General features: G+C 34.5%; 1 protein-coding gene across 1 annotated transcript; it reads left to right on the top strand.

Annotated features, from left to right (window-relative positions):
• Positions 1 to 16858: 16858 nt before the first annotated feature.
• On the top strand, positions 16859 to 49443 carry LOC149575431 (LOW PSII ACCUMULATION protein (DUF1995)). Its single transcript, XM_089815173.1, has 9 exons — positions 16859 to 17398; positions 17579 to 17794; positions 20345 to 20392; positions 20525 to 20564; positions 20841 to 20941; positions 41119 to 41311; positions 48401 to 48499; positions 48638 to 48755; positions 48916 to 49443. Exons 1-9 carry the CDS (start codon positions 17303 to 17305, stop codon positions 49034 to 49036), a joined length of 1032 nt encoding a protein of 343 aa, XP_089671299.1. The 5' UTR covers positions 16859 to 17302; the 3' UTR covers positions 49037 to 49443.
• Positions 49444 to 72089: the final 22646 nt, after the last annotated feature.

The following is a 72089-nucleotide window of genomic DNA, read 5'->3' on the forward strand; positions in this document are numbered from 1 at the left end:
TGTTGTTACTAGTGAAAAAGTACTATTGATTGTTTTACCATCATAGGTCAAATATTTAGTGGAAAAGAAAGAGATTTGGAACAAGTACAGGGAGGACCACCTACCAACCAAAACTTTCTTAGGCCTGACAAGTCATTTTTGCTAGCAATGACAATAATGCAGGGTACTTGATTTCTTGCTAAAAATTGCTAATATAGGGCAGTGAAGGAAGAGTGATATGTGACTTAATAATTGGTAGCTCTAGGAGATTATTTTAGTACTTGACACCTAAGACAACTACCTTGCAGTGGAATAGAACACAAACATCTTTAATCAGAATAGCAAGACAAAAACATTTTTATTAAAAGATGATTTGTGTTTTTCAGGTCATTTCATTTTCTATGGAGAATATTCAGAGCTTATCAGTTGTAAATTAGTCATGTTTCGAGCAATAAATGAGTAGACCAATTAATTATGGATTGATTCAAGTAAAGAGCTTAAAGTGGTGGTAAAGCTAGTTTCAAAATTTTATTATTCCCTTGGTTCCTAACTAAGAGTAGCATACACAAATGATGTATCAAGTGGTAGCATTCTTAGTTTTGGTGGCAATTATTTTTTGATTTCTCCTTAGTTTCGATTCTACAAAATAGAAAATATATAAAGGAGTTATCCCAAAATTTCATGTAATAAAGGATATTCATGTCTTTGAATGGGAAAGTTAGAAAGTAATAAATGTAAGAGAGGAAGCTAAGGGATTTTTAGCCTAGTCTGGGTCCTAAAGTAATCGTGAAAAATCTTAAATTAAAATGGAATATGAAAACAAGTAGATGCTAGCTTACTATTTAGTAAAATAAATATGTATTGAATATACAACTATCATCTTGTCTCTATATGTGATTTCCCTAAACCTATTAAATATTTATTCCATGGAGATGGGAACTCTAAAGCTCAATACTTGTTAATGCTATGGTAGTGCTTTATAATTTATTTGAGTGCTGAAGAGGTAGACAAAATGGAGGAGATAAAGTGAGCCTTAAAGGAAAATGATAATATTAGTGTTTACAAATGATCAAAAAGGGTAAATGCAACTTAAGAGTACCTTCAGCAATGATGACTTGTGCTCTTCCTTTCATGACTCTCAATGTATCTAAAATAAAATTGTCACAACTTGTGCTACAATAACCATCATAGGAGTTTCAAATATCAATAATGTCCTTCAAATATTTACTATTTCATGATATATAGTGGTCCTAATTTCCATATACTCTCCCAGTCTTTCAAGAAACATTCAAACAAATAGATGCCACAACTTATTAAATTAATTTATATTAATATAAATGCCACAGATCCAAACTTATCAAGACTCAGGTTATCAAGATTGAGTAAATCATAGTTTACTACCCTAAGAACATTTATCTATCCTTAAGGCATCTTACATGATATAGCCAATCTATCGTAGGTGTGCAAACAACGCTACCATTGCATATATTTGCTACAAGAGTCCTCTACATCTCTAAATTGTGAGAATACTTATATGTCCATAATACTATAATTTTCCTATTGACACATTTTGCAGCTCAAAGGGTGCAAACACTTGTTAAATCAAGAAGTTTGACATCCTCAGGATCATAAAATGATGAAGAAGGTGACATTGACATCAAAGATCCAAAGAAATCAGTACTAAACCCCTTCAATTATAAAACCATTCTTCCATATCTCTCTCTCTCTCTCACACACACACAGATGTCCCAATTCCCACAAAACTTTACACATAATGTATATATGTATTTAAAGAGAAAGAAAAGCAAATCCCAATTCAAAAAAAAAGGCTGATAATTTTAATTGCCATAGTTACAAAGTAATTGAAATATTGCATTGAAAATGATAAAAAAATTGAGGTTGATGCAACAGTGTTGATAAAATTGAAGGAAGTCATAGACAAAAAAAAAGGCATACATGTTCATCCATGTGAGGAAAGAGACATGTATTTGAGGTGAAATCACAAATGAATGTGGATATAACTATGGTAAGCAAATGCAACAACAATAGTTTTTGAATCTACGTTTTCTTTTATGGAAACAAAATTAATTTATTTGCTTTCTTAAAGAAATAGGAAATTTTATTCAAGGAAAGAAAAGTAAATTTGGTAGAATTTCAAATGAATCTTTCACATAATAAAAAGATGCCCTAAGAAGGTATCCAATAGAAAATTTGTAGAGTAAAATTAGATGGAATGAGAAAAGATTATTAACCTTTGCTTGAAGAATATGGGTTTAAATGTAGCAATAGTTTATTCTTCTATACTTTAAATGTCCCCAATTCCAACGCCACACCATAGCCAACAGATGAGAAGGGAGGTTCTGCAAGGTTTACAATAGCCCCAAATTAATTTAAAAGATAAAGAACCTCGAGTATCAGAAAATAAATTGATTGAATTTGTTCCAATGTGCAAAAATAAAAAGATAATAAAATTGAGATGTCTCCATTCAATCAAAAGAAAAAAGAGGCTTCTTGGCAAATTTTTGGTATCTTAGAATAACCTATAATATAGAACCTTCCTCATTTTTATAGTTACATTGGTGTCTGACATATTGAGTAGAGAGCTATCTAAAAGTGACGAGAAAAGTTGTCCATGTTCAATAATGTGAGCTACCCTCAAAACCCATAAGAAAATTACAGTTATACTTGTGTTTTCTATATAGAGCACCAAAAATACTAAGCAAGGAATCATATCAAATTTACCATGATTGTCCAAGGTTGGCAAGAAATCTCAATAAAAGTGAATGTCAGGATGAGAACCAGTCTCCAAACCCTAACATGATGAACATAGAAAAAGGGAAACCAAAAGAAAGTTTTGGCTCTAATTTCACTAATAGAGCTATTTTTCATGTACTGCTAGTTTTGCTATTAAATCTATTTTTCACATACTCACCTAAGAGAAGTGTGTGATTTATATTTATATTTTGATGCATCTTATTAATTATAATTAATTTACAAAGTAATGTATTAATACTATTAATTCATTATCATTTATGCATCAAAATATATAAAATAATTTAAAATATTTATTAAACTAAAATAAATAATATTTTATTAAAATAACTATTATTTTATTTCTTTAAAATTTACATAAATATTTATCAAAAAATTCTTGCATTGAAACAAAGAGGTAGAGGATATGTTTCATGTGAGTTTCTAAAGTTTACATTGGTTTATTGTAAACTCATAATGACAATAATAAATATTTGGATGATTTTTATACAAATTAAGCGTTAAATTTATTTTTGAATGATTCTAAAAGTCAAAAGAAGAAAAAAAGATTTGTATTGCTTAAATGTACATGTAAGTTGATGCCTTTTAAAAACTTATTTGGCTTCTAGATATTAACAAACCTCATTATAGAGATTTTCAAGTGTGGAAGGGTCAAAACGTGGTTATTTCAAAGTGTCACTTGATACTAACTTAAATATATATATGAATAATTGCTCACACAAAATTGACAATACTAGCAACCAAATTTCATAGTAGTTATGTAAAAAGGTCCTAATAGTGGTACATAAATCGTTCAATCACCAATCCAAAAAGCTAAAAATGATCAAGTATTGATACATTTGTTATTGTTTTTGGGGCTCATTTAAAATTATTACTTAGGGGGTCAAGAATGTTTGGAGTGTGTGGTTGTAAGACATGTTTGGACATTATTGGTGCTCTTCCCTTAGTACTAAGGGCCTTTAGAAACTTTTAACAAAATTTTGACTATATATTTTAAGGAATAGAAGTTGTTCCTAGATCACAAGACCTTTATGTCAGACACAAGACTCATATGTGGAAGATAGTGCAATGACTAAACAATGTGGACACTATTTGAAACATTTGCCTAGAGAAAACATCTTCTCTTGAAGATATTATGCTACAAATGCACACTAAGATTTTTTTATTAAATATGAAGACATAAATAGAAATTTACAATTCCTATAGAAAACTACATAATTTGTTCATTGAGAAAAGAATTTTTCTTCAATTATGGGTTACTAAGAAATACATAATTGGTTGTTGTGTACTCGTCCTAAAACATTTTGCTTGAATAACTACAGATGAATTTACTCTAGGAAGTTCAAATAAGTATATATGACAATAAACTCTAGTGAAAATGAAGAGATAAAGTACAAATGACTAATTACTCAATCACTTATTTAGTCATTTATTTCATTGTTTATTTAGTCACTTGTGTTAGGTGACTAATTATCTTGTCACTTATTCAGTCATTTATTTGGTAGTTTGATTAGTCATTTTTATTTTGTTGATCTTGTGACTTTACTAGGTGATCAAATTAGTCACTTATTTAGTCACCTATACCTGTAAATTACAAAGAAATAGTGAAATGTGATCATTCTTAGTCATATGACCAAAACATTTAGTGGTGTGACTAAAATTTTTAGTCACATAGTCACATATTTGCAAAAATGTACTAGTGCATAAATTGCTTGGCTCTTACTAGTAGAGCTTAGGTAATGACATCTTCCAAAAATTATTCTCCTAGTTTCTCCTAATGAGATTCCCCAACTGTTATGCCTACACTCTTGCTAACATTGTAAAACTATTTGCAAATTCATTTGCTAACACTACAAATGCATCTCAAACTTGTGTTCTCCAAGTGTCCATTGACCCCCTTTTATACTACTCTTATTGGAAAACCAATGACTAAGATTTATTTGCAATCAATGAATGATATTAATAACACTCTAACCCACCCTAACCCATTAGTTTCTAGTGTTTCTAAAAGACTCATTTAATTAAATCATAATTTCCCCATAATTTTTTGCGACAACTAAAGTGCTATTTGTTTAGCAAAGAATGCTACTTTCCATGTCAGAACAATGCATATTGATGTACAATATCATTTTGCTTGTGATATAGTGAAAGATGGAAAGTTGAAATTGGAAAAGATTGCTACTTTGTAGAATGTTGCAAATGCATCGACAAAGTCAGTGAGTATTAAGGTGTTGGTTATATGGACCTTGGGGCCTAAATTGTAATACAATGACTCTTGTGAGGTCTTCGTCAAGTGAGATATTGTTGGGATAAGACGACTCAACCTTGAGACCCTTCAATGGCTAATTACTTATGCATTTTTTATATTAAAAAAATGCTTAATGGGACCAAATTCTCTTCAATGATAGACTTATAGTGAAAATTAGAAAGTCTATCTTTTGACATATTCTCTTGGATTTGTTTTTTATGCTAGAGTTATACATAAAGGAGGTTTTATAAATAGGTTGTTAATACATTGAATGAAGATCTTCTTTTTGCATGAAACTTTATAAATACAATGTGTTGTTGAAGATAATGTAATGACCCCTAAAATGTCTTATTTGATTTTCACTCAAATTCCTAATTAGGGTTTAGATTATGTTTATTTCATACTAAGGGAACCCTAAATCTTTATCGTTACTATGGTTAGAAACACTAATTGAGTTATAATACTTACTTAAGTCTCAATTCTTCATTCCTCTCCTTACTTCCAACCCTAAGTTGGATGGTAGAATTATCATTGCTTGAGTACATAAACAATCTACTTAAGGTTCCCTCATGAACAAAGTCCATTTTGGGAATCTTTGTGTCAACATAATAGAATTACTCCTTAGTACACTTCTTAGTATACACATAAGTTGCCTTTATATTTACATATAGAAATTGATCCTCTTTCAAAAAATTACAACACTTCATAATCATAGTCCTTTTGAAAAGCCACAACCTTTCATAATCATAATTATTTGGAAATTCCACAAGCCTTTCAAAAGTGTCACAACTTTCATAATCATAATGCATTTGAAAAGTCACAACCCTTCATAATTATAATCCATTTGAAAAGTCTCAACCCTTCATATTTACAACCCTTTCAAAAAGTCACAACTTTTCATAATCATAATTTTTCAAAAAGTCACAACCATTCATAATTAGCCATAGCCTATTATAGGTTAGCATTTCATTCCAACATGTCTGTTAAAACCAAATACCATTAGTTATTTTAATAAAACTGGTCATCCAACAATAAATGAAGATCCTTGCAAATATACTCATCATGCCTATCTCGCCATGGCTTACCACGGTTGCCACATTTGAAATCTAGTAGACTCGATTGCTATCTTAAATAAATGTGGTACTCAAAATCTAGTACTCAATAAGATTACAATCTTCGACAATAAATACAAACCTTGAAATCTTTTATTGATTCTACTTTTGGCACCGCTTAATCGATCGACCCTTTAACACTGCCCTAAATTATTTATAAATACATTTAAATTCTACTTCTTCTTCTGCAACATATGTTTTGGTAGTGCACAAATGAATTTTTATGGTTTGGACCTTGTCAAGGATGAAGTGGTGTCTATAAATTACAATCCGATTGCAATTGAATAATATCTTTTATCGATCCTTCTACAAAATATCTGCAGTCCATTTTCTTTTTAATCTTTCTTCTGGTGTCTTTTTCCTTTCAGTTTTGTGTTGTGCAAGTTCACTTCTGTGAAATGAAATTCCACACCCATTCATTGTTCAAGTTCAAAGGTTGGTTGAAATAAAATTCTCCTCTCTCTAGGAGGTTGCATTGGAATCAATCTTAGGCTACATCCCCACTATTGAGAAAGAGGTCCTATTCATGGATAGTGCAAGAAGATGAGGTAGAATGGGAAGAGGCAAAAAAGAAAAAGATGGAGGAATTATTACAGATAGTCAATGGCTCTAATTACCAGCTACTTCATTAATACTAACACTACTACAGGCTTGATGAGACAAGACTTTTTTGTTGCCTTTACATTATTATCTTCCCTCTTTTATGCAACATTAGTCTTTTGCATTCTTGCTAGTGTACAACATTGTTGACCTTGGATGCCTCTGTAAACACAACTACCATTGAAAGAGATGATGATAGTCCCCTCTTCATTCTCCAATCCAATTGCCTATAGTTGTCCTCCTCAATTGATGACTATCATTGAAAGGTTCACCATCCTTCCTCTAAATTTATAGATTACACCCAAGATGAAGGGAGGATATAGGGTACAAATTTCATGGGAGAAACACCCAAGATGAAGGGAGGAAATTGTCCAAGTAATTTTACACTATTATGAGAGCTTTTGGTGATTTGGTTTCTAAGCATTTTTATGTTGTATTTGAAAAGGAGATGTTGGAGTGTTTTTATTGCTATGGACATATTCTATAATCATGAATAAATTTTCCATCTTGAGTTAGTGTAGGGAACTGTTGCTCGAGATGCATCAAACTCCAGCTCTACTGCCATCATTCCAATTTATAATTATTAAAATAAAAGTTGTCAAAATTTGTTATAATTAGGCTCATTTCAATGCATGATCTTTGGTAGTTAATGTGTGTTATAGAGTTATTTGTTTAGCCAGTAGTTTTTGGTAGAGAAATTATTTGGAATGAAAAAGAAAATAGATTTTTACATGAATTATGTTAGAGTTTACTTTCTGCATTTTAGTTTAAAACAATCAGTTTGAAGGAGCCTACAGGCTGTAGCCATCATAAAAATGTAACTTGCATTGGTTTTTGATATTGAGTAACAAAAAATCAATTGGGCACTCTGCACTAAAAGTGTGTCCTCTGTTTAATTTCAGAGTTCATTTTCCTTTCAATGTGTATTGTTTTCATATTGTTGAACTTTTCTCTGTTCTTCGTTGTCTCATATCTCTCATAGCTCATCTCTCATGTTTGAAATGGACACCATGACCCATTTGCAAAAGTCCACAAGGGCATACAACACCATATCACTGATGTCATCATAGAATGACGAAGATCGAATAAGCATTTTTGCACTGCAAGCATTGGAATGACGCATCGTGTATAAATATGACATTATTTTAGATATCCTGGGGTTTGTTTAGATATTTCAGAAAAAAGAGGCTTCACAACCTTGCAATTTATTTTTTCTCAGTCGATGATTTATTTTGCCTTTTGAATTGAGATTTCCCAGTATGGCATTTGCATTCATTTGTTTCGTTGTCATAAAGATTACTATTTTGTAAAAGTTTGATAATTTATTGGATTATTGTGTAATTTTTGGGAAAGGAAATAAGATATATTTTTAACAATCTAGACATTGATTCTTTGGAGTGGATTTGTCTCAATATTTCTTATTTATGATATGTTTGAATTTTTTAAGATGCCAAATGGCAATGTTACCTTCCAATGTTCATAATTTATGACTTGGTCAAAGTTCATAAGCGAAAAAAAAAACTTGAATATGGAAAAAACTTTGACAAATAAAATAAATTACATAAATACAAAAAATAAATTAAAATAATACATAAGAAATATAAATAATGCAATTAGATAAGAAGTATGTCTATTTCATTTGATTTAATAGATTGTTTGTTATTAATGTTAGATAAATTTTAAATTTAATATAAAATATTTATATTTTTCATACTTTCTTTTTATAAATTAGATTACAAATTTATTATCTTTTAAAAATATTTTTTTCTTTTTCTATTTGCACGTTTCTTCTTTTATTTAAAAATAAATAAATTCTTTGAATATTTATCATTTGTTATTTTTTCCCATCTTGTCTCCATGAAAAATATTGATGGATAGAAATTAATATATAATCATTTTGCATTTCCGTTTGTTTATTCCTTTTCTTCCTTTAGAAGCTTTTCATTTTTTATACATTTTATCACTTTAACAATCTTTAAATGCTTCCATATTTTATTTTTTAAAAATAAATAACATATCAATATAATCATCTCCTCTTTTCTTATACCTTATGTTTCTCCGTGTACCCTTCTCAATTACATAATATTTTCATTTTTAAGCACAACTAATATACATGTAGTTAGTTCTTGGGACAATCATATTTTAATTTTAGCCTATATATTATTTTTCAATAATATTGCATTATAATTTTTAACTTTTCAAATTTTGAAAATTATTTTTCTCCATTGTTTTTTATTAGATGAATAGGTTTTACAGGACCTGAAATCTTATTTTTTCTCCATTGTTATTGGTTAAACGAAATTGAATTATGAACATGGACACACAAAAATTAAGATTGACTTAATTACAAAAGAGATTTATTTATATTATATTTTATCAATGCAAGTTTGTGAGATAGATTATTATTTTATCATTTTTTAAGTTTTTAAATTAATTCCTCACAAAAATTATAAGCTAGGGACATCAATATCTTTTTTTAGATTTATAAATAAGTTTTGTCATTTTATAGTTGTCATTTTTAAATTATTTTTTACATTTATAAATAAGTTTTGTCAATTACAAATCCAACACAAATGATTACTCCCAATGTATTGAGGGACATCAATATTGCAACAAGCCCCTCAAAAAGATGCTACCCTCTAATGATGACTCACTCTTACAATTTTTTTAGATTCATAGGTTGTGGTGGGACAAAGAAAGGTTAGAGATTTGAGCATGAGGATAACCACAATGGTTATGTAAGATCAAACTCAAGGGAAAGATAAACAACCACAGTTTAGTTGAGAAAAATTGTAATTTTAAATAAAAATAGCTATTATACAACCATCATATGAACAAGTATCATTTTTTTCTCTATCGAGGTCATTTTTCCCAACACTTAAGCATTGTTTGTGTCTTACCTCATTTACAAAATCTTGAGACTCTGCACTTTTAAGAGTTAGGTAAGTTCATAATTAGAGCGTAATTAAGAAGGGTGGAAATAAAATAGAAAGAGTCGACCCATTCATTTGACAAGATAGACTGTTCCATGTTGGCGGCCAACAACTTTTTCTCCAAACGGGCTGCCAACCTCCTAGCTAAATTTAGCGTCACCAACTAAATGGACTTGTTCCCTCTTGCACCAAAAGTGTGTCTAAATTAGCGGCACTTTATGAACTCGAAGCGCATGATGATGTTATTATTAGCCAATAGGCTATTATAGGCAAGCATTTCACTTCAAACCTATCTAACACTTAAAAAGAACTAATTGCATTTTTAGGCAGTTTGTAATTTTCAATCATGTAGAATCAAATCAAATTCACAAATGAATTTTAGAATCAAATTAGATTCATCCAATGATTTGATTTCACAATCAAATCATATTTAAGCTATCATCTCTTACCCTATATTAGATAATTGCTTTCTTATTATTCCAAAAAGACCTCAGCTTAGAACAGAGTAGATGAGAGGATGTAAACTATTAACGCACCTTCCATAGATTAAGGGTATTGACAGGTGCATCAAGTATACAAATTCATGAGTAGAAATTGGGAAGCAAAGGCATTGAGGACAAGTTTGTAGGAAGCAAAAGTATTGAATTGAAGAAGAGGAGTGTAGATGGAGGAGAGGCAGAGGAAGGGTTACATAAGCTTGCTCAGAGGTTTAAAGGTCTCTTTGGGGATCGATTTCAATTTAGGATGTTCAAGGACTAGTTGTTCAAGCATAAAAGTTTCAATAAGGACACTATAGAGCCCATCAAATTATCTGCATCATCAATGATTATTTCTTTACCTACATAAAACATATAAGAAGCCATAACTATTATTGTAGATGTGGTTTTTGTTTTTCGAGTATACCCAATACTGTACAACCACTATTTTTGCAGTGGAGTCAAAAGTTTGCAGACCCTTGCTTGTATATAAAACCTTTGGTGGCACTTTACGAACTTAGAGTGCATGATGATGTTATTATTAGCTGATAGGCTATTATAGGCGAGCATTTCACTTCAAACTTGTCTGACACTTTATAAAAACTAATTGCATTTTTAGGCGATTTGCAATTTTCAATCATGTAGAATCAAATCAGATTTACAAATGAATTCTAGAATCAAATTAGATTCATCGAATGATTTGATTTCACAATCAAATCAGATTCAGATTTAAGCTATCATCTCTTGCCCTATATTAGATAGTTTCTTTCTTATTATTCCAAAAAGACCTCAGCTTGGAACATAGCAGATGAAAGGATGCAAACTATTAACACACCTTCCATAGATTAAGGGTATTGATAGGTGCATTCAGTATACAAATTCATGAGTAAAAATTGGAAAGCAAAGTGTCATGACCACTCCCAAAAAGAGAATCCTACAATTATAATTGAATCAAATTATATCATAATAGTTCATTATATGATTAAAATATATACTATCATTGATTATTCAAAAAAGAAAACATTATTAACAAACTATATAGATAAATGTTTATAGTCCTTAATTATTAATTTATATTATTCATAATAATTATAATTATAAGAATTATTAGTAATATACATTATTAAAGATGCTTAACCAATTGTATTGCTATTATAGTCATTTAAATATAAATCCAATAAACAAAATACAAACAAATATACTAAAACCGATATACTAACAAATACAATTAATGCATACACTAATCCCATTTGTTGAGCATATTGAGGGACACGTCTACTCGAGGTAGGATAAGTGATATTAATGTGGAGTCGAAAGGGACAAGGGGGAAATATAACACATTATGTCACAGAATCACACTGGCATAAAGAAAAGCCCGTGGCTATACAGCCACGAAAATGCACTTCCTTTACATTGCTTTTTCTAATTTTTAAAAAAATTAACGAAGTCCTCTCCTTTGTATGGAAGTGCATTTTCGTGGCTGTATAGACGTTGCCTAAAGAAAAGGCCAAAGAATATTCAAACAAGGAGGTATGAGCATCACCGTCGGCTAAGGTAAGTTGACCGCCAACTACCAAGGACCCACAAAATTGGGTAATCTATTGATCAAACAATCCTACGTGGAGCCATTGTGTCCGACTGTCATACTCTGCCTATTCTACGAATCCACCAAGGTATAAGGGGAGGTGTAAAATGGTGAATTTTGCATAAGTGTGAACACATCCTTACAAAGCGGACAAGACAATAACATTAAGCCTCGTGTCATTGTCAGTCAAGGTAAGTAGATATGTATGTTGCACTCCTCATTTAGGAGCAATAGTATGGTTCAGAGCATTAAATTATATGAACTAGTATTTCCTTATATATGAATATTTAAATGTAAGGTATATTTAGTTATTTCATAATAGTACTATTACTAGGATATGGTAATAGTATTATTATTAATTTATTTTATACCATTTAAATATGAGGATTCTTAAGATCCATTGAATTATGACTAGGATTCACAATAGAGGTGAATAGAAATAATAATAAATATAAATTATTTTAGGAAGAGTATTGATTTACATTAAACACAAGTACATGAAACTATTGAAGAGATATGTAGTAGTTGTGTTAAGATAATCTCGTAGTTCTTTGAAGGATAATGGCTAACTAATCGAGGATCGTTCTGAGGAACCTAGAGGGTCTTCCCAGAGGATTATGAAGCCTAACTTGAAAGGTAGTTTCAGGGAAGAAGGCCAAATAATTGAAGGTCGTTCCTCATGAACATAGGGGGTCCTCCCAAAGGGTTAGGAAGCTAGACTAAGGATCCTCAAAGATGTGTAGAAATGATGGAATCCCTAGTTATCAATCACTAGAATTGAATTTAATAATTTACGTTGCTAATAATTTCTATATGTAAATTTGTCCTAATAAGCAAGAACATTACACAAAGGCATTGAGGAAAGGTTTGTAGGAAGCAAAAGTATTGAATTGAAGAAGAGGAGTGTAGATGGAGGAGAGCTAGAGGAAGGGTTACATAAGCCTACGCAAAAGTTTAAAGGTGTCTCCAGGGATCAATTTCAATTTAGGATGTTCAAGGACTAGTTGCTTAGGCATAAAAGTTTCAATAAGGGCACTACAGAGCCCATCAAATTATTTGGGTTATCAGTAATTATTTCTATACCTACATAAAACATGTAAGAAGCCATAACTATTGTTGTAGATGTGGCTTTGGTTTTTCGAGTATACTCAATATCGTACAACCACTATTTTTGCAGTGGAGTCAAAATTTTGCAGACCCTCAATTGTAAATAAAATATTTGGCTTTACAATGAACACAAATTTTGATAAATATTGAAATCTATTTCAAATCACCATTATCAGATAATACTCAGCTCAAGAACACAAATCACTGAAATCGTTGATCTCTCAAGAAATCTGCAAGTCTTGCCTATGATGGGGCAAAAATGCTTGAATCCCATAAAATCCCATCTAAAAATCTTTTGAGATACATTCTATTTGTGTTTGAGGCATATGATATTCAATATAGTTATCCCATTTATGATATTCAAATTGAATTGAATTTTTGAATTCATTGGTGGGATAATCTGATTGACATTTGTGTCGTGGCCAAGTAAAATTGGTTCATAATTCCCTCTTTCTTGTGTTTTCTTACAACTTTCAAAATTTATTTGGAAGTTAAATTTTTGGGTTCTTATTGAGGTTTGTAAGATTTATTAGATAGGTTGTTCTACAAAAGAACCACTTGTTGTTGGTGATAGTGCTGTCTATTCATAAAAAATAATTCAATTAGCAAAATACGAAATAATGGATAAAAATAAGAATGATTGCCCAACCAAGTGAAAAAAAAAACTTGCAACTTTGATTTTGATTGAGGTCGTAAAAGAAGTAGAGTTTTCTAAGAAGATTTAGGGGAATGCTTGGGTGATTCGAGAAATGTTTCTATTTAAAATTGAATTGCACTTAGTAAATATTTGTTAGGAAATTAATCTTTTTAATTTTTTAGTCAAAGATTTTTTAAAAAATTATATTACTTAAGTATGGGACATGATCTTTCTTTTATGCCATATGTTTATAGGGTTTTGAATCTTTGGAGTGGTGTAATCAAAGAATATATAATTAGCTTTACTAATTATGTTCAATTAATTGAATTATAATTTTTTGTTGTCTATTTCAATTTTTTTAAAATTGGTGTTTATTTCAATTTAAAAGATCATGGTGTTTGTATGTATATGTTGTATCACAAAATTCTTCTTACAAGAAGAGATAGGTTGAGTTGAAGACAAGATGAAATCTAAATAATAAGAATAAGAATAGTGTATTTGATTTTAATCAAGCAAAATAAAAGTACATAATAAAAATGATCAAATACCTTGAGAAATGTAGGTCAATATATATGAAAAAAGGGGAACCAAAAATTACTATGAATATTAGAATAACTCATTAGCCAAAATAATAGTAAAACCTAAAAGTTTCAAAAAATTAATGATATGGTAGAAGGTTATAAGTGAGTTTGTCTAGAGAAAATTAAAACTTGTTATATTATTGAAGAGCAAGCTTTGGATCCATGAAAAAAAAGCATTTGGCTCATTTGAACATAATGAAACGTTGCACAATAATAACATTATATGTTGCCCTAGACTTGTGACATATTAACAGGGACAAGGACATTGTTTTGAAGTTAGCACCAATGTGGGGTGTATATGTACAAGGGCAAGTACATCATTTTGAATATGAATTAGGATAATAAAGAGAGTACGCGAAGACAATCATTGTTCGTTATAAAAAAAATGACTATGTGGAACACATAAGTGACTCCAAACAATGCTACCAATATGCCATCTACACCTAATATTTTACATTTTTCCATGGTTGGGTATCATTGAGGCTATATGTCATCCCAGTGACTAGCTTAGTTAGTATTTTGTAGACGACAATGTTGTCATAAATGAGTAAGTTTCATTTTTTCGCAATGCATAAAACAACTAAGGTGAACCCATTTATGTGGTGGTAGGAGCCACTTCCCTGTCTAATAAAATTTTGGGACCTCTAAAACTTGGAAATATCTTCAATGTACATGTGTTGTTATGTGTCGTTTAACTTGCTGAATTTATCCCAATGGTGTTTTTCTTTGCTAAAGATGCAAGAGAGGTTAGGAGGTCAAATTAGGGATGCGATGGCACAATGACTAGAATAGTTGTCACACGTGCGAGCCCCTAGTTGTGAACTCAGTTATACTCTAAGGCCAATATGATAGCATATGTTCTTAACAATGAATATATATAGTGCAAAAGTTATTGAATAAAAAAAAAATCTTAGCAAAGTTCTATGACTATAAGAAAGAAAGTCATACATAGAATAATGTTCATAGAATTATAGAAATTAAACATCTTGCTAGTGACAAACACCATTAAATGTTCACCCATAATCTCAACAATATTCATCCTTCTAATCTCTATTGCATCCCACTTTTTTGTAGTTCTCATATACTTAATCTCCACTTTAAAATTAAAACTTCACCCCTTTATCAAGGATATTGGATTGATATAATTAATATATTAGTTGGAACTTTCGTAAATGATATGTACAACATATGTTGGAATATAGATTATTCTCTTTAAATACTCACAAAAATGTTTACATAAAATATTGTCTCATTGAATGCTATAATTGCAAGATGTATCCAAAATGGTAGTTATGACCAAATTCTCATTTCTTAAAGAGAAACACAAGTAAAAATTAAGTTGTATGAATACTTAGATACTAAGTATTCATTCAAACCATCTTGTACCCCAATGCAATACAAACTTTGCAATAGTTTCTAAGTAATTCTATATTAGGACATATTGGTGAGCTTTCAAATATGGTTAGCCAGTTAGGATCCCCTATTCTATTCTTCATATTTAGTGTCATGGATACTAAATGACAAATGTTTCAACAATTATTTTCAAGTGACATTCCATCTATCCTTCAAAGAAACAAATAACACATGTAAAAAATATTATTAATAACTTGCATTTGACTTGTACCAAATGTTTGTAATTTTCTACAAAGAAGCGATAGAAAAATTCTTTACTACCTAGACAAACTAATGGTATAGATAAGAATGACAAATGAATTTAAGAATAAATCGTGTATGCTACCCATTTCTTTTCATATTATACCAAAAAGAATATATGTAGGAAACTATCTTATATAGGCCTGCATGCACTTTTTGTCACTATCGACGTACCCCTTGCTCCTCCGAGTGCAAGTGCTAGTTACAACCATCTTGAAGAGTCACATTCTTTCATCATTGAACTCTTTGAAAAAGTCACTTCCTTGTTTTCTTTTCATTCATTTCATTTTCCATTAATCCTTCTTAAACTCTTATCTTCTCCTCTTCTTCCCCCTCTTTGAAATAAACTCACATCCCTTTTATAGTTTAATTTGAAGGGGTCACATCTCTTTATTACTTATCTCTTAACTGTGAGAGAGAAGTATTTGAAAAACATTGTTAGAATTATTCTGGATCAAGCTGATTATTCTTTAAAACAATTGGCTTTTGAAATTGTATTGTTGTTGGTTTGTTGTTGATAATACAATTGGGTTTGGCTTTGGAGTAGTAGATTATTTCTCAAAGTGTTTTCTCACTTATATTTGATATCATGTATTTATTTATTTAAATATGTTTCAGATGTGTTTATCTAGTTCGCAATAAGCTTCAAAATTTGTAAGAATTTTCTCTGTATTATTTTCCATTTAAATTTAACATTTGGACATGTTATTTTGCACTTACTTCCTTTCAACAAGACTTCAAAAATTTTCAAAGTATATTATGAAATTATTTTAGGAGTAGGGGAGACGAGCTAGTGGTCGCCCAGGTTAACTTCACGCACCTACAATCATAATTTGTTTGTCGATATTTGCCAAATTTTCAGTGAACCTTTAGGTGAGTGAAGAGCTTAAAGCTATAACCTTTTGGCTTTCTCGCATATACACAACTCTCTATATAACTCATAGAGTGCAAGACAGTCTAAAAATGTATTTTTAAAACATTCGCCCATTCTCTTCACCCCCAAACAACTACTCACCAAAAACATAGTACTTTTTGCACAAATAGATCAACTATTAGTAACAATAATTGAAAGAATAAGTAACTGTAGTCATTCAAACAAGAAGAACTTTCCCCTATAACTCTTTGGTGCATTAGATTATAGATCTCATAGAAGTCATTAAAAATAAATCCCCATTTTTTGAGAGGTCATTAAAAATCAATCCTCCCCATTAGTGTTGGTTTTACCCGATTCAATGCTGAATACCAATAAATTGTTGGATCCACGTCAGTTCGATCCCCGGGCACTCATTTCCCACTCAAATCGTCGCCAGCGCTCCCCTGATCAACTGCAATAGAAAAACAGAATCCCCAGAAGCAAAAACCAAGCATCATGTCAGCGTCCTCCACAAAAAAAAAACAAGACACACCTTGCCGGGCATGATGAATTATCACGCCCTAAAACAATTATGTCGCTTCAGAGATATGAGATAAACTTCTGATGGTGTCCATAACATCTTGAGAAAACAACAAATTAATAGCCAATGAAGTGCTTGAACATAGACTCTTTGCCTGGTCCTCATTTTAAAGGGTACCTTCATTACGCATGTGGTACCCCATAATTGGCTGCTGTGCTTCAGAAAATGCATCTTATAGGAGCACAGGAGGCCGCACAGAGACTATCCACCGTATCATGCCTGCATAATCCATACGGGGACGGAACTTTATTATCTAAGCAGGTCATATGAGTACATTGAGTACCCGAAATCCTTGTTTTCATTGATTGCTAGAACCGTTCCCTAGGATTTCCTAGTTAGGGAGTCGACCTTAGGTTTACCCATTGTTATGTTGCATTTCTTTACTGCTTTACATTACTTATGTGGGTTAGTAAGATTCCTTTCTTACCTGTCTGTGTGCAGGTTAATGTGCAAAAGTATAGCCCAGGTGATCGAATTCACTGCAGACAACATGACAGTAAAGCCCTTCTCAAGAACCCAATTTCTGTTGGCTTTGATTATCCCAAACCGTTGGAGCTCCATATCAGAAGCCGTAAAGCAAGTGCTGACAGTGGTGCAGGGACATTTGCTGAGACCGAGGTTGAATTCCCTCGTGACTATGGTGAATTGCTTGAGCAGGTATGCAGCTTGGTCTTAATGAGAAATATATCTATAACATTCTTTCGAAAAGGGAATTCGTAAACTTGGTACTTGCGAATGTGGGTTCTTAACCAGAATTCTGCAATGGTCTCTAGTAAGAAACATCTTGCCTTATCATTCATTCGGATACACGGCCACGCCTATTACCGCTTACTCAAACTAAGAATTGATGAGAATGGAGCTCAAAAAGGTGTGTTTATGTGGCACTTGTGGTGGCGGCCCCAACTAACTGTTAGGTCATATGGTCACGGGCCCTATATCCAGTTTTCCGGATCTTTATCAAACCTACATTCCATGATTGCTAGATGGAAAATTTCAGCATTGGTTATTGGTCTTCCTTGCGTTACCAGGGGCCATCCCCCGGACGAGTAGACTAGTGAAAACTCTTCAGACAATACTAGCCTCGCTCCCATCCAAAGTTTTGATGGCCCATAGCCCATAAAATTATAGGGATCTGCCCATTTTTGTATAGGCGGGGGCCCATAAAGTTATAGGGATCTGCCCATATTGTACTTCCATTAGTGTACAATTAGATTTATTGTAAATAGGAATGTCCCGATAAGAGATTTATCTTGATAGGATTAATCTAGGTGGAATAGAAATATGTATTATTTTACCAAATGACCACCTGGAAGAATATACTTGTGCCATACACCATACAAAGACCAAGTGACACACTAGTTTTTAATGAAAACTTACGTACACATTTACATGACAGTTAAATTATAAAAATTGCAAAAGCTACGCCACTTCATTTTGATCCCAGAAAGTCTAAAAGCAATTTGTTGGATTCGATTTCCTTTCTTCCTTTGTTCCAGCTGTAGCCCCATTTTTACATGCACAATTTCTTGTGGTACTTTTTATTAAGAATTTTTGAATTTATTTTGCAGATTTGTAAAACATTGATGTCCTTGAACTTTAAAAAATATTGGCAGGGAGGCAGTAGTTGGTAATTGTGACAAAATAATTTGAAGATATCAATCTCTCCATTTTATTGAAGGGTTATGGAGTATGACTTGAGATGTTGGCAAAAACAGTGATGAGTACACATTTATATTGAGAGGGCGTTTGTGGGTGGCAAGCAGGTGAATCAGTATAAAACAATCTTTTACTTTAAAAAAAATTAATAACTCCAATCATATCAATCATCCAAAATCTAACAATTATGCAATAGAAGAAGAATACAAGATTTACATAAAACCCCTTTCAGAAAAAAACCATGACAAAATATTACTTATATAAAACTTCAATAACTAACTTCCTAGGCACCATCATACAGGAGACACCAGTTCCCTCTCAAATGATTTGTAAGCACCAAGCCACTAGAGATACTGATTACCACTTGAATGATTTGTAGGCAGAAAGCCATTACAGACACCAATCCCCATACTTGAGCACCAATGCAGCAAGAGAGACCAATCTCTTCTTTTGAATATCACCAAATAAAGAATATTTCTTCAATAGAAGACTAAATAAAATCTGATTGCACATAATCTTTCGCCCACAAATTTACTCTAGAATGATGCACCATCTATGCTTTATTTGCCCCTTGTCTTTAAGATAGAAAGTAAAATGAGTTAACAACATTCCTATACTAGTTAATGACAGACCATGCAAAACTATAGCAGTTGTCTGTTCAGTATCACATTGCTTAGATCATGTACATGTCAGACTACGGAGGGTCCCAGCAGAAAGAATATAGACCACAACGGGTCTTTGACTATCCACTGCAAAAGATTGTCTATATCATACTATTCTGTATTAGATCTATTACTCTATAAGCCTCTCTACCTACCATGAGTATATCAAAACAGCAGTCTGTCCTGAGTGGTAAACTTTTCTGTGAAGTCTGCCTCTACTGAGTATTTCTTATTAAACTCCATGTATCCTGTCATGAAGGAGATATATATAATTTGTTAAACGGGAGTGTTTTCTATAATGGATTTCAGCTCTCTTGACCTCCATGACTCCATTCAGAATTTTAACGAAATTGTCATTGGATACCTCCATTGTCAAGGTAACCTGCATAGAAACATCATGGAACATGAATTTTTTAATGAACTTTCTTTTGATTTAGATAGCATTCAACAAGTGAAAGTGCATATGTTCAGAAAGCAGTAGACATGATCAATATAGTTCTAACTTCTCAGCATCGGTTTTAGATATTTATTGTGCTTGTGTAATCTTCTGAGTTTCATCCAAGTGGTCAACTAAAACTAGGTTTTAACATTGTTTAATATGCACGTTAGTTTAACACTGTTTTCTTGATGCTTCTTAACATTTCAATATTATGAACTTGAAAGTAGCTTCTAAAGGTCAAGTGGTAATATTTCTCCCAGATATTTTCTTATGAAGGAACTGCAGGCCCTTCTTTGTTTATACTTTTACCCAAGATTAATAAAAAATGGACACACAAATTTGATTCCACTGATCAATCTTAATTAAAGTAGATTAATTTCTGTCTAAAATCATATTGTTACATAATGCTTGTATGTTTCAATTTGCCTTAAATCTTCTTCATTTTCATAGGTAAAAGTAGCAGCACAATTGGCATTGAAGGAATCAAAAAAATTGCTGGTATGTAATTTTTGTAAGCTTAAACGTATTTGAGAAGATAGAAAATGTCTAATCATGTGTTTGCTCTAACTTTTGTCAATTATCTAAGACTTATAATGAAAATTGCTCACATTATGTTACATGCTATGTCAGGAGATTGAATTTCCAACAGCTGGGCTTGATTCTGTTTCGGGTGCATAATTCTCTAGTTCCTTCCTTTCCTTAGATCTTGCATTGAATTTTTTAATTCATGATATATCACAAAGAAGGGTGATGACTTATGCATTAAGAATTCATTTCACACTTGTTACTCTTTTACACACAATGCAAAAAAGAAAAGTGGGAAGTCTTCTTCAGTTAGAAATAGAACTGGCAATCTCCAAGGTTTATCTATAGTTCAATTCAACCATTTATGATGGCCATCATTACAGAGCATGTGCTGACAAATTACCTGTATAAAGAGCTTCAGGCGATGCTGAGGGAGGCATAGAAATGAATTCCAACATGGCTCTGATTCGGGAATTTTGTGGAATCTTCTTTAAACCTGAACAAGCCACCCGCACACGTATTGTACGTTCTGATCTTACTTTGTTTCATTTTTCCCTAAATTAAATTCACTTGTCTGCAATCGCAGCTCGTTAATTGAATTCACCTATGTAGAAACCTAGTTATAGGGGTGTGTTATCTCTGATTCTTGCATAGAAGAATAGATATCAATTTAGTGAGTCCATGTTTACTAGTTCTTCAATTATTAGATTGCCAATTGGTAATTTTTGCAAAAGCAGTTGCCAAAATTTTATATAAATTATATCTATATAGACCATACTCAGAAAATTTTCTAAACTTAGTATGATTAATTATTTATCTAGATTTTATTTTTGGATATCTGGTGAAATTGGAAGCCCATCAACCTGGCATCCACCACTCAGAAGGTGCTGATCAGCAAGTTGAGAAACTAAAACCCCTAGGCATTGCTAGGATGGCCCCACTCCCATTCTGCAATTTGAATTGAGTTTGAACTCGAGATGTGTGGAATGCTAGTCAAAGTGTCCGGCTGTTTGAGGCTATGCTCGAGGACCAAACATTAGTATGATCATTTATATTTCCTATACCAAGTTGCTCAAATATGAGGCCAATTCCAGGTACGAAATATTCTGGAAATCCTGGAAATCGGAGTCTGCATTGAATCGGTGCAGGTTCGGAATTTGGCCCTATATTTTGCTGCTTTTGGACCTCTAAAAAACCCTAAACAATATTATAAGCTACCGAGAAATAAAAATCCTAATGCAACAAATATGAATTCTTTTTCCATCAGATGAAAACTATCCAAAGTGGTGGTGTTGTCTATTGACATCATGTGCACATGTCTTTATAGATTCATGGAATGATTAGTAACACAGAGCCTGTTCAGTTTTCTAAAACCTACCCACCGACAATGTGGCAAACAACAAAAGGCCAAACTAAATTGTGGTATATTGATTTTGATCTCAATCTGCACATGGAATTATAACTGGGCTACCCTACAAGCCTCATACTGGATAACTCTGGATCAACAACATTCGAGGAGATTGACAACAAAAAGTTATTCTGCTCAAGTTGGCTTTGAATTTAGAGTTCTTGTGAACGTAATGATGACATGGGCCATTTTTGTTAGTTTTAGTGATCTCTGATAGACAAAATTATTGCAACAGAGATGAACAATAATGAATATCCTTAGTTGAATAATCGCTGAAACAGAGATGCAGAATTTGTTCTTCGAATGGTAATCACTGAGTCTTTATCTTTAGTCTACAATGAAGATAGAATATCCGTTAATGAAGATCGCTGAGAAATATCCTGCAGAGGAAATATGCAGATCACTGGGACTTGTAATGCCGTGTATTGATATTGTCTCCAGTGATCTGCATTGAGCATATATATATTTGTAAAGAGCCATGCCTCCGTAGAGTCATGACTTTATGTGGCCTTTGGCCATGTAGGGTCATGCCTCTACTGAAGCATAACTAACCATTAGTTAGTTTATATAAACAACATCATATTTTCGGCAGCCTTTATGCAATCAACGCCAGATCATAAGGCCCCCCGATAATAATAATAGCTATCACAATGTATATATATATATATATATATGAAGAATAGGAATCACATAAGACATCACAATTGATCATTACTTCTACTGATGCTATACATCAACACTCCCTCTTAGCAAGGGAGAAGTAATACACCTTTTAATAGATTTCAGAATAGAATATTTGAGCACATTATCTGATCTTAACACTTTGAAATAGTGACTAGTCAAATAATTAATATCACCATGCTATGAACACCATCATAACATATATTATGATCTCTAATTGTCCGAAACAATATCTAGAGTAATCATAATGCATTCATTATCAATGATCTCTAATTGTTTGAAACAATATCTAGAGTTTTCATGATAACAAGCCTATCATTTGCAAGATCGTCACCTTACAAACGATTACCTTCTGAATATATATGTCTATGAACGATCGTCACCTTTCATTACATATCTGATGCAACTAAACAACAATAAAAGCATAAACTCATATAAATTGAAAATTTAAATTCAATATTCAATATTACAATTTAATCATACCAAGTTTTCCTCTGAAGTATTCCAACTTCACTTTGGCAAGAGGCTTAGTAAAGATATCTACTGTTTGCTCATTAGTATTGATGTACTCTAGTTGAATGACTCCTCGATCCACCATATCTCTAATGTAATGATAAGGAATTTCAATATGCTTGGAACGATTGTGGAAAACTGGATTAGCTGAAAGTTTGATACAACTTTGATTATCGCAATGAATCACAGTGGGCTTCAAAGGTCTTTTGAACAAATCAACTAGCAATTTTCGTAGCCATATAGCTTCTCTAGCTCCCAAGGAAGAGGCAATGTATTCTGCTGAACCAAAAAACCATTCCAGATCCTAGACTGAAGCAACATCCCAAAGTACTCTTTCGTTCAGTAAGGCTGCCTGCCCAATCAGAATCAGAATATCCATGAAGGTAGATGTTTACTTGATCATATCTGACTCCCATGCCAATAGTGTCTTTTAGATATCTCAAAATATTTTTAGCTACCTGTAGATGTATCTTCTTTGGTGCACACATAAACTGACTCAAGGTATAAGTTGTATAACATATGTCAGGACGAGTATTCACTAAATACATTAAAGATCCGATAATCTGCCTGTAGTAAGTAGGATCTGTAGATTCTGATTTGATCATATCATCTTTCAACTTGTGTAGATTGACTTCCATAGGATTAGAAGCTGGTTTATATTCCATCATTCCAAATTTTGTTAAAATATCAATTGTATATTTTCCTTGATTCAGAAAAATGTAGTTACCCTTTTGCCAGACTTCCAATCCGAGGTAGTGTAGAAGACCTAAATCAGTAATATCAAACTTTGTTGTGAGTTTTTGTTTGCATTTTTTTATGAGATGGTCTTCACTTGTTATCAAAAAATCATCAACATATAACAGAAGAATAATCATATCATCACCCTCTATTTTGAAGTATAAGTTAGGATCAACTTCATTTTTAGAATATCCTAACTTCATTAGATAGTTGTCTATCCTTTCATACCACGCTTTGGGAGCCTGTTTGAGACCGTATAGTGCTTTCTTTAGTTTACAAACGTGAGTTTTGCTGTCATGAGTGTAGAATCCTTCTAGTTGCTCGATATAAACTTCTTCTTCAATTTTACCATTTAAGAATGTTGTTTTGACATCCATTTGATGAACTTTCCATCCTTTGGATGCTGCGATAGCCAAGATGGTTTTAACTGAAGTGTATCTAGCAACTGGAGCAAATGTTTCTTTGTAATCGATGCCTTCTTTTTGTGAGAAACCTCGTACTACAAATTTGGCTTTGTACTTTTCAATGCTGCCATCAGATGCATGTTTAATTTTAAACAACAATTTAGAGGAAACAATTGATTTGTTTTTAGGTCTCAGTACAATATCCCATACATCATTCTTTAGTATGGAATTATATTCTTCAATCATTGCTTATTTCCAAGGTTGCTTCTTTAACATTTGAAGGTTCCATTCTTATAAGTTCAATTAATAATGCAACATAGCACAACTGATTTCTAGTTCCTTTACTTTCTCGAATCACTTCATTAGGTTCAACTTGATTTTCTTCTATCATTTTCCTAGCCCAAAGCGGCCTCTTTTTATTGTTAACATTTTCAGAATCTTCTGGATTAGATGTAGTGGTAGAAGATGGTTCAATATCATTCTCCCTCTCAATTTCTGCTTGATGATTTTCATCTACTTTTGGAATAGGTTCAGTAAGAGATTCATCACTATTTTTAGAAATATCAAAGGCGATATCATCTTCAAATTTCACATCTCTACTAATCTCAATTGTTCTTTGACCCAGAACAAAAACCTTGTAGCCTTTGGTTGTTTCACTGTATCCAATGAGTATCCCTTTTTTTTCGGATGGTTCTAGTTTTGTTCTTTTCTCTTTAGGAATGTGGATATAAATAGGACATCCAAATATTCTTAGGTGACTTAGATTTGGTTTGATACCCGTAAATATTTCTTTAGGAGTGGTGTTCTCTAATACTGAGTGTGGACATCTATTTTGAATGTAGACTGCAGTGTTAGATGCTTCAGCCCAGAAGGAAGTATGAAGATTTTGATCATGGATCATTGCTCTGGCTGATTCAACAATTGATCTATTTTTACGTTTTGCAACTCCATTCTGTTTAGGGTTATATGGTACAAAAAACTCCCTCTTAATCCTGACAGTAATGCAAAAGTTTTTGAAAATTTTGGAGATGTATTCACCTCCATTGTTTGACCTTAGTATTTTTATTTTCTGTCCTGACTAATTTTCAACTAGAGCTTTGAATTCTTTGAATTTTGATAATATTTCAGCTGATTCTTTTTGTTTTAGAAAGTAGATCCAAGTTCTTTTAGAGTAGTCATCAATAAAAATTACATAAAAGAGACACCCATTAAGAGAAGGTACATACATAGGACCACAAAGGTCAATGTGAATCAGTGCAAAAATGGATTTTGATTTGTGAACACTTTTAGGAAATGATTGCTTTGTGTTTTTGCCTAGGGCACATCCTTTGCAAATTCTTAAGTGATTAGTTTTGAGACTAGGTAAACCTTTTACAATTTTTCCTATAGATGATAATGCACGATAGTGAAGGTGATTGTCATGTCCCCATTTTCGGAGGCAGTCTGATTTAATTAATTCGATTAACTTGGTTGTCCAAAATAATGAATATTTTATGAGGACGACTAATTAATCATTTTAATTAAATAAATAAGTGATATTAAGTTAATTATTTATAAAGTTATCAAATAAATAAATATTAAAAGGTAACTTTTTATTTAATTAATTTAATAAAGTGACTTGGATTATAAACTATTTAATAAAGTCACTTAATAGATAAAATCAAAAATGTTCTAGAAGTCTCTGGAGAAGATGGAGAGAAAAGAATAAATAGGCACCCCGGGGCTCCATTCGAATCAAGCAGTTGTTTATTTCTCTCTTGTTATCAGATTGTGATTCAATCACTTGTGCATTGTGGAACTTAGGGTTTCTGCAATTGTCACAACCGGCCATTGAGAACGATAACTCTCAATTGGTTCGCAATTTTGAGGGTGTGCGATATCACCTGAATTATTGCAGATCGGAGGTGACATTACAGTCATTTCATCGGGGCAGAATTTGTGGCCTAAGGCCAAATTTGGAGGATCCTTCTGAAGATTGATATTCGAAGATTTAAGCTTTGCAAGGTTTGAAGTTCATTATTTTTACCAGGATCTGTTGGCAAGAAGAGTAAGGAGATTTCTTCAGCATTCTATATAGAAGGTTGCAGTGAGAATAGATCGGGAATAGAAGAACGAGCTCCAATGGTGAAGCACTTATGAACATCGATTGCATTGAAATGCATTATCCTTGCAATCGGGCCGGCTAGAGCTGGGGACATCCGCTGCACAGCTATATTAGTGGTCGGGTATATTACTGTCATGGACCTGCAGCTATTCCAGGCTTTACTTTGACTCGATTTAGAAACCCCAATTGCAGCAAGAGTGGAATTAGAATCTCACAATCCTCAAGCGCTCCAGACGGGCATTACATTCGAGTATTACTGCACGTCTCACAGGGCATATTTGTAGCAGCAGAGATATGGAATCAAAAGATGGAAAATATTTTTGAAAACCGAAGGAGCAGTCTGAAATATGTATATATGACTTTCGATTTATGAAAGCCGAAACGCATCGGACTGAAGGGGTTAGCGGAGCCAGACATAAGCAGGTACAGATTTGCATTAAGGTCTCCCGATATTTTGCTAACATCACTACAGGGAACGGAGTTATCACAGATATTAAATATCGACTATTATTTGCCCTTGCGACCAGCAACGAGCCTAGACCGAGCATTAATTTTCGGGTCAAGTTTTATCAAGATTGATCAACAGTTGCTCCGTCGAAGTTAGGAGGAGGACGGGCTCGAAAAATTGGGATTCAACAGCGCCAACCCAGAGTCATGGTGACACGAATCCGCGTGGCAGTTGGACATCAAGATTATCAACTCTAATTTGCACCATTCGGCAGATTAATTAAAGGGGCACATGGCATTGGCTATTCAGTGAAGCAGGCAGATTATAAGGATGATTTAAATCCATCACCAGGTGCTCGATATCTATAAATTCTGTCGTTCACTTTCAAGTAGATTTTTATACTTGTGTTACCATTCAACTTCGTAATGGATTTATCTTAAATACAATTCATTGCATAGTTAACTCATTGGGTGAATTTATTGAGGACTATACACTTTACCATTAAATAGTTACATGCTCAAACTCATAGTGCAAGGTAAGAATCTACAGTGCAACGTTGTATTGTAATCTGCAATTGGCATGAATGTAACGAACGAGTCAGTAGTAGCAGATTGCAATCATATTTACTGAACATTGCTGTACTACCTCACTACATCCTGGATCTGTTGTCATAACCTGGAGACACTACCAAAAGTTCTACTGCTTGCCAAGTATTTGACGAAATGTCAAACCACTGAAGCAATAAGTTTGTGGGTGTTGGAAAAAACAATAACCTGTCAGGGTCATTACAGTGGTATCAGAGCCATTGACCTGCCATCCTGTTGGGTAGATTGGACATTGAATCAGTTAGTTAATCATGTTTACTTCAAGTACCCAGAAGCAGTGGGACAAGGATATGAAGAAGCTTAAACAAAGTTTGAAAAGGTTGGATGAAAGTCAGAAAAGGATGAATGAATTGATGGATTCCATGTTTAAGAGGACTACGTCATAGAACAAAGAGAAAGAGAAACAAGAGGTCTCTACAAGTGAGGTATCTAGAAACCTCTACAAGGAGTTTGCAGCAGTTGGTGACCAGCATATAGCCGAATCTAGGGAGGACAAAAGTCAGACTAGCTTGGAGGAAGATGTTGGGCACACAATACTTCAGAAGGTAGTGGGAATGGATGTTACGCAGATTGATAGTAACGGTCAACTTGATACTCAAGTTGAGACAATTGTATACAGGTCGTCAGAGGGTGATGTCACAGGTACTCAGGGTGGTTTGGTTCCAACAGGCAGTGACTACAGAGTAGAGGGTTCAAATGATGATGAGGATGTTGATGGTGAGATGCATGGTGGAGATGAGCAGATATTAAGCATTCATGATTTTGCTGACAGAGAGTACCAGGCACAGATAGATGCTTCATCACATGAGGTAGAGGCTGGTAGTACTTCACATAAGTTGACTAGCCAGCTAAAGGTAAGCGAAGATAGTATTGTGGCTTCTTTATCTCATCATGACAGGATGCGAGATATGATAGAGGATCACATCCAGATGATTCAGTTACAGAGAAGACATAAGGAAGTTCAGATAGAGTTTTCTTGTACTGACTTACAGGCGATTAGAGAAGGAATGGGAACAATGAAGTTAAGCTATTTACATCTTCTATCAGATCGTGACCATCTTCTTAGCCTTGTCAGAGACTATTCAGATGCTATGAGGAGGAAGGAGGAGAAAGTTGCCAAGCTTTCTCGCGAGTTTGAGAACACTCAAACTTCTTTGGTAAATACTCCATTGGCATTACAGGACTGGGAGAGACATGGGCATGAGCACGGCATGGAGCTGAGCTTAGTTTCATCTTGCACGCCTGACATTCAGCTTCCTACAGTAGGCGGATCATATGTGGTTGCTGATAATGTTGCGAGTTCATCTTGCATTCAGGATATAGGGTCAATATCAGACAGGAATGTGGAGTTAGTTGGTATTAGTCACATTACTCAGGTAAGGAGTTTGCTTGAATTACCAGCTGATTCTTGTTTACGGAAATGGATTCGAGAATATTCCATTAACGTTTGGGATTCAGTTGACTGGAGAACACTTTATGATAGCAATGATTGTTTGGGTACTATCATGGATTTGATTAGCAAAATACATGGTGTTGTCTTTCCTTGTGCCAGCAGCTCATCCGATGTTGGTATTAGTTTTTATACACCGGTGTTGGGCTTGGTTCATATATCCAGATGACCATTCTTGCTAGAAGGTGTTGAAGATTTTTCATATTCGGCAGTGTGTACAGATGAGTCCCAAGATCATTTTGGCCTTGATGACATCCAGGAGGATGAAGGGGACAGTTTTGAAGATTTAGCTTCCTTAACAGTTTCTTTGGGTACAGAGGAGTTAGACAGCAGTACTATAGTTTTTGACACTTTGGATGATGATATGAGATTTGGAGATGATTCGTGAGATATGGATGATAATACTCTAGAAACCAGTAACCTTGAGGATACTCCTTTAGACAGAGCACTAGAAGAGGTTTGTAGGAAACAGTTTAGCCAGAGCCATCATTTGACTAGCCAGTTGAAAGTTAGTGAGCGAGACATTGCTATCGCTTGTGAGCATTTTGATACTGCTCGTCAGTTGTTGGCCGTTACTAGTTGGGCTATTTCTATGACAGATGAGTCCAGCGGTGGTTACTTTTCTTTGACCGAGATTCATGCCATGCATGAAGCTGTCCGGATTTTGAAGCAGGATTACTTACGATTGGTAGCCGACCGTGATCACCTGGTTGAGTGGGGGAGTACAGCCTATGAGGCACTTTTGGATCGTGAAGAGGAGGTGAGTGAGCTTTCCCAGGAGCTCATAGCAACTACTGAGGCTTTAGAGAACACACAGCGAGATCTACACAAGTCACAGTTTCAGTTAAAGGAGGTGACCGTGGAGTTGGAGCATTTGCGGTCAAAACCAGCCCTAGACCTAGTTCATCTGTCTATTGAGGTGGTTGGTGGTGAGTACACTCCTGCAGTTGTTACTGAGGAACATGTTATTGGGACTGACACACATGTTCAGAATTTGGAAGTAGTTGGGCCTAATGAGTCCGAGATACTAGTAGGGTCGAGTCTCCAGATTGATTCTTCTCAGACAGATGACAGTGTGGTACAGTTGAGTATGCCACCTTTACAGGAGGATTAGTTGTGGTGTGCAGGGGAGTATGTTGATGCTTCCTCATATAATTTTTACTGCACTGAACCGTTCATGGAGTATTTGCTGGATAGTGTACGTGTTCATCTGGATTCGCATAAAGTGACAGAAGGTGTTCTCATCCAAGATACTAGTGTTATTTGTAGACTGGTTGAGAAAATTATAGTGGTCCTCTCTACTATGCTACCTCACAGGGATCTCGAGGTGGGGTTTGTTGAGCGGAGTGCACAGGATCCTAACCAGCTTACAGACATTCGAAGTCGGAGATTGGAGCCATCTGTTGATTTCCAGTTCAGTGATGATGAGCCAGTAGCAGAGTTTGGGGGTTCCTACTGGCATTATACGGTGAGGTACGCTCATCATTTTTCTTTTGACCTAGAGATGGAAGATTTGATTTCACACAGGTATAGATTGGCTCCAGTTTCTTACCATCCATTCTGGGATAGAACAGTACCATCTTTTGAAAATAGAATTGGTAGTTGCAAGTTACACAACCTGCAGCATCGACACACCCGGAACAGTTTATCAGAGAGTGGATTTGATGTCAGTGACTCAGGTACCTATGGCTGTTGTCATATCCACAGTGCAGTTGAGTATAGGTGTCAATTAGACAGGGACTTGAGTTTTGATAGAGTTGATGTTTCAGTTGGCTTAAGTTCCGCAGAATGGTTTCTTCTAACGGCATCTATAGTTGGTCTCCAGATGATTTCATCAGAGTTGTCAGTTGTTTGGATATTCAGTACAGTTTCTCAGCTATTGGTATTGATGATTTCTCCACGGGAGTATGGTGAGGATTGGGATGATGTACAGATTTACATTTGGGATCCAGGTAGACTGATTTGGTTTAAGGTTCAGCGATTGCTTGGGGACAAGCAATTTCAGGAAGGGCGGACTGTCATGTCCCCACTTTCAGAGGCAGTCTGATTTAATTAATTCGATTAACTTGGTTGTCCAAAATAATGAATATTTTATGAGGACGACTAATTAATCATTTTAATTAAATAAATGAGTGATATTAAGTTAATTATTTATAAAGCTATCAAATAAATAAATATTAAAAGGTAACTTTTTATTTAATTAATTTAATAAAATGACTTGGATTATAAAATATTTAATAAAGTCACTTAATAGATAAAATCAAAAATGTTCTAGAAGTCTCTGGAGAAGATGGAGAGAAAAGAATAAATAGGCACCTCGGGGCTCCATTCAAATCAAGCAGTTGTTTATTTCTCTCTTGTTATCAGATTGTGATTCAATCACTTGTGCATTGTGGAACTTAGGGTTTCTGCATTTGTCACAACCGGCCATTGAGAATGATAACTCTCAATTGGTTCGCAATTTTGAGGGTGTGCGATATCACCTGAATTATTGCAGATTGGAGGTGACATTACAGTCATTTCATCGGGGCAAAATTTATGGCCTAAGGCCAAATTTGGAGGATCCTTCTGAAGATTGATATTCGAAGATTTAAGCTTTGCAAGGTTTGAAGTTCATTATTTTTACCAGGATCTGTTGGCAAGAAGAGTAAGGAGATTTCTTCAGCATTCTATATAGAAGGTCGCAGTGAGAATAGATCGGGAATAGAAGAACAAGCTCCAATGGTGAAGCACTTATGAACATCGATTGCATTGAAATGCATTATCCCTGCAATCGGGCCGGCTAGAGCTGGGGACATCCGCTCCACAGCTATATTAGTGGTCGAGTATATTACTGTCATGGACCTGCAGCTATTCCAGGCTTTACTTTGACTCGATTTAGAAACCCCAATTGCAGCAAGAGTGGAATCAGAATCTCACAATCCTCAAGCACTCCAGACGGGCATTACATTCGAGTATTACTGCACGTCTCACAGGGCATATTCGTAGCAGCAGAGATATGGAATCAAAAGATGGAAAATATTTTTGAAAACCGAAGGAGCAGTCTGAAATATGTATATATGACTTTCGATTTATGAAAGCCGAAACGCATCGGACTGAAGGGGTTAGCGGAGCCAGACATAAGCAGGTACAGATTTGCATTAAGGTCTCTCGATATTTTGCTATCATCACTACAGGGAATGGAGTTATCACAGATATTAAATATCGACTATTATTTGCCCTTGCGGTCAGCAATGAGCTTAGACCGAGCATTAATTTTCGAGTCAAGTTTTATCAAGATTGATCAACAGTTGCTTCGCCGAAGTTAGGAGGAGGACGGGCTCGAAAAATTGGGATTCAACGGCGCCAACCCAGAGTCATGGTGACACAAATCTGCGCGGCAGTTGGACATCAAGATTATCAACTCTAATTTGCACCATTCGACAGATTAATTAAAGGGGCACATGGCATCGGCTATTCAGTGAAGCCAGTAGATTATAAGGACGATTTAAATCCATCACCAGGTGCTCGATATCTATAAATTTTGTCGTTCACTTTCAAGTAGATTTTTATACTTGTGTTACCATTCAACTTCGTAATGGATTTATCTTAAATACAATTCATTGCATAGTTAACTCATTGGGTGAATTTATTGAGGACTATACACTTTGGCATTTAATAGTTACATGCTCAAACTCATAGTGCAAGGTAAGAATCTACAGTGCAGTGTTGTATTGTAATCTGCAATTGGCATGAATGTAACGGACGAGTCAGTAGTAGCAGATTGCAATCATATTTACTGAACATTGTTGTACTACCTCACTACATCCTGGATCTGTTGTCATAACCTGGAGACACTACCAAAAGTTCTACTGCTTGCCAAGTATTTGACGAAATGTCAAACCACTGAAGCAATAAGTTTGTGGGTGTTGGAAAAAACAATAACCTGTCAGGGTCATTACAGTGATCTAGCCTCCTATGCCAAATTTTAGTAGAATTTGAGGTTTCATGACTTCAAGCTAAGTTTTGATTGTGTTGGTAAACAGATTTGTCCTTCTCTTGTTTCTTGTGAAGATATGACTCTTAATGCCTGAATGATGAACAATATCTATTTACAACAGTTGAAAAGCCATTCTTTGATTACTGGCTTCTCTCTAAATTGGTAGGTACAGCTCCCTGTGTGAATGATGTTCAAGGAATTGTGTTTTATTCCTAAAACCAATATAGGGTATGCTTTTAACACGAGAGCAAAAGAGGCAACCCAAATTAAGCCTAACTAGAACTTAATTCAAGCAAGAAAGACTTCCAAATACTGAAACAGATTCACATAACCACACCTCTTATGAATCCATAAATCTATTCGCATAAGACTAGAATAAGTTGAAATTCAAATCTAAACTAAGACTGATAAGTCGGGAAAAAACTAACAGAATCCTTTCGTCAAATGAATTATAACAATACTTATTACATTCATTTGTATTCTGGAAAACGGGGGGAATGAAACTTTGTTCTTCCTTAGTTCTCTGTAAAACAGAAAGGAAATACTAACTGATCACAATACGTACTGGAGCAGAAAATGATTGAAATAAAATACCATTCAATTGGCTCTGCAACAAATAGTACTTCACACCAAAATTTTGCCGACCTTTGATTAATCATTGAATATCATACATATAGGATTTGAGAGATGACCGTTACAATAGGAATATTAATCGGTTCATCTTCTCTAGATGACAAATGGCAAGATGCCAATTTATCATATCAAAACGTTAACAAAGATTTCAAAATTCACAACAAAAAATGAAAAGGGGGTAATCTGAATCACTTGGACTTCTTCCCCTTTTCAATTTTCGTCCTATATGTTTTAGGAGCCACCATGATGGGAATCAATTCTTCATGATTGGGTACTTGTACGTTGGTGAATCTCAAAAGCCACCTTGAATGTTCTAGAGCTAGTTCTTTTATTTCATTCAGCTAACTTGTCACTTCTTTAGTAGCCATGTGCATGCATCCGCCAAGTGTTTGCAGTTTTGTCACTCTGTTTTGACTGCTTGAAGCTATCCCAGACAGATTACTCAAATACTTAGAGAAATTATTCTTCATCACTTCTACATTAATAAAGGATTTCCCTTGCCCACTGGTTTGTGACTCAGTGTGCAATCCTCGCATGAGCTCAAATGCTCTGTCCTGGGTCTTCTTTGCTTTGTCCCCTATTTCTTTGAGTCCCTTCTCAGCTTCTTGAATCATTTCCAGCTTGAATTGCATACTCTGGAGCCATTCATTCAGGGGTTCATTTCCTTTCTTCAGAATCTTTGCTTCAACTGCATCCTTTGCTTTCATCTGAATAACCATCTCCAGGAGAGAAATGCAATCTATACACCTCGCCCTTTCTCCAACCAAGATATTACTGTTAGATGTAATATTATCCTTTTCAGTTTCTAGTCGAAGGATAATATTTTCAATTTGGTCGATTAGGGAAACTCCATCTACATTGAGTTTCTCGATCCATTCCTTTCCAATTTGACCAAAATGCCTATCTTTTTGGAGCTGCGATATGAAAGCTTGTACCTCTTTTGCCGAAGGATTTTCAGTAGCAGGCACACCGGTGATAGTTGCCAATGGAACAACTAATTGCTTGATAAACCTTCTTAACTCTTCTATTTCAGCTTTCATTCTGATCTTTGACAACTTGAGGTTCTCTAGTTGCTCTTCTATCACCTCATTACCCGATTTCCATAGGCCTACTTTTGTATCATGTCTAGCCTCTCCAAGATCAATTGAATGCAGAGTGAAGTCCTCTGGTGTCATATCTTCAATTCTCCCAGACTTGTTTGGTTTTGCTACCTCCATAGTTAAGTGCCCTATTTCTGGATCTTGTCCCAATATTGACAAGGTCTTCTGCTTTTTAGCTTTCACTATGGCAGATCTTGAGCGCACCGCTTGAGATATAACATCCTTTAAGGAAACACTTTCATCTTTTCTTTTCCTCTTCTTCTCCAAAGTATCCTCCAGCAAAGACTCTGTACTAATCACTTTGGAGGCTGTTCCAAGTGATTCAATGCTGAATATTTTCTTCTTTACTGGAGTTGTTGCCACTGTAGTTGCAGAAAAGAGGTTCTTCGAATCTCGAGAAAGAAGTCGAGATGAACCTGGAGCTTTCTCTTCTTCTTGAGTTTTCTTTGCAACTTCATCAGACTTAGTGGATTCACTACTACTACTTTTATCATCTCCAATCTCTACTATTTGAATAGGAGAACCAGCGGGCTTTAGAACAGGAGCACTTACTGATGGAGTAGGGCTATGATGAGGGGATAAGACAGGGGTACCATGAGGAGATGGGGTTGGAGAAGGCTGAGGAGACGGGGGTAGAGTGGCATGTGGAGATGAGACTGGAGCAGGAGCTCCATCTTTCTGCTCTTTCGTTCCTTTTCAGCTTCAGCTTGAGCTCCAATGACTGGTAGTGATCCACCTTGACAGGTTGGGGCTATTGGAACATTCTTCTCCGAGGGTTGATCACCTCCTCCTGCGGATTGGGCTGGTTGTTGAGCAGTTGTGGTAGTAGCACTAGGTGTGGCACTTTGAGATGAAGCAGGAGTAGTTGTAGGTGGAGAGGCTTGAGTAGTTTTTCTCTTGCTCCGGCCTTTCTTAGCTGTCCACTCAACTCACTTCCCAGTCCTTTTGATAATTCTTGCCATCATGGCATTGAATTCTTTTTCTATGTCAACATATGGTTCGGAACAAATGGGAGTATTCCTCAACTTAGTCAAATATGCATTATTGTTCATATTTTGACCATCATCTTCCAGCCCTTCCACATCTAAATTTATACCATATGTCTTTACCTGATCAATTGTAAATCTGGCAAAGGCACGATCTCGACTCTCCAATTCATTCTTACAATCTGCCCAATAATCCTCCATGGTTGTCACATGTTTGATTACGCTTCCAATTTGAAGCACATCTTTGGCATATCCATTTGGATCAAACATGGGCCTTACTACTTCATACTCTTCCAATTTGTATTTGCTCTCGAATGCTTTGAGTATATTCTTTGCGTCCGATTTGGTCTCACAACTGTATGCTCCAACTTTTATAGGGAATTCATAACCTTTCTTCTTTAGGTTGGCGCTCAACACGTTTACTAGGATTGCTTGCCTCACGATCTCCACAAGCACGATCATATCATCTGGATACCTAGGCAACTTCAGTGGAAATCCATCAAATGCTGCAAGACGCAAATAAGAAAATGATGAGAACTGAATGAAATAACTGCCAAATTGGCTGATGGCTGCCATTGCTTTTGGACTGAACCTCCGCTCCGGACACCCTTGGAGCTCTCTGCAAATCCTCATGGTGAATGCATCATTTACCCGGATATATTCTGCATAACTATTCTGTAATTGCAAGCATGGAGAAAACTCGTAACTTTTTACATTATCAGGAAAATTCTCAATTCTAGGGAGTCCTGGCCACAATTGAAGAGAAGCCAACATGTATATCAAGAAAGAGGACATATAAAATGAATTATAAAACTTAGCTGCACTAAGAGCCCTAGAAAGATGCTCATTGACCTCATACGCCTAGTCAATATACTGTGTGTCTGAGCAAATAACTTGCACCAAAAAGAAATATTGCTCTACAAAATTAAAGGCTTCTACCTCACCTTTGAGTCGATACAACATAACCAAAATGTCAACAATTTCTGGTTTGAGGTCTATACCAAAAAGAGTTTTAGGGACTTTACTCTTAGCTCCCCTTGGCCTTTGAAACCAAGACTGCATGATCTCCTTCCTCTAGACCATCTTCTTCAGAGAGAATTCGGACATAGCTCCTCCCATCGTTAAATCAGAGAACTCCTCCCGTTCTGGAATCCGCAAACAATTTACTACTGTTAGGCGATCAATTGAAATCAACACCGTTTGGTCGGGCAATAGAATTTGCTTTGTATCCGGGTTGTAATGATTGATGCATTCCAAAATCAACTCTCGGGCTTGTACCGCTACAGGAAACCCAGCTACTTCCACTAATCTGCTTCCCTGAAGTTTCTCCGTTATGGGATGAACTGGCTCTGCTCTTAATCTCCTTTGAAAATCTTGCATATCGTAGAAACGAAGTGAAGTATCCATGATAGTCGACCATGCCGACTTAATTCCACCCAATCCATTGAAACCCGCGAATCTTGTTGCCATCTTGTTTAATGTATGAGAATAGAAATTCAAACAATCGCAAATGATATAAGAAGCAAACTCCGTAACTTCGAAAATTACTGAAGGCACTATCCAATACAACAGTATAACAGTAAAACGGTAGTTTGGAAATCTGTTACATCCCTCTTTATAGCATAACCCCAGATTTGCCCGTTGAATTTCATAAACTGCGCCACATGAGTGAATTCAAGGGTGAATTCGTTGGATTGGTGAATATAAGGGTTCTAATGGATTTATCCTTGTATCTTCACTGTTTCTGTTGGCTCAACGATAACTTTCATTAATTACTGGTTTACTTTCCGTCTTCACCCATATTTCGGAAAAACAAGAACGGAGTACTTCCTAGGGAAAAATCCGCTTATCTCAATTCTACTTGGAAAAACCCTATCAATTCACCGATTTGCTTCTATTTCCTTGCCCAAAACAATCCACAATCAATTTACCTACTTACCATGCTTGCAAGGATGATTTTTCGTCAAATGCGGAAAATGGCCTTCGAGGGTAGAAAACCCGTAGTGGAGAAGCCGATTTTCGATTTTCCGCTTCTGTCTTTCTTTTATTTCTTTGCCTTAACCCCTTTTATATAAAGCCTTCGGAAAACATAAAAGTAGCTTCGCCGATGAAGAGTGGGACCCACTACGTCATTTTACCCTTTTATAAAAGCCTTTGCGGAAAACTGACTTCTGACTTCGGAACCCGCCATGGAGAAGCTCTTTTCGGATTTTTCGCCGATCACTATTCCGGTCATTTTTTTGACTTTAAAATGATTCTCGCTTTGAAATCATGACATCATTTGAATGATCCTTCCATAACATGATTCACTTTACTTCAGTAAAGCTTACAAATAGCATTTGCCAGTCTTTGCGGAAATTCTCCTTCGGGGTGCGAAAACCCACCGAGGAGAAGCTAGAACTTGATTTTCCGCCAATTCAATTTTCTCTATCTCCAGATCAAATGAGCTGCAAGAAAGTCAAATGATATCGCACAATTCGAGAATCTCCATCGAGTATGGCTCTAAACTACCCTTAAGAGTCATGACAATCAAGAAATACCCACCCAAGCTATATGTGACATGGGAGAAGGGAAAAGATGAAAACCTGATGAAGAAACTCAGCACCTAAAGAGGAAAGACCTATTGACCCGATTTTGACAAACATGACATTAGTTTATTTTCCACTTTGCAAAATTGGTATATGGTGAAAAGTGGGGCAACAGATTGTTACAAAGTTTATATAGACTTCCGTCTCTAAATCCAATAGAAATGGCTTTCTTGATATTAGAGTTCTTTGGCCAAGATATAACTTTGTCCTCTTGAAAAGTGATTCTGAATTCTTGATCAGCAAAACCAGAAATAGAGACCAAATTTCTTTTTATTCCAAGTACACATAAAATATTTTTGAATTGAAGAGTAATTCCTGAATTTAGGTAAATTGAGCAAGAGCCAACACCTTTGATAGGATGAGTGGAGTTATCTCCAATGATGACTTCTTTTGAGTAGTGTTCTGAGAAGTTTTCAAATTTGTCTCTAAAACCGGTTATGTGCCGAGATGCTCCACTGTCTATAATCCAAGTGTTGTTGTTTGAGTTTAATTCACTTGAAAGAGCTAAATAAAATGCATTGTTTTCTTTTTCTTCTTTCTCTACTTCCTCTCCTTTGATTTTTGCTAGGACTGCTTGAATTATCTTCTATTTAGGGCAGAAGTTATGAGAGTGACCAATTTTATCACATTTGAAACATCTAACTTTGGACCAATCACATTTCTTATATGATTTGTCAGTTTCCCGTCTATTATGTTTGAATTTTCTTTTCTTGTTTGACTTTGTATGAAGAGCTTGAATGTCTCCCTCTTGATTTATACTTGGTCCTCTTGAGAGTAATCTTGATTCTTCTTGTGTGCATTCATTTTTTAGTAAGTCAAATTTAGGAAGCTCAGGTCGGGAGCTTAGACCTCGTAAAAATGTTTCCCAAGATAGAGGAAGTCCTCTTAATGCTATCATGCTAAGTTCTTTGTCATCAACTTGATTTTTCATTTTTGTAAGTTGATCTTTTAATTTAGAAATCTTTTGAAAATAGGATGTAAAAGATTCTCCATTTTTCATCTTTATATATAGTATATCTTGTTTTAGGGTTAACAATCTACTAGTATTGTTGATTTCAAATGTGTCTTTGATAGTAGAGAACATCTCAAATGCAGTCTTGAGACTGGATATGGATGGAAGAATATGATCTTTTACAGAATCTATTATAATTTTCATTGCCTTGTTATTGTGTCTTTTCCATGTCGTTTTATCTGGATCATTTTCAGGCATGGATTTGTTTGTTTCTATATACTCCTCTGATTCCATTTCTCTTAATATTATCATGACTCGAATTTTCCATGATGAAAAATTTGATGCTCCCTCAAGTATAACCTCTAGCATTACATGATTCACCATTTTGATTTAAGGATATAATTTAAATTTTATAAATCTGAGACTTTAGATTTTAATTCTAAGTAATAGTGTTTCTTATCAGAATGGCTCTGATACCATGTTAGTTTTAGTGATCTCTGATAGACAAAACTATTACAACAGATATGACCAATAATATCCTTACTTGAATAATCGCTAAAACAAAGATGCAGAATTTGTTCTTTGAATGGTAATCACTAAGTCTTTATCTTTAGTCTACAATGAAGATAGAATATCATTTAATGAACATCGCTGAGAAATATCCTGCAGAGGAAATATGCAGATCACTGGGACTTGTAATGCCGTGTATTGATATTGTCTCCAACGATCTGCATTGAGCATATATATATTTGTAAAGAGTCATGCCTCCGCAGAGTCACGACTCTACATGGCCTTTGCCCACGTAGGGTCATGCCTCTACGGAAGCATAACTAACGATTAGTTAGTTTATATAAACAACATCATATTTTCGGCAGCCTTTATGCAATCAACGCCAGACCATAAGGCCCCGCGATAATAATTACAGCTATCACAATGTCTGCCGATAACAATACAGATTGTTATGATAATAATCCAAATGCATATATATATATATATATATATATATGTATGTATGTATGTATGTATGTATGTATGTATGTATGTATGTAGACATCTAAAGAACAGGATTCACATAAGACATCCCAATTGATCATTACTTCTACTAATGCTATACATCAACAATTTTAACACTATCTTAGTTGTATGAAATCTGTCAAGAATGAGATGTTCCTACTCCAATTGCATTTTGAGGATTTATATTGTACAAAAATTAATAAATAGAGTCTCTCAAAACATAGAGTCAAGAAAATATGGAAAAGAAATTCAAACTTTGAAATGACGCCTCAAATGCTAGTAGACAATAGTTAATAACTCAATACTCTGATAAGAGCATAAATGCAAGCATCCATGATGTTAATTATATATTTCATTTCTTTCTAACCTAAAATACTATGAAAACATTAGTTAGCATATACATGCTGAAGCTTTTATGATATGTTCATATTTCTGTACTTCAATCTGGCTTCATGGAATGCATAAACTTATTATTCAAAGATTTTGTTTTTGTGGTTGTCCTCCATTTGAAGAATCTCGCAAAGAGGAAGAGTTGCCTATTTTTACTCAATCTTCAATTTTCTATTTTTTTATTTGAGCTTCTGATTCTATTTGGACCATCATTGACAAGATGGAACAGTTGTCTATTAGTAAATTTTATATTTATTATTTTTGTTTCATGTGGACAACTTTATAGTAGTCCTCTGTAAACTATTTCTTCTATCTAAATACAACAATAATTATTTCTCAATAGTCAATCGTTCTATGCTATCCACCATATGGTTTATAAATGTTAAAGAATGATAAATGACAATACTATTCCTCTCTTAAACAATATCTGGATGAAAATGCAAGAAATATGGATGTGGAAAATGTGACCAATTATATGCCTTCTTTTTGGGGAAAACCTTGTTCTGGTTGTGTTATATTAAATATTTTTTTATCAAATGCATGTCTTATTCTTTCATAAAGTTCACAATATTCAAGTTGGCTGCATCGTTATTGCCTTTTCAAAGAGTATGCTCCCCAGTTGTTTCATGTTATCACGTTATAGAGTTAAATATAAAATTTGCATAATATTTATTATTTCCTGGAAATTTGTCTTATCTTTGAACAGTTTTTTCCTGAAGCCAAAGAAGTTGAATTTGCCAAGAAAACAATATTTGAGGGAGTTTCATTCAAGTTGGATTACTTGACCAAGCCATCATTATTAGAGGATTTTGGATTTGGCACGAAGGTGAAAATGGCAGATCATGTACAACCAGGAGATGAAATCTTTCTGGTTGCCTATCCATATTTCAATGTCGATGGTATGCACTTTCTCCCCCTCACATACGTACTCATTCACGCACATGCACAAGTGTGTAGACACATGAAAAGAAACTGTAATAATCATTTCTGCAAAGTAAAATTAGATTTGAAAATTATTTCTTGTTTGAACCTTAAATTTGCAAAACAGTGAAATCAGATATACCAAAAAGTTTATTGAAACTATAAAAAAATACTAGAAAGAAGGGGGACTCAATGCCTTCACTCCCAACGACATAACAACACAGAAAACATATATTTTGCTGCTGTAAACATAAAGTAACAGTCATATATCTGCTTCAAATTACAGCCAAAGAACTCTAAAATGTGTAGCTCAAATACTACAGAAATTAACTGCGTATTTTAAATAAGGTTTCCAAACTCCAGAATAATGTTTATAACAAAAATATATATGAAAATAAATTCCTACAATAGCATAAGAACAACAAATTATGCTGTTAACAACAACACAAACTAAAACACATAATCTGGACATGCACACGAACTGTAACTCAAATTTTGCAATCCTCAAAGGAAAACATTGTCAAACTTGCACCAGATTACCTCTACTCTTAAATAAAGGACACTGCACTAAAATAACAACAGTGCCATGTGGTCACACCATACACAAACTTGTGCAACATAAAACAAGGCCAAAAACACTGCAGACTGCTCCACAAACCAAAATACTACAACATTTTGAAACTGCAATATACCAAAACACTACAACATTTTGAAACCACAAGCAACTGCAATATAAATCCTTAAGAAAAATGGAAACCTCTAGGTAAGATTGCTCCTAGAGACTCCAAGAATCACTGCTCTCAAGCCTCAAATCTTTATTGCTTATCAGCTCTGAAGATTGTATGTTTATAGATTACTAGCTTTTGAAGAGAGAGAAAAGACTTTATGAAATTAAGAAAGTGAATGCTGAAAAATGAAGCAAAAAACTTGTTTTATTGCAAAACCCTTCGATTTCCAAGTTGGGCATCTAAATTTTGCAACAAGGGAAGAGATTACCTTGCATGAAGTTGCATGTAACTTTTGGTGCCAAGTGTCCACTGATTTCTTCCACTCCAAATGCACTGTGCCACTTGTTCTGGCTTGTCATGACCAGTAATTGTCAAAGACAGGCCAGAAGAAGACCCCTCGCCAAAATTGGCAAAAATAATTAAATTAAAATACTTATGGTGATGAAATTTGGTTTTATTCATAACCAAATCATCGAAGTTAATCTTATTCTCCAATACGTCACAAAAACTTTGAGAGCGAAGAAATGTTTTTAATGTTTTTGTAATAAATAGGATGAAAAAAAGGGTGCTACGATAAGATTAATGTGCCTATAAATTTGGATGTATCAATTTTAACCATGTGTAATGTCCCCTTTTTAGCTCGCCATGGTTGTTGGTTTGGATTAGCCTATTAGTGATCCTGGTAGGCTAAGTTAGATGTTTAGGGAGTCTCAATTGGTAGGACCAAAGGCCAATTCTCATTCCAAAGGATAAAGTGTTCACGATTGCTATACTTCCTTTTTATAGGAAGTGTCTATTTCAGGAAAGTCAATATCTCTATCTTTAGCAGAGTGCTTGAACATGTGTTCCAGTGATGAGATTTGGCATCCTTGGCTTGAGTAGTTATCGAGGAACAAACTTTTTATAGTTGGTTAGTTTTGTGCAGTTATTAATTTTAGAAGGGCACTTGGATGTCTGACATTTGTAGCATATATATGGATTTACAATTGATTCCTTGGAGGAGATTGATTACTGGCACCTCAAAGAGGAACCTGGCAGACAAAATATCATACGGCAAGTAATACAAACAGAGGTTCCTATGAAGCTGAATGACGTTACAATGCCTCAGCTATAGACTGCAACCCTAAACATGACACCACTCCAGAAGGCGATAGAAGAGCCAGGAAAAGACACACAAGGTGGCAGTGAAACGACTGCGACAAACTCAATGCTGCTTGCACTCACTACAGGAAGACACCTTGCAGTAGTAGAAATGGGTATCCTCAGAACCATCCTCACAGACACAATCGTAGATGGAGGATCAAGAGTGAAAGTACTACCGGAAGATATATGGAAGAAGTTGGGGCAACCTATGTTGTGGCCACCTACATTTCAACTGCTCACTGCCGATTAGCATGGGATCAAGCCTTTAGGGAATCTAATGGAGCAACTTGGAACCATCGGGACACAACGATTCTTACTAGATTTCGTGGTTATACCATTTAAAAGAAAAGGGTACGACGCCATCCTCGGACGGGGCTAGCTAGTATAGGTGAAAGTAAAACATGACGGGAAACGAAATACTTTGTCCATGGAAGGCGGAGGCCGAAGATTTGTAATTGACCTACATACACAAATGGTAGGAGAGGAGGCAACATCGTCGAATTGCGAAGGCAAAGGTGACGACGAAGGGAAGAAATAGATGGAACCTAATGAAGAAGGTATCCTCAGATTGGAAGGAGGGTCCAACGATGATGACTTGGATTTGGTGAACGGCTTATTCCATTGGCAAATGGAGGACTATGAGCTCTTTTCGAGCTGTAACATGTTAGGGGGAAAGGATGGAAATAAAGGAGAGGAGAATGAATTCCTGAAGGAGTATAGAGAAGTGCAGATAGATGAAACACCTGCACATATGTTTAGTGAAGACAAAACCTATTAAATATGAAGAATCTATAGTAAAAATGATGAACTTAGGGGATGAGGTTAACTCGAAAAATATATTTGTGGGAGATGACTGGAATCTAGTTCTAAAAGCTGCAGTGTTTAAAATATTTATGGAATATAGGAATGTTTTTGCGTGGACGTATAAGGACTTGAAAGGGGTACCACCAGAATTATGCGTCCACTGTATACCACTAATAGGAGTAGTACCCGTATGAAAGCGGTTGTACCATAGGAACAAAAATTATGCCGCACAGGTCACTGATGAGGTCAACCGAATGCTTGAAGTAGGCATTATTTTTAGGGTGCAGATGCGTGAGTGGGTATCACTGATTGTGATATGTTTGAAGGACACCACTTAGATAAGGATTTGTGTGGACTTTTGATGCCTAAATGTAGTAACGGTCAAGGATCCGTTCCTGATACCATTCATCGGTAGTATTTTGGAAGAAGTTGTAGGGCTTGAAATCTATTAATTTATGGATGGATTCTTTGGATACAACCAAATATCCATCGCGGAAGAAGATAAGCTCAAAACAACCTTCATAGTAGAAGATGGAGTATATGCCTACTATAGAATGTCATTTGGACCATGCAATGCCCTAACAACACTATAGAGACAACTGGCAATGTTCTTGTCTACATATTATGGTTGTGGGCAGGTTGAGGATGTGGCCACACTTATCACAGTTACAAGTGCAATTGATATAGTTGGGATGAGTGCATCTATTGAGAGCAACAAAGAACCACATGTTGTATCAAGCTCTCTTGTGTTTACATCCTATAAGTGTTGTTGGTGATAAGTTAGATGACAAAGGATATATTCAGAACTATAACAGCCAACGCTTGATCGAGATGGGAGGTTTTATTGTGACTGCATAGGAAGCAATACACATTACTACTTTTTTGATCCTCACATGGAAGAATTGATGATACATTAGAGTGGATTGGTTCTGAGGTTGTACCGTCCTTTGTGGGATGTGTATTTGCCATCTACTATAGATGGTATCAGTGGCTGCAAGTTGGATTGCTTGCAAAGTCAACACATCCATGGGAGCATAGCAAAGATGGAGATAGTGGTTGTGTTATAGACACCTTCAGATGTTTTTTTATCTCCATAGTATGTATGATGTGAGCTCAGTGTGTTTTAGGATTCGAGTGATGACACGGTTAACACTGCAGTTTGGGCTGGTCCTGTTGATTGGCTTCACCGCTTTGGGCACAGTAAAGTTGAGTTCAGCGATGCACAACAAAAGTCTAAGGATATTCTTGGTGGACTTTAGTTCAGGGTTTCGGGGTTCTTCTAGTGCATCAGAATTTCAGACTAAGCTCACTAAGGAGTTTTTAGGAGTTTACATAGTAAGTAGTGTCTACGGTTTTTCCTTTGATCCTCCTATGCATGACCCATTTTAGATGCACAATTTAGTTGCGCATGTGTTGGATAGTAGGTATGATAGCTCACTTTGTGCATTTTTGGAAAGCAAGCTTTGTCAACCTTCCGAGTTTTGCTTGTCTTTGAGATGTTCGCTCTTGCGACATCTACAGTCATATTCAATTTAGTTTGGCACGCTTTGTTGATTGTATTGGTGATGATGTTACAAGAACCAGTTAGTGATCATAGGGACATTATACAATTCTACCCTTGGGATCAGGGTGGATTGGTGTGTTACTTCCTGGATTGCTTGGGGACAAGCGATTTCAAGGAGGGCGGATTGTAATGTCCCCTATGTAGTTCACCATGGTTGGTGATATGGATTAGCCTATTAGTGGCCCTCATTGGGTAAGTCAAATGTTTAGCGGGTCTCAGTTGGTAGAATTGAAGACCATTCCCATTCCAAAGGACAAAAGAGTTCAAAATTCCTCTTTGTTTGGTTTAGTTTGACAAACTTACTATTTATAGTGTTTATTTCAGGAAAACATTTCTGTCTTTAGCAAAGCACTTGAACCTGTTGTGTTGCAGTGGTAAGATTTGGCAACCTTGGCTCGAGTAGTTATTCAGAGACTTACTATTTATAGCAAGTTTGCATAGTTACTATTTTTGGCAGGTCATGGATATCTAACATGTGGAGTATATTATTTGGATTTTTAGTTGATTCCTTCAAGGAGATTTTATAGCCCATCTTCATGGTTATTTTATTATTATTCTTTAAAACAAATCGTTTAATGCACATTAATAACATCAATTGGCCCGGTGCACTTTATTATTTTATAGTTGGCCCTCTATAATAGATTATTTTATACATGTGGAGTATATTATAAAGGGCCAGCTATAAAATAATAAAGTGCATCGGGCCAATTGATGTTATTAATGTGCATTAAATGATTTGTTTTAAAGAGGTCCGGTTAATGATATAGCAAAAGTCAATGCGATGTTTATTAAAAGCAAATGAATTCATAAACTCAAGTCATTAAAGAGACTTGTAGAGGAAGCCTCATGATTGAACTTTAGTGAGGAAATACATAAAGCCTTCTCAAGAAATTGATTCAATATCTTATGCATATTATTTTCTTGTCTTTAATTTTGCATGCATTCTTTGGAATTGGTGTTTTTGGTTCAAGGGTTTGCACCTAGGAGAAACATGGGTTTCTTCTAGGATTTAGCATTTGAGTTGTTGGAACAAACACTGAACAATGCTTAAGAGAGTGGCTTATCGCAGAGCTACATTTATGCGTTGAGGTGAAAGGGAAGTTGAGAGTTGCAGGTTTATTCAGAAGGGTTTGGATTAGTTTTTTCAGAAGAATTGTTTGCAGGGAGTTCAAGAGACAACTAGCAAAATTAATATTGCAGCATATACACTAGCGTATGGGGTTTCATAAGGCAGCCACACCTGCTAGCTGCTTGAGCCTAGAGGGTTGGCATTCAACTTCTAGGATTGACTAAGGAGTTGAGGGGTATATTCATTCCAATTTTCATCGATCATCGATTTCCTTGCATTCTATGGGAGTTGTGTTTATTCTTGGAGCCAAAATTCAGTGTGGTGTTAAACTCCAGGTTTTATAGTGATGCTAGATTCATTTCATCTCATGCCTTCGAATCTTCAATAATTGATGGATTATATGTGCAACATCCCTATATTGAATAAATTGGAGTTCATCAGCTTTGAATTGCAATAGTTAGTTGTTCTCCGTGCATTGTTCTTGTATATTGAAAAAGCACAAAAAAAGCTAAAAACACAAAATTGCAAAAGCATCATCTAGCAGTGCCAGTTGAAAAGGGTTAGACCAACAGGGATCTTACAACTTGTGATATTAGCAGATAGGTGTAAGTTAATTTTGTCCAATTACTGTAAGTGGGAGATACATTCAAAACTTGAGACCACAAGAAAACAAAAAGAAACTCTCGGAATATATCTGGAAAGAAAGGCAGTGTATGTGGCCATAACAAACTTTTTCTGGACTTATTTCATGATCAAGAGTGATAACCTTCCAATAGGCAATGAAAAGTTAGCTGTGTCCCTTGACAAATAGAATAGGCACTTTACATAACATATCCGTTAGAAGTGATTGATGCCAATGCAAACTCTCTTTCACAAAATCAAGATTTTCTATTGGTTTCTTAAGGCAAATGTTAAATAGATGTTGAAATTTCAAGAGCGCAGTAAAACCTGATTGGATATAATTTCTATGAAAAAATCTATATTCAATCTACAGTCATTAATGCCTATAGAAATTTAATGAATATTCCAATGGACTCGAGCAATGGAAATGTATGATTTTTTTCTAATTAATATGCTAGACTCATATCTAAAATTCTTAGCCATTTGTGAGTTTGTAGTTGTGAAATTGTTTCTGAATATTTGTGTCGTATTGTATCACAATTTTCAAAAGAGCACTCAATTAACAAAAGTCCTATTTGAATATTATTCTAAATTAATTGCACTTGGAACTGATGATTACCAAATTGATGTCTGGTTTGTATAGAATTCCATGGGATTTTTGGAAAGTTTGTGTATAATGCTCGAATACATTCAACTTTAGAGATAACTACAGTTAAATTTACATTCTCTGTAATCTCAGTTGGCCACAATCTGCTTCTAATAGATTTTTCAGTGCACTAGACTACCAGAAACCTTTCACTGAATTTTCCAAAATATTTTGTCCTATGATACAATAAATTTTTATTTTCTTCCATAAAAAATGGTGTAAAAATTTTCAAAATTTCTTTATTCTAATGTACTGTGATTTGGGTTGATAGAAAAGAGCAGTGAGATTTGATATATCTAGATCCTAGATTACACAGATACTCCAGTCGATGATTATTATCATAAAACAAGGAAATACATACCAAGGCCAGGATAATTTGTTATCTGTCTTGGATATGTACAAGACACTTAAATTTTATGCACTTTTCCACTTATAGAAATAAATATTTTAGAACTGTTGTACATCGTACTAATAAGAGGCTGTCTTGCCTAGAAATGCTTGTTGTCGAGGAACTTTACAAGGATGCAGTTGTTAACACAGAACGGAAGATGATTATATTCAATGGAGAACTAGACCGTATACGGAGTGGTTGTATCTTTTATTTATACTACTTATACTAGCATTTTTGTAGAGTTTGATTTCATCTTTTAGTTTGGAGGTAATATTAAAAAACAGTATATGTTAATGAGATATCAGTCTAGAGTGATGTTTATCTTTGATTCACTTAAGATTACCCTCCATTCTTCTATCCAAAGCTTGGAGCCCTTGCAAAGAACTTCTTACCCAAGCTTGAGACTGCATACTACATACACAATTTCAAGGGCCAAGGAGGAGGGACACTTTTCAGGTAACATTCATTCATTTCTAAGGAACCTATGGCCTTGCACTTTATTTTATCCATCTCATTATACTCTGTGCATGCCTCTGTAGAAGAGAGGTAAGTGTATGGGGGTATTGGGTCTATTAGACTGCTCACATTTGTGCATAAAATTTCACATTTCATGCAGGTCATACCCAGGACCTTGGAAAGTACTGAGAAGAATCAGCGGCAAGCACATCTGTTTACATCAACAAGAGACAATGCCATCTCTGAAAGATGTTGCTTTAAACATTCTTCCTTCTGCATGAGACTAAAAGCTCAAGAGTTATTTTGCCCCAGTTATTCAATCCCAATGAACATCAAATGCCCTACAAAAGGAATTCATTTGTGTGCTATCTTCTTCCTCCAATTAGGTCATGAGAAAATGCTTAGCATGGTAATCTTCTTTTCACAAATATTGAACTTAGCATGGTGATTATGTTTCTCAGACAATTTTCCTGGACTCCTTTAATAAAATAATCTCTAGAGCCCAAATTTTTGTTTTTCAGAAAATCTAGCTACCAAAGGTTAACATGCTCTCTTGTAAAGATGAATGTGCAACTATGGCATGTACCATTTTGTTGTGCAATTGTTAGAAGTAAAAAATGTAACAAACTTCAAAACATAGCTGAATCACTTATGATAAAAGAGTTTTTGTATTTTCCAAATATTTAAATGAATCCCCTGGAGGTCTTATACGCTTGCCCTATTTTGGGCACTCTAGTTCTTGCACCAGGCGATGCTTTGAAATAAATAAAATAGCTTTCTAAGGTAAAATATGGAAAATATATGTACTTGTTCAAGGAGGTGCAAGAAGTTCATATGTTGACATAGTTCCTTGAAATTTAACATAGTAGTAGCTTGGGTATGTCAAAGATAAGCAATCCACCTAAGCTGACAAAATGCTTCGATCACCCACAAAGAATCATACGCAGACTCTGTCTATCCACCAACTTCCTTTATAATTAACTTGGATGCTATTATAGGATTCAATATTTATGTAAGGGGCTTTCCATCTAGACTTTGTTTTTGAAGGAGACTTGTTTTAGCTAATCTCATGTATATCAATAAAAGAGTATATAAGAAAATTATAAAAGATGACAATACATACTATTATGAAAGTAGTACATACCACAATGACATAAAAGGTGGATATCAATGAGGTAGGGGAAGATATGGTAGGACGATGAAAGATTATTCTATAGGTATGTGTTTCTAATTATGAAAAAGGACATTTAGGCATTTGACTGTTACCAAGGAAAAGGAAACACAAATAAAAGATCAAAAGGTAGTGTAAGAACTACATAGATAGATAAAAATTCAAAAGATGGTCCATGTCAAATGATGATCTCAAGAATGGCAAATCACTTATCATGAGAAGAGCATTGTTGAAGTGTGATAGCAAAGTACCAATACAAAAAAAGAACATTATTTAGGATTATAGTAAAAATATGGAGGTAAACTGATGGAAAGTTAACATCAATAGAAATAATGCAGATAATTTAGCTCTAGAATAAATGATTGACGTAATGAATAAATGACTGAAAGGTTTTAAGAACGTCTAAAAGGACATACTAGCCTATGGGACCCGCAAACTAGTACACACCCCCTGAAAAGAGGTTGAGATCTTAGACAAGTTCTAACATCTTGGTCAAATTTCCCCTTCAACAATAAATTTTGATAATCAGGTTTGTTGTTTTGCCTAATTGTTTTCCGTGAATAGGTAGTTTAAGCTGTCTTCGTCTAAAATTTCCACATAACCAGGTTTGATGTCCTTGTATGTTGGGCACTCCATGTTAAAATGATGATTTGTCTCAACCACCTCCATTTTGCAGATTAAGCATGCCCTATTTTCCCTCTCTTCTTTTAGCACAAGCCATCTACCCATTCACACCTCAAATGGTGAGCACTAGTTCTAAGTCGAGCTACAAGCAATTTTGATCTCCATTTGACATTTTCTCTTGTAAAAGATTTTTTTGCATGACTTGTCGTGGGTTTAAATTCTTTGGGGTCAATTATTTTCCCGAACAAACTTCTCTGTCTTCATTGCTAACTAGATATTCTTGAATGTTAGTATTCCACTTTTTCATCCATTTGTTATTTTGCTTCGTCTACATTCTCTCTAGTCTTTCCTCTATGACTAACTTAGGCCAGCGGTGACTTTCCACACTTTGAGTTTTCTTTATGTAATTCAACAACCGAATCATTGCCATAGTTTTTTAAGGGGAAGGTACCAAGTTCTTCCAATAAGATGGCATAAGGCATTGTTGTTGGGTTGTGATAATAAGATGTTTTTAAATTCTTTCTACTTGTCTCCATTTTTTATTTGGCATGTTGTTGCCTCAAATTTCCCACCCATACAAGATCACCAAGGTAACAAATATGTCAAATAATGTTTTCTTGGTCTTCCAATCCCACAACTCAACATTCCTACACTTATTTTGTAAAGAAAAATTGCTTTTCATCCCCTTGCAATTTTGTTTGCTCTACATGTTTCCCAACTAAGTTTGTTTTGAAAGTGAATCTCTGAAGATTTGTATGTACTCATTCACTATCTCTAAAGGATTTCCTTAAAAAAGGGACATGTTTGAAGCCTTCCTATTTATTTTCAAAGAGAAGATTATCATCTTTGTTTTCAACTAAAAAGGTTAAAGCACCTTGGTAAATATAAGGTTGCTTGATTGCAAGATGCACAAGTTATGGCGAGTGAATAATGTTTGGTGAAATTTAAGATGGGAATGAATCATGATGTAATCTTTTTTGATTTTGCCACTACGTAGACTAGCAATATGGTAAGAAAGATATAATTGATAAGAGGAAGAATGCTCACAAAATAGTGGAAAATGACTAAAGGCATACTTTGATGCCTTTGAAAGGGAATGATATTCAAGTGTACAAAAGTGTTAGAAATAGTTAAGTGGATGAAATAAAATGCATAGATGATCTAAGGTGCGAAGATATATGTTTTAGATTAAGGCAAAAACAGGTTTTGAGGAGTGCTAAAACCCCTTACAAAAGCAAAACAAAAACGATAAGGATCACAAGGTTTTACAAGGACCTGAAACCTGAAGTTCACAACTCAAAGGACCAACAAGATCATTTTGGCTCAATCTTATGAGAACGTAAAAACATATCAAACAAAGGTTTGGAGGATTTGACTTTTTCTTCCTTTAACTAATGTCCATCCATCCTCCACCTTTTCAGCAACCATCTGGCAATCTAGAGATAAACCTAAAGAACTCACTAAAGGGCAGACAACATCAGTATCCATAGAAGGGGAAAGGGTAGCACCATAGTTAACCCCCAAAACCCTCCCAGGAGAAACATGGGCATCAATACCCACAACAACAGGAGATAAGATAGTTAACTAGCGTCAGCATCAATGTTCTGGACAGAGGGAACAACAATTGAAGGGAGAACCTTAACATTTTGAATCAAAGTTGCGTTAGAGACATCATCCATAGCATCAAAGACATCAACATTAGCAACTACCAAAGATTGATCAATTTGAGGTGAGCAATCCGCCACACCCCCTTCCTTGGAAACTTTTTGAACCATAGAATTGTGGTCCAAAACCCCCAACTACCAAGAAGGTGATTTCTTCGATCTAACCTTATCAGAGGAACACTGCGTAGCGAGATGACCAGTCTTATGACATTTTCTGCATTTGAAAAGAATACCCTCATAATCAAGATTCTAGGTCCAAGAACCATTTGGAGAAACCAAAGTAATATGTTTAGGGAGATCCTTAGAAACATAAACTTCCACAAGAATACAAGCATACGTCATTTGAAAAATATCAGAAGAATCCGTATAAACCATTTTGAAATCCCTAATGGCCTTTCCCACAGACTCCAAGACTGAATCCAGCCAAAGATGAAGGGGAAGATTCAACAATCTTACCCATAAGGGTATTTAATTAAAGGATTTAGTAAGAGGATCAAACCCCTGATACCAGGGTTCATCCATCAGGGGAAACCTCTCCTCCCAAGAGAAACAACAGTTACACAAAACGGTGTTCCTATTTGCAACATTTTCAAATGTGACAATAAAAAACCCCTTGCCACAGGGTAAATTTGAATTGTATTAGTTATGATTGGTTCCCATGTTTGGAAATCCAAGCATGTAAATCAAGAAGAGAGGGCCGGAAACCTCGAAAATAAAAAAATAGCAGCAGTAGAAGAGAAATCCTCCACAATTTTGAAAATCTCATCCATAGTATTTGAATCAAGATTAACCACGATGGGGCTACTAACAGAGATAGACAACACCATAGGATGGGATCCCCCTCTCCCAACAAAGGCAAGGCCACAGATACCTACCTCAAAAGCAGCCACATCTGCATATGAAATTGCTGACCCTCCCCCCCCAGCTATCAGAGACCCTGAGAGGGCTATTTGGGAAGACCTTGGCAATGTTTGAGACAACCCAAAAGACCCACCACTAGACACAACAACAAGGGCAAAAGACTTCCCAAGAACAATGGTCACTGGTAAAACACCCCCAAATGTGATAGCTATATCAGGAAGTGCAGCAACAAGAAGGATAGCTTCAGCAAAAGCTGTGTTACGGTGAGCGGGAACAACATTTTGATACATTGGCATAGTGGGAGCATGAGCCATTGAATCCAAGCATACCTATATTGATGTTCCCAACATATTTCTTGATCTTCAACAAAAGCTTTTGATATCTTATAAATCAAGAATATATGAAAATAATGGCTAACACACAAATAATTCATATTAAAGGTAAATTCTCTCTACACTATAGGCTTCATGTCACAACCCTCGTCTTCCCTTATTCGACTAATTTGGAATTATATTTTATGTGAACATGATAATATGATTGTTGTTTCGAATTGAATACAACTTGGCAAGGAAAATTAAAAGCATCTTCTTCATCTTAATGTTAGTGTTTTTACATTTTACATATTTAATTTAAATCTCTCTCTCTCTCTCTCTCTCTCTCTCTCTCTCTCTCTCGCGTGTGTGTGTGTAATACAAATTATTATTATTAAATATATTAATTAAACGATGATTAAACCTTAGAGACATGAATCTTCATGAGACATGTCTCCTCTCATATTTATATGAGATCCAAATTTACATTTGGTACATATCTATAACAATGGCAATATAATTACATTTGTGGAAACCGATCCATGTTACTCAATATGGTATCAGAGTCTAGTTGCAGATGTGAGAAAGATTCATATTAAGAAGAGAAAATAAGTAGAGGAAAGATATGATGAACATAATGGAACAAATGTGAATAAGGTTTCCACTGCGTATTGAGGATCAAATAGTTTGGAAGTGTACAGATTCAGACGCAGTCAATACCGAGCATATTGCATAGAGGCTCAATAATATAAATTGGAAACATTCGATTTAGGGACTCTAGCATTAAAGGAGAACGAAGAAAGCAAAGGAGAATAATAATGGAACAGAGCACATAATTAAGAGAATGAAAGTTGGGAGAACAAGAAGGAATACATTTAGCATTGCAAAGCATGTTTGAACCCCTAGTTTACCTAGACAGTATAAAGGGAGTTTAATCTGAAGACTGCCATTGTCAAAGCATATTTCATATGCGAAGCAGGAACATAGGGGAACGATAATGGTGAAAAGAAATATTTCAAAGAGTGAAAAGAACACCAACAAATACCATAAAATTATTTTGTCACAATAAGAAAAAGAAATATAACATCTGATGGGAATTTATCAGACACCATGGTAATGAGAAATACATCATATATCCATACCGAAAGTGAATGAACAAAGAATGATACATATGTTAATTGCCAACTCTCCATGACCATTGGTAAATACATGGCTAGAAATCTATGAGGTAGAAATACTTTCGATGGTGAATCCTACATGGAGAAGTCTTCATGGTTCTGTTGTCACTAATCATTGTAGAGGATTGGGAATTATTTCTATTAACGACAGTGAAATAGTGATTCGATAAAGAGACAAGACTCATCCTAACATCACGAGAAATAATAGAGTATGTAAGACACATAACAATAGTATTTCTGTAAGGCAATGAGTATCTTGCCACCAGTCGTGCCATTTTGGTTGCTGCAAGATTCATTTTTTCTCCGCATCCAAGTTGGCCCGATATATCCTCTCTAAATGATGTGCCTTCAATTGGGAGCCTCCCCTATTTATTTTGACGATATAATATTCTTCATCAATGTCTTTGAATACATTATCATCGAATATTGTTGATTCAATCAACGAGTGATAGCTTATCCAACAAAAACAATATGACATTAAATTTTAGGTTTTGTGGGAGAGTGGAATGCTTATTGAATGCTTGCAATTTTCAACATCAGGCTTATCAATCGAAACTAGCTCAATGTTAGTCATAAATTTGAAGGGGATACAATAAAAAGGAGGGTGAATGAAAAATTTGGAGCTATGTGAATCATGGACGGACGAAGGAACTATCGAAGTTTATTATAATATGAAGAACAATACTCATTAGTCTGAGGACGCCCTTAAATCCACACTTGCAAAATGGCACCACCACTATACAAATAGGGAAGATCAGATATAAAAAGGGATGACAACCAAATAGAAAAACAAAAACCGTATAAAAAGAAAGGCGAAAGCCCTAGTGATTAGGTGATTAAACCATTGGACTTGGGAAGAATGAATTATAATTCAAAAATATAGTTTCAAATCGAAAGAAACAACTGTATAAGGAGAAGTTTTCCTTCGATCCCTTTCTATATAATGAAATAGAGAGATAAGGACTAAAAATATATTAAGTATAACATATGTAGGGTGACACCATTATGGGCTTTGATCCCAAATGCACGATAGTGAAAAGGTGGAATTCAATATAGAGATATCGCTTAGGGGAACCAAAAATAATTAAATGATAATATGAATAAGGTTCCACCTCACTAGTTGATCTATTGATCTATTATTGCTCCCACGAACATACATTTGATTACCTTCTATAACAAACGAGATTTTGATCCTACGTCACCATCGAAGGTGGTAAGAAGACATATTCTGCTTACCCTCCAACAAATGTTCCACATGGATTCCCTCAAACTTGCAATCAAAATGGGGCTAAGAAAAGAGTGCAAAAGAAATCGCCATCTACTACATATTACATTGGAAAGCCAATAGGGAATAGGAATAAGGGAAAAGGAATAGCTATTCTGGAATAGAAAATGGGGCTACGTATTCTTGTTCTTTATTTGGTTCAGCCAATACTTGATGGGGAATTTGCAGACCCCAAAATTTATGTTTTCTAAAATAAATAAAAGTGGAATAGGAATATGTATTCCAATAACACCTATTTGGGTGGAATAGCAAAACCTCATTTTTGAGCCAAAATTGGAATACGTATTCTTATTTTACTTCGTATTCCAATTCTGATTTGGTGCATCCAAATGAAGAATTCAAAATTTTAAGAATTTACATATGCCTATTCCGCTTGTATTCTCGTTGCCAAATGGGCCCTAAAGGAAAATATATATTATGAAAAAATAGACCCTATCATTTGTTGAACTCTTATATATTGAAGTAGTAAATCTAGGGAGTAATAAATTTCTACATTGTCCTCCTCACTTATAAATCAAGCACACAATTGATACAAGTAAAATAAATGGAGTACAAGTTGTGGATAAAGAAATTTTGGCGAATTAAAGTTAAATGAACGTTCTCAAATATAATGAAAAGAGTTATGATGAAGAAGAATATATATTATTAAAGAGAAAGCAACAACATTTAATGAAGCTTTTAAGAATTCGTTTGAACCATCTACGAGTCTCTCTTCAATGAATGAAACTCGATGTATGAGTTGTAGGAACAATCATACTCGATCAAAATATTAGCGTATTGTGGACGAGTTTGAGAAAATGGAAGGACATGTTCACTTTTACTGTTAAGCTAAATAAATGTTTGGAACTTCGATGGATGAAAAGAGCAAGTTGGAACTTAGAAAAGAGTTCTCATTTTTCAAAAAAATATAAGAATGAGTGGAAATTTTACGTTGTGGGGGTAATAATAGTCAATGTTCCATTCTCACTTGAACCTTATTTAGAGAGGAGATGTTCCATTCTCAAATAATCTAAAAAGACAATTTCTGAACCTTCATGTATAGATAAGTATTCTTTTCTTTTACATTTATCTACTCTTTGTAGTCTCTCTCTTATTTGTAATTCTATACATACGATAAGGGTTATTTGCCTTGATCTTTTCCTTTGTGTTTGAGGATATTCTTACAGGAAAAGAAGGTTGGTACGTTACATATACTACCAAATATTGTGCAGACTCAATCTAATGGTAGTAGCTCCAAAGACCTTGATGATCAAGATGGATAAAGTGAGGCTCTTGAAGCAAACATCTTTGATGATTGAGATTATGAGATTCTTTTTGCATTAAGAGGGAGTATGACACTTCTTCTAAGGCAATGCAGGAGCTTAGAAGATTAATACTTAGAGGGAGTCTAGAAATACATGTGTATGACTACATGATTTTGATGGGCCTGCTCTTGAGTGCATCATGCAGAAGTATTGACTTATCACTAGAAAATCAAAAGATTGATATCAGATTTAGAGTAAGTTTGATAGGAATCCTTGGGGAAGAGAGCCTCTAAGGGAGTAACTATTGGACCTAACTTCCCAAGATCATTGTTCAGAGAGAGAAATTTTAAGGTGCAATCCTTTGTAAATGATATCTTCTCTATGGGGAGAAGTTCTAAGTAAAGTTTATTGTAATGTATTCTTCGCTATGAGATAGAATTGAGATGAAAGCCTTTGTACCACCCACTGACTTGGTTCATGGTGGTTACTATTTCACATATGATATGTAATGAAAGGTGACGATCTTTCATTGACATATATAAATAGAAGGTAACCATTGTAAGGTGACAATCTAATAAATGGTAGACCTGTTATCAAGATAGACTGCATTAAATTGTTGTCCTAGAGTGCTGGAAGTCATGATAACAAATGTATCAACTAGAAGGTAACTATTGTAAGGTGACGACTCTATGAATAATTGATCTATCTCCTAACACCAAAATGTGTTGGAGCAAGTGTTATCATGGTTTTTCGGGCCAAATTTTGTTGGACACCTTGATAACCAACTTATCATGGTTCTTTGTGCCAAATTTTGTTGGACACCTTGATAATCAACTCATCATGGTTCTTTAAGCCAAATTTTGTCGGACACCATGAAAATCAATTGTTATGGTTCTTCGAGCCGAATCTTGCTGGACACCATAACTTAAATCTGTCACAGACCACACTTAGAGTGGTGTTCAAATCTTATATTATAATTACTTCAATAGTTTTTTGCTAAAAAGGGAGTGTTGAGAATTTTAGCCTTATAGTGAGTTGAATATCATACTAAGATGATGTATATTCATATACTTGAGAATATAATGTGTTCTACAAATCCTCCCTAGCTAAGAGGGAGTGTTAAAGTTGTAGTTTCAGTCATATTGATTCAATATACATTATTGTTATTGGAAAATCATCATTTCATGTATATACATATTCATGTGTGTGTGTGTGTGTGTGTGTGTGTGTGTGTGTGTGTGTGTATTCATACATAATATATATAATAATACACACACACACATATATTATGATGATTAAAATTTAGAGACATGTCTCCTCTCATATTTATATAAAATCCAAATCTGCATTTGGAACATGTCTATAACAATGACAATATAATTACATTTGCATAAATTGATCCACAACATCTCTCTCTCTCTCTCTATCTCTCTCTCTCTCTCTCTCTCTCTCACACACACACACACACACACTTTGAGATTTTTTTGAGATAGATTATACCTTATGGGGTAGCTCCCTATATTCCTTGGAAAACCAAATCCATAGAAAATAAGTACATATCATGTAGGAATCAATATTGATGGTAAAATAAACTAACTCTAGGCCCTATATGTAACATCATATCAACATCTCTATAAGAAATAAGCCCTTTTTGTTCTTGCCAAATTCCTTCACATTGTTCCTCTTCTCCACCCTACTTCTAAACATATCCTACTTATTTTGGAATTTGGTTTTTCCCCTTCATTCAAAATTAGAAATCCCTACATAAGCCTTGCATTAGGCACAACTTGAACAACATTGACAAATCTTCCTATATGGCCTTATCCACCACCTTAACACCCTATAATATGTTAAACAAGGATCTTTTCTAGAGAATAATCTAACTTGTATTGTTCAGAATTGAATACTAGTTATGGATATATGCTTTTAGATGTTTATCAATATCTTTGAATATGTTAACAATGCAATTCTGAATTGGTCTGATTTATATAATTGTAGATATTGTCAAATGCAAGATTGAATGTTTGATCTACTAAATGTGATGACTATTGTAACAATGCAGTGCCTTTATATTTGATTGATTGATTACAACAATCATTGATCACATATAAATAAGAGATCTGGGGGTCACAATCATGAAGGGTTGTGACTCCCCCCCATGGCATTTGCCATGAAAAGTCACAACCCTTAATGGTCGTGACTCCCTTATAAGATTGACTAGGTGTATCGGGCTTATGGTAACTAATAATAGTTATGCCAATTCAAGATGTAGTTTAAGATGAATTAGCTGATACTTGACATCCCTTATAATATATAAGTATATATAATTATTTTGTTATTAACAATAGAATATACAATTATGTGTGTGTGTGTGTGTGTGTGTGTGTGTGTGTGTGTGTGTGTGTGTGTGTGTGTGTGTGTGTGTGTGTGTGTGTGTTGAATTCATATTAATGATAATAATGCTTCAATTCGAATGAAGCTATATTCTTCACATAATATGTAACCAAGATTAAGAACAAAAAGGTTAAGAATTATTTTGTAAACCTCCCCATCGTATAAATGAGCATTGGACCTTAATGACCACATTTTAGCTTCCTTGTCCCTTAATTTGAACAATTATTCAAGCTATTCCTTTGGGAACTCATTGACACACTTGCATCGTGTCCCAAACTATTTGGCAATTCTTCACTAGCAGTAGCCTTTATACCATAGAAACAACAAGTAGACATTGTCATTTCCCCACAAGTCAATTCTATTATAATCTTTGCAATATGGAAATTGCACATGCTTCCAAATCTTGATCCATGAATAATACGTCCTCATAAAATAAAATAAAAAGCTTGAGACATATTGAAAATGCTTTCTTTTGAGCTCGAACCTAAGCAATCTTTGTCTTCCACACAAAGAGGTGAACTAGATGCACACCATTCACTTTAGCCACGATAAGACCATGATAGGAAAAACTTACGTCATATCTGTTAGAGAATCCCTAAGGATAAACCTGAAGAGCACATGAAAAGGTGGGGGTGTGAAACAATATTTCAAAACTTTAAACTCTTAAATATATGAAACCATATAAATATAATAAGAGTAATCATCAAGACAAAACCACCAAGTTTCTCGTGGAAAAACTTGAAGAGCACACGAAAAGGTGGAGGTGTGAATCACTAATTTAAAACTTTAAACTTTTAAATATATGAAACCATATAAATATAACAAAACCAATCATTAAGACAAAAACACCAAATTTCTCGTGGAAAATTCTTCAGGTGAAAAATCATAGGCATATAAATTTTTCATTAACAAAAGAATGGGCAACAACCCTAGTTAGAGAGCACCGATTCTCATCACTAAAGCACCAAAAATGCAAAACAAAGAGATTACAAAAATAATGATCACAACTCAACAGAAATTTTATCCTTTTTATACTTAACAACTCCACTAAATCATCATATATTGTGAAGCATACCATAGTCTAAATCAAGGTATCAAATCTTCTCATACACACACCATCATCTTCCAATGATGTCACTTCCAATTTTTATTAAAGGTAAACTAGAAAGCAATCATAGTTGATATGTAGAGATCGTTCAATCTTCATACACACCCTTCCATTCAAAAAGAATAATCAAATGCCCACACATGCACAAGAAACAACAAACTTGGAATATTTGACATTTTTCTTCATACACCATCTGTGTATAATATATCAACTTCTAAAACATCTATATAACTTCAGATATGGAAACTTCAAGACACTTTCAAAATACATGCTACTATTTAAGTTGAGTGTTTAAAAGCACTTCTTCAAATAGCATACTCAAAAATAATATCAACCTTTATAACCATCTCATCCCACTCGTCTTCCAACAACTGAAGAATTCATTGATGCTGCTCACAATATATACTCAACACCTACAACAATATACTTGTATCGAAATCTAGGGCATGATATATTATCTCACAAAACATGTTTTTCTACCATCTCTTTTTCACCACCCAATTTACCAAAAGAAATAGACACAACACCTACACACCTCCAACAACTATCAAAAAAATTCAATACACCAGCCTACTTTATGTTGCCACATTAGCTATTTTTTTAATTTAAAAAAATGAGACAAAATATATTTTTAAAACTTGAAGTAGGAGTTTCATATTTATGTATCCACACATGTGTAACAAATTACCGCCCCATCATTAATTAAAATTCAATGCAAAGCCAACTATGTTGACTCCTTGAATGCACAATACCTAAATAATGAAATGCACGATTCCTTTCCAAGGACAAAAACACTAAGAATAGTCAATGATGAAAAAAAATTACTAGTCACTATCCCACAACTTTCTTAATACTAGTTCTCTTGCTGCCAAAAGTCACTAATGCAACCCATCCTTAAAAGGAATAGTCAACAAAACTTCAAACAAAAAAACTATGATTCTCTACACCCAACAAAATCATGGTATTAGTGTTTCATACTATTGTGAATTGGCTTCCAAATTAAAACATAATTATTTTCTGCCACATCAATGGTATTTAGCATCATTGCCACGACCTCTTCTTTGTGGAAGATTTCTCTCAATTCTTTATTGCCTTTCTCTATTATTTGGAAAGACCCTTAAATATCATTGATGTCATATTTTCAAAAATTATTTGCAAAATAGGACCACATAAATTTTGATTTTCCCTTATGGATAGGAAAAGATTATGCTTCATGGTTGGATTCTTCTCAAATTGCCTCTGGGATGGTGTTGTTTGCATCTCATGATAAGGAGGTTTGCCTTCACACATATATATTTTTCTCCCCCTCACTTTTTGTTCAGGAGAAGATATACAAGAAGTTTCATGCATAAAAGGTGGTAATAGAGATTCCTTGGTGCATCATAAATTAGTGTCGTATAGGGATGACAAATCTAACATGTCCATTCAATTGAATGACAAGGATGTTATGGGTATCTCTAACCTCATTATTAACTTGAATAGGTTGGTGGATAAGACACATATTGCCTCTTTTTCTTCTTTCTCTAACTATTTTGAAAAGCATCCTCTTTAATCCAACTTAGAAGAAAATTTATCATCTATTCATGAGTCCCATCATGTGTTGGATTAACATTAGGGGCACTTGGTGTGGCTAGGGATTCTCCTTTCTTTCCTCAAGATGAGAAGGTTTAGCCTCTTTCTTGTTCTATTTTTCAAACATTAACGAACTACCTAGAGCTCTATCCCTTCTCCAGAAGAAGTTGGAAAACTGGTAGACAACCAAAGAAGAAGATGATTAAAAATGACATTGAAGACAACATTCAAACTAAATTAGAAAAAGTATCCCATGGAAAGAAAGATGTTCTTCTGGAAGTTATGCAAATCATCTCATGAAATGTTAGGGGCACAAAATCCCCTAACAAGGTCTGCTTCATTATAGCACGAAACTAGATAAGTGAAGCATATATAATCTTGTTGCCCTAAACAAAGTTTGTTGAAGTGGAAGCCATGCAACCATTTGCTAAATGGAAATCTTGGTGGTATGTCGCTTCTCCTTCCATTGTCACTTCTAAGGGATTGGATATATTGTGGAATTTCAATGCCATCTTGGATGTGAAAGATAAAATTGGTGGTAGAACCTCTCCCTTGAAAACAATGACATACTTTGCTGATTTTGTGTCAAACAATGGGTTTTTGGATTGTATTCTGGCCACTGGTAAATTTAAATGGACAAATAAAAGATCCTAGTCTATGTACATTGTTGAAAGGATTAATAGATTTTTGGTGAATCGAGAATGGATCTCAAAATTTGGCCAATGCATCTCCTAGATCCTAATTTTCTCAAGTTCTAAACACTTACTTCTTTAAGTACAATTTTCTATAGTTGTGCCTAGAAGAAACCATTCAATCTTCTTCATGTTAAAAAATGATGTGGTTTAGAGATCCTACCCTTCTCTCCCTATTAAAGTCTTGGGGACTTGGTCTTCCTCTCTTTCTATGTTCTAGATTATTTCAATTGAATAAGAATATCTCCCTCGTCAAAATAAACTTCCAAATTTGGAACAAGAAAGTTTTCAAAACTATATTTGTTTCCAAGAATGATATCATAGTTCAGTTAGATCAAATTAATAATGAAATTCTTAGAGTAGGAATTAACTCTCATTTATATCATGAGTAGAAAAGGCTCCAAAAGGAATTTGAAGAAATATTAATGGTGGAAGAAGTTTATTGGGGCAGAAATCTAGGGAGTTTTGGCTTAAATATGTAGATAAAAAATTTGCATTCTTCTATGCTTTAGCTAAAGCTTGAACTTCTCAAAATAAAATATGCATAATTTTAGACTATTGTGGTTCAATTTTGAATAATCATATTAAGATTCAAAATGAGGGAGTGTGTTATTTTTTTACTCTGTTTCGTGTGGAACAACATGATGACACCTTGGTGGATGCTAGTAGGTCTGAGTTTCTCAACAAGATCTCCCATTTGGTCTCAGATATGGACAATGTTTCCCTCGGACCTACTTCAATGGAAGAAATCAAGTTTGTGGTCTTCCCAAATGAGTGTGGATAATGCCCCTGGGTCTGATGGTTTTCTGCCTTTATTACTTCAAAAATGTTAGAATTTCATTGGCTTAAAATTTTTGGCTTCACTGGAAGAGTCTAGGAGATGTTGAGTGTAGGAGAAGTTGGGTATGTTGAAATAGGTCAACAATACAATGATTTCTCTCATTCCTAAAATCAAGGACCCCAACTCATTTTCTAACTTCAGACCCATCCTTTTTTGTAACACTATCTATAAAATATTCTTGAATGCAATTTCTAGAAGATTAGCCCTTGTTATTCCACAAATTATCCTCCCTGAGTGAGGGGGTCTTTTCCTTGTAAGGAGACCTCAAATAGGGCCCTTGTGGTGCATGAAACTCTACATACAATTAAGAAAAAAAATACAAGCTATACTTATTGAACTAGATATGCTCAAAGCATATGATAGACCAGTGGACAAAAAATTTCTGTAGTTGTGATGATAAAAATTGGCTTCTCTCATTGGTGGTGTAAATGGATTCTAGCTTTTATTTTTTGGAATGAATTATTCATTATCATTAATGGCCAAACATGTGGATTCTTTGATTCTTTTTAGGGTATTAGGCAAGAAGACCCATTGTCACAGAGACCCATTAAAGACTTATTCTAGGAACCCATTATAAAATATTTTCATAGTATAATTGCTTCTTGGAAAAATACTTGGTTATTTGTTGTAAGGGCATAATTCTTATGATCAAAACAATTGTAGCAAGTAATCCAAACTAAATTATATCAGTCCTTCCACTTCTTAAAGGGATTTTATCAGCCATAAAATCAAAACATAAATGTTTTATTTGGAATGGACTAAAGAGTCTCATAATAAGATTCATCTCTTGGCTTGGGATAAAGTTTGTACTCCTAAGGCCTTAGGGGGCTGAAATTCAAAAGCTAAAGCACAAAAATATGGCATAGGGAGATAGACAATATAGAAAAAAATTATAATCCTCATTCTAAGTAGGATTCCATCTAAAAAGTATATATCTACATGATAATAGTCAAGAAAGAATTTTCTCCATATCTAATCCTCTTTCAGGTTCTCGTATGTGGAACTTCATGATCAAATGCAGAGAGATGTTTCTTCCCATCCTTACATGGATTATTTTGAGGGAGTAAAATCATATGGTTGGCTATTTCATTGACTCTGTTCCTTAGGCTAAGGTGGTATTGACAACTCTTTTGGGTTCTTAACTTAAAAACTACTTCAATATATCTCAAGTTGCAAGGAGATTCCTCAAGCCTTGTGGAAAGGTTTTGTAATCACTTCCATTCTAGATGATCATAAATACATCTTAATGAGATACTCCAGCAAAAAATAATTTATTATAAGGACTTTGAAGATCAACTCATTTCGTCCTCTTCTCCCTAGGGAAAATATTTAGTTAAACAAGGCTATTGAGCTATTGCTAAAACTATTCACACATTAGGATCTAATAAATTTACTCTTTGTTGAGCTTGCATAATTCTTCCCAAGGTTGGTTACTTCTTGTGGATGTATCTTAGTGTAAAATACCTTCAAGTGATTGTCTTGTTCACCTTTGTATAACTTTTGGCTTCAATTGTATATTATGTGGGTCTCAGTCTAAAGCAAGTGTTGCTCGAGTATCCTTTTTCTAGAGCTTGTTGGGCTTGGCTTAAAGATAAACTTCAATAGCATGCCCCCATTACTAGTGAACTTCACAAGGTATGATTTCCTAGCCATGCCTTTATCGAGAATCCTTTTTGGTGCAATTTGGGTAGTAGGCCCCTCAATTTTAGGTGGCACATTTGGTGGGAGGGAAATAAGAGAAAGTTTCATATGGATATTTTCTCTACATATGTAGTTATTCAAAAAAAAGAAGTTGGTCTATCATAATCAATAAATGCATATTATCTTAAGGTTAAGGGATCATAATTGTGTTTCAATTTCATAGCATTGAATGGGAGCACATTCATCTTCTTTTCAAAGCTAAGCTTCTCTTAAATAAAGAAAATAAATAAATAAAAGGAGATTAGATTGAAACCCCAACCTCCAACAATATCAAGATGAACTTTGATGTTGCCTTTTAATACAACCCATACATCTTTAGTTGTGGTGTAGTCCTTTGAAACTCAAATGATGTCATTTTTGTAGCTCTAGCTGCTAGGATTCTAAAGGATTCAAACAACATTGTTGAGGCTAGGGCTCTCCTTGAGGGAGTTAAGCTTCTTGTTGTTAAGGTGTTATAGTCAATTGGAAGATTCTTCTTGAAAATTTATGTACTCTCTCTCTCTCTCTCTCTCTCTCTCTCTCTCTCTCTCTCTCTCTCTCTCTCTCTCTCTCTCTCTCTCTCTCTCACACACACACACACACACACACACACAATGTTTTAATGTCATATTTAAATGTATTATGGTGTAGTAAGTGAGTTAGTGACTAACAAGTCACGATTAACTCACTTATTATCCGATTAATGGTCGGTGACATATATAACATAATACATTTAAATATGACATAAAATGTATATGTATATGAATGAGCTAATCATGACTTATTAGTCATGACATGATGGTTGTGACTATAGCTTTCAATACCACCATCGGGTGGTGACATATTACCACCTTGGTCGATGTCGTTTATACAATATATATATATCCACTTACAAAGCAAAAGATAATCATTCGATTTCATAGCAGAAGATATATGCAATCCGATTGCATAGCAAAAGGAATATACACCGGTTACCATTTTGACCTTTGCCTAAAATAACAGATTGTGTGCAGTTTATGACAGTAAGGGTGTTGAGATAATGGGTGTTGCACACATTGCATAATATTGTTATTTTATTATTTTATTTTATTATGTAATGTTGTACCTAGATGGACGTGCAACATGTAAAGATTCCCATGGAATATTCTTGATGAGTTGTATTGTAACATTGTGATAATATTTGATGTAATTATTTAATATTGGGGAAAAGAATTAAATGCCCAATATTAAATGTGGGGTCAGTGGGTTAGGTAGCACATGGTTTCAACACATGGTTTATGTAATACCACTTGGTGGTTTTGTGGGACTTGCTACTATATAAGCAACCACAAGGGTAGTTGTTGGAGATAGAGTAAGAGAGTGACAAGGAGAAGACAAAAGGCAAGAGTCGAGCGAGACAAGGCTTGATAGGTTAGCCAAGGGAGCATTTGTGAAGGTTGAAAGCATGGCATGGGATGTGTGGATTCATGCTTGTTCACATAGTTTGCTCAGTTGTGGCTATGGCCATGAAGGCTTCCATGGTTGTATGGCAATGATATTTTTTGCTGAATAATACATGGTGATGGATGTTTTTGGAGGCTGGGTTTTTCCCTCAATGAGGGTTTCCCAGGGTATATCTTGTGTCACAATTTTGTGGGTATATTTTCTATTCTCTTGCATGTGGATTTTAATTTCGTGTTTATTTCAGATTTATTATGGGTTATGTGGAAACGGTTATATTCTTTGTTGCCAAGTTTCCTTACAAAGGGCCCATTTGGTCATGGGCATAGGAATGGAGAATATGCATGTAATATTGGGAATAGAAAGGGCTATTCCAATAACAACTATTTTTTGGAATGGGTATAAGCTCATTTTAGAGGCAAAATAGGAATATGTATTCCTATTCCCTATTCCAAGTGACAAACCAAACAAAAAATAAAAATCGTATTCCAATTTTTCTATTCCCATTCCATCAACCAAACGGGACCTAAGCTATTACCTCCGATCAGTCAAAGGTCATTTCATGCAATAGTTGCAGTCAGTTAAATCAATACACAACAATTTTTAAGTGTATGGTAGATGATTATGAAGTGATCTATTACATTTTGTAGTCAACTTCATTATTACAATTCAAGCATTGTTGATTAGAAGTGAATCAACCATCTCATAATTGAAGTTTTCAAGATAAGGAGACTTCTAAATTTGCATAATATTGAGAATTGTCATCAAAAGATAATCTGAAAACTTAACTTTACATGGTATCAGAGCCAGGTTAAGAAACAATCTTGTTCAGATATATCTTATAGTACTGTCAAATGATTCTATCTATAACCATCAAAATGACTAATGGCAGGAGACTAGAGGATAGACTTGAAGGAGACTCAAATTAACTCTAAAAGAGAATGGTCTAAAGAAATTCATTGAAGATTCCAATCCTCCACCTAAGGGAGGTGACAAACTAGAAAAATGGGAGATAGATAACATTAGAGCCATGAAACTGATCGTGGATGGTGTTAAGACTCATTTACTTCCAATTATTTCAAAACTAGACAACATATGGAATGAACAAAGCCCAAGAAGAAATGTTTCAAATCAACAATACGACATAGATAATCACTCTAAGGAACAATCTCTCCAATATCAAAATGAACAAGGGAGAAATCATCTCATATTTCATGAGAAGAAGTAAACTAAGAAATCAACTATCTACAATTGGGCACATACGTAAAGACAAAGAAGTTTCCATAATGACTTTAAAAGAACTATCAAAATCATGGGAAAATTTCAGACAAGGATTGTGTTCTCGATACAAAGTTCCCAAACTCGGGAAAACCAAAGCTGATTGTTTACAAGAAGAATGTATGTTAAAATCTTGGAATGATGATACTCCCACAAAAGAGGATATTCAAATCCTTTTAACTCAAGTAGACAAAAGGAGGAAACCACGAGACTACTCCAAAATGCAATGCTATAGATGTGATAAGTATGGTCACTTTGCATACCAATGTCTTGATAGACTCAAGCAACATGCACCTTTTGTCAAGGAAAGTAGTCCTACTTGACAGTCAAAAAAAAAAATGCCTTTTATTCAGCCCTATCTAGTGAAGTGTCAAATGGATCAAACACTTGGGTAGTAGAGAGTAGAGCATCTAGAAATTAGACAAAATAAATGAAGACTATGTTAATGATGTAACAATTGGAGATGACTCCAAATACCCATTAAGAGGGATTCGTACATGTACCATGAATCTTAAATCTAAAATCACACTCGTACTCACCAAAGTACTATATGTTCCTGGCATAAAAAGGAATTTGGTCTCAATATCCGCACTTGAAGATGAAGGTTACAAGATCACATTTATGGAAGGAAAAGTCTTAGCTTGGCTTAAGAATTCTAACATTAAAAATTCTCCTAAATTTGGTTTAAGACATGGATGTCTATATAAACTAAACTTATGTTCTCCTTCAGCACTAATACATGATTCCACTAAAGAAAATGAAATCTAGCATAGAAGATTAGGTCATGTTCGTGTCCAAGCATTACCTTCTTTAGAGAAGATGGTAATTGGTTTACCCAAGTTAGAGTTCAAGCATGAAGAAACTTGCAAAGGGTGTGCATTAGGAAAAAATATTAAGACCACCTTCCAAACTAGTGTAAGCAAAACCAAAGATGTCTTAGAGCTTGCTCATTCAAACTTATGTGGGAAAATGCATGTTTCTTCTTTAGGAGGATTTCTATACTTCATTATCTTTGTTGATGATTTTTCTAGGAAACATGGATCTACTTTCTTAAGTGTAAAAAGTTTGAAGGAATTTTGTCAAAATTTAAAGAATTCAAAGCTCTTGTAGAAAACCAATCAAGAATGCAAATCAAAATGTTAAGAATCGATAATGGAAAAGAATATATATCTAAAACCTTTCAAAAAAATTGTATAAATGTTGGAATTAAGAGGGAGCTAACAGTTCCTTACAACCCCCAACAAAATGGGGTAGCATAAAGGAAAAATAGATCCATAACTGAATCGACCAAAGCTATGTTACATGACCAAAATCTAGGAACCTTCCTTTGGGGAGAAGCCTTTAACAATGTTGTATACATTCAAAATAGATATCCACATTCTCATCTTGAACATAAGACTCCTAAAGAATCTTTTTCCAAGAAGAAACTAAACCATAGTCATCTAAACATATTTGGGTGTCCTGTGTACATTCACATTCCTAAAGAGAAGAGATATAAATTACAACCTTTTGGAAAAAGAAGAATCTTGGTGGGATATAGTGAAACATCTAAAGTATATTAGATATACATTCCTAGTCAAAGAAATGTTGAGTTAAGTCAAGATGTAATCTTTGATGAAGATACTACATTCAAAAGGTCTAAAGTAGAAGATGATTCAAATCTTGAAGAACCTATCAAAGACTCATCCCCTGAGATTCAGAGGGAGAATCAAATAGAAGAAAATAACTCCTTAAAATCTATGGATACAACTGAGGCATCTAAATATTGTAAGAAAAGACCTCTATGGGCCCAGAAGTTAATGGAGGAAGTTGAAGCCATTTCTACCCCTTTTGGATCCATTGGAGAAAATAAAAGACCAAATATATTATCTAACTATGTTTTTCTTATGAGTGAATTATCAAATTTTGAACATGTGAAGGTGGAAGAAGCCATGAAACATCAAAATTGGAAAGATGCCATGACTGAGGAATACAACTCCATCCTAAAGAATGAAGTTTGGGACATTGTTTCTAGACCCAAAAATAAATCAATTGTAACCTCAAAATGGTTGTTTAAAACTAAACATGCTTCTGATGGGATCATTGGAAAATTCAAGGTTATATCTTTTGCAAGGGGTTTTTCTCAGAAGGAAGGAATCAACTATTAAGAAACTTTATCTCCAATTGCTAGATACACATCTATCAGAATCATAATAGCTATTTTTGCTTCCAAAGGATGGAAAATACATCAAATGGATGTTAAAATTGCTTTTCTAAATGGGGTAATAGAAGAATAATTCTACCCCAAGCAACTTGAAGGGTTTGTGGTATATGACAAAAAAACACATGTCTACAAATTAAAGAAAGCCTTATATGGTCTAAAGCAAGCACCTAGAGCTTAGTATTAATGAATAGATCTTCACCTATCCAAACTTGGGTTCTCCAAAAATTTTGCAAATCCAAACATATATCTCAAAATTCAAAATGAGGATACAACGATCTTGGTACTTTATGTTGATGACTTACTAATTACAAGGGATGAATATCTTATAGCAAAGTGTAAACAAGACAACCTTTGAATTTGACATGAATGATCTAGGTTTACTACACTACTTCTTGGGATCAGAAGTATGGAAACTTACTAATCTTTCTAAATTAAGGGAAGTATACACTAAACATACTAAAGTGATTTGGAATGATGGAATGTAAACCTATGAAAACCCACATGGAGACAAACTTATTAAAACTAAGAGAAGCATCTAAAGACTATGATCATGTTGATCCTACTCTTTATCATCAAATCATTGGGTCCTTAATTTATTTAGTAAATACTAGACCTAATATTTTTAATGTTGTAAATTCTCTAAGTCAATTCATGAGTGATCCCAAGAAAATTCAGGTAGTAGCAGCAAAGCACATTTTAAGTTATCTTCATGGAACTATTGGATATGGCCTAAAATATAAAAATGAAGATCTAACTCTAAGAGGTTATACAAATTATGACTAGACAGGAAACTTTGTAGATTGAAAGGGTACTTCAGGATGTTGTTTTTCCTTAGGATCAGCCATTATATCATGGCTTAGTAAAAAGAAATCCTCAATAGCTTAGAGCTTTGCTAAAGAAGAATACATTGTAGCTTCAGTGGGAACAAAAGAGGTAGTATGGCTAAGAAAGCTCATCTTTGATCTATTTGGGAAACCATTGGAACTTACTACCATCTATTGTCACAACTAGAGTTATATTAAACTCTCTCTAAATTCAATTTTTCATAATAGATCAAAACACGTTGAGATACCATACCACTATGTACACAATATGGTTGAGCTAAGATACATCAGTATAGAGAAACAAATTGTAAATATTTTTACCAAACCACTTTCTAAACGAAAGGTTATGAGATGTGTGCACCTCTTATGAAAGTGACAACTTTCAAATGATTATCCCTTTCTGCAAAATATATTTTTAAGGTGATATTCTTAAATAACTTAATTGTGATATACATTTTGAGTAAGTGTTGTACTTAAATCATGAGAATATGTATTTTGTGAGACTTACAACTATGTGCTTAGATGTCATTAATTTGACTATCTTTGGGTTGTTTATATAGATACATTTTAGATATGTTGGTAAGTATGCATTTTGTGAGGCTTACGACTAAGAGCTTAGACATTAAAGTTTGTCTTGTTGTTTGTATAATTGTATACTAGGTATTTTATCAACTAAGATCTTAGATGTCATTAAGTTGAATGCCTTTGGGTTGATTAAAATACTAATACTCCATCATTTATGATTATCAAATTGTATTTATCCTTCTTGACTAAGAGGGAGTGTTAAGGTTTTATAGTTAATTGGAAAATTCTTCTTGAAAGTTTATGTATTTTCTCATACTTATGAATATGTACACACACACACACAAACAATGTTTTTATGTGATATTTAAATGTATTATGGTATGTGAGTGATGCTCTCTTTCCAAAAAAATATTGTATTAACATAGTGCAATCACCTTGG

Source organism: Cupressus sempervirens, chromosome 2 (genome assembly GCF_028749045.1).
Source record: "Cupressus sempervirens isolate cs-2001-9-10 chromosome 2, ASM2874904v1, whole genome shotgun sequence".
Lineage (NCBI taxonomy): Eukaryota > Viridiplantae > Streptophyta > Pinopsida > Cupressales > Cupressaceae > Cupressus > Cupressus sempervirens.

What these genes read in the sequence shown, in the direction of transcription:
- LOC149575431 (XM_089815173.1), top strand. Translation starts at nt 17,303, where the DNA reads ATGCATCTTATAGGAGCACAGGAGGCCGCACAGAGACTATCCACCGTA. An exon ending in GAACTTTATTATCTAAGCAG is followed by an intron (nt 17,399 to 17,578) that starts GTCATATGAGTA and finishes GTCTGTGTGCAG; the next exon opens with GTTAATGTGCAAAAGTATAG. An exon ending in ATGGTGAATTGCTTGAGCAG is followed by an intron (nt 17,795 to 20,344) that starts GTATGCAGCTTG and finishes TCATTTTCATAG; the next exon opens with GTAAAAGTAGCAGCACAATT.